Below are 72,089 nucleotides of genomic sequence, written 5' to 3'. Positions count from 1 at the left end.
TGTAGAATTCTCATGAGCTATTGATTATCTTCTAAGAAGAAATGACAAAATCATTTTCACCTTGACAGTGTTCTGAAAGTGTCAGAGTGTTTTTGTGCTAGCCTGAAATTTTCACGAAAAGGAAAAAAAAAATTTTAAAACAGGATGAAGAAAAGGGGAGGTTTGGGGAAGGAGGCAATAAACTCACCTCTATATTTAGACATTTATCTCTAGTGATCAGGATCTGCAATTAGACAAAAGTAATGTGATTGTTGCTTTAAATTAAACACATTGATTGCATATCTTTGAACCTGATGATGACAACCGATAGTGGGTATTTCAGACATCTGTTCTCAATTCTTAAAAAAAAAAAGTGAGATATTAATTAATTATTCCTCAGTCTTTATAGTAGGGTTTCTGGACCTAATGATTATAATATCTGTATCCCATTTTAGAAAAGAAACATGCAAGTTAAAATACAAAATTCCATGCAGACCCTAGAAGTGGTTCATGCAATAAAGGGCCCTGGAGTTTACGCTTCATTGGTTTCTAGAAACCCATTCTTGTATATAAATAATAATTGACAAAGGTTCTGTCCATGTTATTAAATACTCTCCCTTCAAAGAAAACATAGTGCTTTGAAGTACTAATGTGTTGAGACTTACAAAACAAAGTTAAACATAAAAAAACTTCAGAAGAAATATATTGATTCACTACTTAAAAACACTATTATACTCCACTGAATTTTAGTCTTAAAAATGTTTTAAGCATAATTATTTGTGTCACTCAGAAGGTTAGGGGAAATAGGTTAACGTTGACATGATTTCACCATTTTTTTTTGAAGAATTTGCTCTTTTTTTTTTAAGATTTTATTTATTTATGAATTTCAGAGAGAGATCCTGTGTGCGTGTGAGCTGGGGGAGGAGCAGAGGGAGAGGGAGAGAGAGAATCCCAGACTCTGCACTGAGCATGGAGCCCAATGTGGGTCACCATCCTATGACCCTGAGATCATGACCTGAGTTAAATTAAGAGTCAGACGCTCAACTGACTGAGCCACCCAGGCACCCTTCACCTTTTTTTTTAAAATCTCTATTTGCATTTTAATATATTATATATGAGATAAAAATATTCACTTCTAAGTGCAAAGTCTACTTAATGTCTCAGTTAATGATGATCAAGGTATAGTCATGAACACTCAAAGATGCACCCATTTACACACTTCCTTTTGAAAATCACAGATTACCTTATGTAAATCAAGTACATACATTTTATTTTAAAAATATTATCAGATAATATTTAAGCCTATTCAAGGACTTCAGATATTTAGAAGAAACAATGTTTCTCATTGTTCAATAGTTATATAAATGATAATGCATTTTTTAAGTAAGAATAATGCATAAATTTTTATTTTGGCTATTGCTATATGAAATAACTACACTTTATTTTTTTTAAAGATTTTATTTATTTATTTAGAGAGAGTGAGAGAGAGAGAGAGAGAGAGATCATGAGCAGGGGCGGGGGGTAGAGGGAGAAGCAGACTCCCCACTAAGCAGGGAGCCCGATGCAAGACTCAATTCCAGGACCCTGAGATCATGACCCGAGCTGAAAGCAGACGCTTAACTGACTAAACCACCCAGGCACCCGAAATAACTAAACTTTAGAAATAGCAATGATTTTAGGACACCTGGGTGGCTCAGTCATTAAGTGTCTGCCTTTGGCTCAGGACGTGATCCCAGGGTCCTGGGATCGAAACCTGCGTCAGGCTCTCTGCTCCGCTGGGAGCCTGCTTCTTCCTCTCCCATTCCCCCTGCTTGTGTTCCCTCTCTCTTTCTGGCTGTCTTTCTCTCTGTCAAATAAATAAATAAATAAAATCTTAAAAAAAAAAAAAAGAAATACCAATGATTTGAATTGTACTTCTATGATCACCTGTTCATTCCTTAAATACAAAGTAATAGCTATCCAATAAAATATCCAAATTACCTGTATTATTTTTTGCTGTGATTTTAAATAGACTGTAATGAAAACTATAGAATTCTACTGTCAAAGAAGGTAGCCATTAGCCACATGTGGCTAAGTTTAAATGTCAATTAATAAAATCAAATTAAATAAAAAACTCAGTTCCTGAGCTGTCCTGGCCATATGACATAGCCACATGTAGCTGATGGCTACCATATTTGGTAGCATATAGAACATTTCTGTCGTTACAGAACTGACAGTATGCAGTGCTCTTACAGAGGCTCTGCAAAACTGTCTCAGAAATCATCCCTACATCGACGGACAGAGTTCCACTAATGATTTCAGATCTCCCAGACACTACCACCACATCGCTTTGTTTCTTCATCTTTGTCTTTATCTGCTCTATGCTCCTGGTTTTCACTTATTTTAAAAATAGTTTTGCTATTAGAAAAAAGTGGGGTGCTCGATAACCTTGTACGATAACAAAATTAAACATGTTTAAGAGGTGAAGTCTTCCTTTTTGCTAGAATATTTTATTACAACATATTTTAAATATGTGGAAACATTGAAAGAGTAGCACAGTAGAAGCCCATATAAACCCTGCCAATGTCTAAACTCTCCTTCCTCAGCAACTGAGGAAACCATAAACAGGAAATCATTAAAGATGTTAAATATTTGGATAATACTTGATCAAATCCAGTAATTGATATTTATCAAGCACACCTAACAATTCAAGAATACACATTATTAATTTCAATTATTTCAAGTGCACAAAGAACATTCATCAAATTAAAACACAAATTCTGGGCCATAAAACATCCAGGGTAAATTTCAGAAGGTTAAAAATATACTAAATACATTCTCTTATTACAATCACATTAAACTGTCAATGAAGAAAAAGCACACACCTAGAAGATTACCAAATATTTGAAAATTAAACATAATGCTTCTAAATATCCCATAAGTCAAAAAAAGGACTTAAAAGAAAAAGTTATAAGATATTTCAAACTGAATATTAATAAAACCACAACATATCAACATGTGTGGGATGAAGATAATACAGTGCTCAGATGAAAATTTATAGCTTTAAATGCCTATCTTAGAAATAGGAACAGTATAGCATCATTTGTCTAAGCCTTAAAATTATACACTAGGAGAAAAAAAGGCATATTAAAGCCCCAGAAAGTTAAAAGAAGGGAATGATAAAAGAAAAAAGCAATCATATAGGAAAAGGACAACTATTTCTTAAGTTTGTAACAAAGCCAAAAGTTTCTTGTTCAAAAATATTAATAAAATTGATAAACTAACCCAAGTAATACTAATTCAGGAAACACAGGAAAAAGAGAAATTAATACTGGAGTTCCTAACGACATGAACTTTATGTGAAAAGAAATGACAGATTAAATGGAAACAATTACAAAATAATTTGCCTTACCAAAACAGAAAGTGGAAGAAATGAAAATCAAAACAGCGTTCTTTAAAATAAAAAGTATATATTTTGCATTACAAAACTTTTCCAGAAATAAATATTGAGATGCATGATTTCATTGGAAAAAAATCTATCAATCTTTTAAATAATAAATAACACCACCGTAACATGTACACCTACTTTCAGGAAATAGCCGAGGCAGGTGGTCTTAATGACTTATTATAGGAAAGCAGAGTTAACTAAATATAAAAATCTGATACTGACATTACACACACACACACACACACACACACACACACACACTATTCCTTCATGAACATAGACCCACAAAGTTGTAATAAATGTTAATTAAATAAAATCCAGGCATATATAAGAAGGGTGATACACCCGTGATCAATGGCAACTTGTCTGAATAGCCAAGTAAGTAAATTTAATAAGCACATCAACATCTTGCCACCAGGAAAGCCAGGCCCAGATCTTTTGGGAGCATGCATCCATTGTCCATTCCCCAGCCCCCAGGCTGTTGAGTGCAATCCGGTTAGCAGCAGTGCAAGCTTTGTCTTCATTCCAGCTTTCTAAGAGTACGTCACCACTTGGGTCAGGAAAAGGAGAGTAAGGAAATGACTATTCTTGAACACATAATTTCACTAGTGCCTTCAGAGCTCATTGCTTCCCTGCTGGTTCCATTCTGCATTGCTCTTTCATTATTCCTGGAAGCTTAGAGGAACCCGCTCCTCAGCCCTACCAAAGTTTTGGAGCCATTGGATTATCTGTACCAATGTCCTTCTTGGTTTAAACTATATAGAGTGATTTCTGTTTCCTCAACCAAACTCTGTCTGATAGACCCATACTGGTCTTCATATGTGAAAGCCAGATACTTCATACTTACTTAAAGGTCATACAAATAATTTAATATAAACCTTGGCAGTTTTTGTTGGGATTATCGTTTTAATGATTTCATCATTACATTCTGCATATCTGCCATGTTCTAAAGCACATATTCCATAAGAACATGAAACTTGTGGGAATTTCTAGGAATCTAGGAATATTTTTGTAAATATTTAATATTTTTTCATTTCAATATATCTAGATTTAAAATTTACAAGACATTCAGCACTGCTGCCATTATATTCTTTCAGTGATCTTTGCATTCATAGACTCAAGGATCTTCAAGTTTGTTCAAGTTCCCTCATCCCTAATCAAACACATGGATTTACTTGTTGAAAATCTGAAGGGAAAATGAAAATTAAACACCTTGTGAGGTGGGGGCATAGCATAATGAGAGAGGAAGTACAGTGAATATAGGAATTTAAATAAACATAATTTCTACGCTTCTCTCTTGAGTTTGATGATTTCTGTTTCTGTGTCACTGGCATGCCCTACCCACATGACATGAGTGTCATTGTCTTTTTGTTTTTTACATTCTTTCTGCTACCACTTAACTTTTCTGCCCCTTATCCTTTTGCTTCTGGTCTCCGCCTCCTTTTTATTCATGTTACTTTGTATCTGTACAGTCAACCCATGATCTTAAAAAGTCTAAAAGGAAATTTTCTGCCTTAAAACCATTGAAATTTTAATAATGATCCGTATGTGGGCTTCTAATTTGACTTGGTCAATCTTGGTCTACATTTATGATCCCAGCATATTTATTCAAGGTGATTCACTATATTCTCAAGAGTGCTTTGAGTTTGAGTGATAAATTTAGGGTGTCCCTGCTTACAATATTTTGCATGATTTCAAAACTACTCACCTCCTCAAACTCTTCTACATGCAGTTGCTCATATATATTGTTCAATTTATCCATACTGACCTATTTTTATTTTCTCCACAACACCAAGATCATTTCTGCCAATGTACTTTCTTTTCTTTTCTTTCCTTTTCTTTTCTTTTCTTTTCTTTTCTTTTCTTTTCCTTTTCTTTTCTCTTTTCTTCCTATCTTTCTTTTTTTTTAAGAGAGAGAGAGAGAGCACTTCAGCATGAGTCGGGCAAAGGGGCAGTGGGAGAGGGAGAGGGAGAGAATCTCATGAGTGGAGCCTGACATAGGGCTTAATCTCAGGACCCTGAGATCATGGCCTGCGCTGAAATCAAGAGTCCGGTGCTTAACCGACTGGGCCACCTAGGTGCCGCTCTGTCAATGTATTTTGGAAATGTTCTGTAGGTCTTAGCTTATAAATGAGTTCCAGAGAAAGGCCTTCTTGAATAGCCAATCATAATTTGGTCATTGTTTCTTTTTTATGACTGTGTATCTTTCTCAACTAGTAATTGATATTTATTCTTCATTAATTAATTTCCTCTGTTACTTTGTGACCTTGAGATTGTCAAAAGAAATCATAACTATTTCATATACCACTGTTTACATTGTGTCTAGAAGAGTTCCTGGAACATATAGGTATTTGTTATTTAAATAAATAAAAGGTAATCCTGCTGCAAAAATGATCATCCAGATGATCTAGTCCTCCAGATGGTTTCACCCACAAAAATCGTGTGTTTAAAATAAATTCATAAAAATATGATTATATAAGCCAATTATTAAAAATGACTTCATAGGAATAGTGCAAATGGTGATAATTCCCTAAAAAATTGTAGTCTTGGGTTTTATATATTCTTAAGGCTTTGTGTGAGAGGGTAACTGGAGGGAAGACAATGATACAATCATATTTATGCTAACTTCCAAACTTTTGTATTTATGATTATTATTACCTTGATTTTTATGTAGTGGAGTGTCATTACTCTTTATTTGACATCATGCTGCAAGATATCTGTCTATGAAATTGTGAAACTAAAAAAATAAACTGAATCATTCAAAATAGCTTTACATTTTTTCATTAGTGAGGGTAATCATTTTCTACTGACGTGGCAATTTCAACAGTGTTCATGTGAAATCTGAACGAGAGAGGGTTTACAGACGAAATTAATAAGAGAAATTGGTCACGACAAGTATAGATGACGTTATTGATTCTTAAAGTTGTTTTCAGTTCTCCAGGTCATTCCACTCCAGTGTCCATATACTATTGCCCTTGCTTTGGACTTCGGCCACCCTCTGGTCCTATCTCTAAGGACCTGTTTTCTGCTGGATTATATGTTCAACAGTTGAATACTAACAATGCCATAGCTACTAAGGGTTAACTCTTCAAAGTTTGTCAAGAATTCCATATGAAATTTCAAGGAAACACTTGAATATAATACTGTGACACAAAGCTGTGATTCAGATTTTCATTACTTTTTAGGTACCTAACACATGGTGAGCTGATAACTTGGGGAGCTTCCAAATGCTGGTTGTAGTTATTTCTTTTTTTTGTTTTTTTTTTTTAAGATTTTTATTTATTTATTTGACAGAGCTAGAGACAGCCAGTGAGAGAGGGAACACAAGCAGGGGGAGTGGGAGAGGAAGAAGCAGGCTCATAGCGGAGGAGCCTGATGTGGGGCTTGATCCCATAACGCCAGGATCACGCCCTGAGCCGAAGGCAGACGCCCAACTGCTGTGCCACCCAGGCACCCCTGGTTGTAGTTATTTCTTTATTGCATCAACATGCATATGAAGCTTCACGTTCTAGTTGAAACTGCTTGAAAACACACACAGCGATATATACATAGTATGTGCACATACAAATATGTAACGCAGTGTAGTGCAAGCATCACCAAATTTAAGGCAGGGTATCGGGACTTTAGTTCCGGTTTCATCACCCTCTAAATATGTGTCCTTGAATTTGTCCCAGAATAAATTTTTGTATCCAAAATGAAAGTGTCGCAACTACTAGAAATGATTATTGTGGACGTGAAATAAGAGAATACTAGTGAAAACAGTTGGGAGATTATAGCGTAGAAACGCATCATTATATATCTATATTTCCCATTAATAATTTAAGAACAAATATGTTAATGTGGATGTTACATAGATCATTTATCACCTAATGGTGCACTAGTATAAAATTGAAGCAAAACTTTAAGAGTTTTCTCACTGAAAAAATGTGTACTACCATGTGATAGCTTTTACATAGTTTGCAAAACTTATATTTTCCTTTTTAGCATATAATTATTTTAAATGCACATACTCTTCTCCATGTTCAAATGGTGGTTGCTGGGGGCTGGAGGACAGGGGGATGGGAAACAAGTGCTTACTGGGTGTAGGGTTTCTTTTTGGGGTGATAAAAATATTTCGGAAGTAGGTAGAGAGGGTAGATACACACCATTTTGAATGCATTAAATGTCACCGAATTGCTCGTGTTAAAATGGTTAGATTATGAACGTGAGGCTTTACTTCAATTTTAAAAACTGTGAAAAGAAATTAAGAATATAATTTATAAATATTTCTTAAATCTAAAGGAATCCTTCCTTCCACAATTGCGGAGTAAAAAATCACATAGTTGCCTTCCCTAAATTTTATGAAACAGTGGTTTACCCATGTCTTGGTTGGACAATAAATTATTATAATACTACTTCTTCATAATAAGAAAAGTTCAGTATTTTCAGAAGACTTGGAGGACTCCTAACTGATATAAATAAACATTTAGCTTGAGGCTGATATTTTATATCATCATAATTAAAATTCTATGGGTCTAAATACTGCCTCTAGTGTTATGTGCAATCTTCCAATCTCCCTCCTTTTGTTAATCTGATTTTTATATTGAATATTAAAAAGAATTTGTATAATAAAAGTAACTAATAATCCTTCCTTTGTGTACGGCAGCAGTGTGCTTTCCTTATTAATTCATATAGACTTTAATTTTGGCAGTGTCGACAATTGTTTCTTATTTGGTTGAGTAATGACAATGATTGAAAATACTTAACTGAATATAAGTATCTTAGTTTTACCTGAGAGCTCCTTCCTACCCCTTGATATGCCCCACAGACCATTAGTGTATAATCGCTATTTTACAAAGCATTCTGTTTTAAAATTCAGTAGACTCCTTTGTTATAATTTTAGTATTTTAAAGGTCTGTGAGACACCACTAAAGATATGTTGCATAATGGATGTTTATATCTTTCCATAAAATGTTTTACTTTTTAATTAGCCTGCTATTAATAAAGTGGGGGACATACAATTTCAACAACCTGATTCTTTAACAAATTAATAGCTTCAGAAAATAAGAGAGATTATTGGAAAATGAAGGTGATTTAAGATATATATCATCTAATTTTAATATGTAGACCTTTTCTTATATCCCAATTCAAACAGACATGCATTTTTTAATACAGTGGGAGCTGTGATTATGAACTGGACATAGATGATATTAACAAATTATTTTAGTAATTGTGTGAATGATAGTAGCACAGTGTGTACATCAAAAGTTCTTGCTTTTCAGAGACTTAGTCTTAGCCAATTGAATATTATCATGCAGATATTTTCTTTAAAATACCCCAATAAAAAATAGTTATGCTAATCAAATAAAGTAGCTAAATGAAATGGGTAAATGACTGAATGATATGCTATCTAACTAACTAAATATTTATGAGTGAATGTGTGGATGAATAAAAATGAAAAAAAAGTCAAATTGCTGATAATTGCTAAAGTGGTTGAGGTGGAGCTGAGATTTATTATATTTTTCTCTCTGGCAAGACTCCCAATAGAATTGAAAAACATGTCACACATTCCTTTTGTTTCTCCTTACCTTTTTTGTTAAATCCATACTACTTTCCAAACAACGAAAAGCTACAAAACTATAAGAATAATTCCTTTATTTTCTAAAACTTTTGTTTGATGGCATATTCTCAAAACTAGTTGAAATTTGGCTGACCCCTCTTGCTATGACTATACTGTTGTTCCCCAAAGTAGAACACTCCTTAGCAATCATTCTCATATTACATCATTCTGAATAAAAGCCAGTACTTAAAAGTGGTCTTAGCAATTTTTCTCACTTATTCTATTGTTGTTTGACAGTAAAATCTGTGATAAAAAAGCTAAAAAGAAAAAAATTGTCTTTAAATTTAATCAAATGGATTTGATATCTATTTAAATGATGGTGATTTTTTTTGACTTAAGTGATTAATATCTTCCGTTACATTAAGAGGTATAAAGCTATTATGGGGCGCCTGGGTGGCACAGAGGTTAAGCGTCTGCCTTTGGCTTGGGGCGTGATCCCCGCGTTATGGGATTGAGCCCCACATCAGGCTCCTCCGCTATGAGCCTGCTTCTTCCTCTCCCACTCCCCCTGCTTGTGTTCCCTCTCTCGCTGGCTGTCTCTATCTCTGTCGAATAAATAAATAAAATCTTAAAAAAAAAAAAAGAGGTATAAAGCTATTAAACATATTAGCAACTCTGAAATAAACTTTACTTGTTGATGAGTCCAGTATTTCTAAATGTTCACGTTATATTTTATCAATATTTTCTCCATAGTAGACACTTATATATTTTTAAAAATCACATAGTAGGAAAGTTTGTTTCAGCATTTAATGAGCTCAGGTTAAAACCATGTTTGGGAAATTGAGGGTTTGATTAACTCTAAAAATGTCTTTATATCTATTTTATTTTTTATAGATATTTAAAAAGAATAAAAATGGTAAACTCTTACACACATACCATACAGGTCACCCATTATAATGTACATGTCAAAGAATTCAGTTAATTTACACAATATGCAATTATCGGTACAGTCTAGCTTAAGAATATTTTCATCATGACAAAATATTCTCCCATATCAGTTTAACTAAATGACTAAAGTATTAGCTCTTTTCTTTTTGAAATTATATGTCAAAAGATAATATCCTGGATGGTTTCAATGCTTTGAAACTTGTTGAGACTTGTTTATGGTCAATTTGGTCAGATATCATACTGTGAATAATTTTAACATTGTACAATTTGTTGAAACTTGCTTTATGGCCTAGCAAATATAATCACTTTTGGTAAGTGGTCAATGTTCACTTCAAATAAATATTCTTGAAAACTCAGCTGTCCATCATGTCACAGTTCCTTTGACAGTAACGTGTATACATTTTGGGGGGTAGTTTGAAGATAGTGTTAATGTCTGGTTGTCTTACTATGATATATCTTGATATGTTTGTAATTATTTGGTTTCTGATTTATAGACGATCTTCATCCCATGGATTGATGACCACACCACCTATTCAGCCATATTAGCAGCAACAGTAGTACATTCAACTTCACTATACAGTTCATAAAAACAATAGCTTCACCTGACATCACATTTACTGAGCTTTAAGAAAAGATTCAGGAGAGAAAAAAGTAAAGAATGTTCAGTGACAGCATTGCAATGATCTCCTGATTGCCATGCATCTGATGTTCTAGTCATTCCATATTGGCTGTGCACGTTCACAAGACTAGAGTCTGAGTATTCATAGACAATCTCGGCTCCAGAAAGCCATACACCGTGGAATTTCTTTGCCTTAATCTCATAACCCTCTCAGGGAAATGTGACTCACCTCCGTTCCCCAGGCAAGCTGCAACTTATCCTTCTCAGTTACTCAACGCTAAATGAACAATGTCAACAAGGAATTACAGGTGCTTGGTCTGGCCTATAGTCTATTCAGATTCTCCTTCGTCTTGGATAAAGTAGATACAGGGCAGCCCTGAGTGGCTCCATGAGTAAAGGTTATACAAAGTATTCAAACATGGGCTAAAGTTTTTATGCATCCTGAGGCTATAACAAGAATCTTAGAACTTCTTTTAATCTGTTTCTTCCATTTTACTCTCTCCCTAAACCACCCATCAAGGATTACCTTGATATCCTTCCTACAGCTTATCCAGAAATATAAAACAAACAAACCAACAAAAAATGCAACGCATACACACACCAAAAACCTCTTAATGGGAAAAAATTACAGAATTACAATTCTCTTGTTAAACACATTAAACATGACCATAGCCCTAATAACCTTTCTGATAGTCCTTTACAAACTGGACTATTCCTCATATAACTTTACCCAATATTATTTGAAAATTTCTACAGATGTTGATAGAAGCATTTAACTGTATGTGTAGCTTTACCAAAGCTAAATTTATTTCTTCCTTTTTCTGTCATTCGTCTCCGTGTATATTATATCAGTTTGAATTTTAAGTCAGCTATTCAAAATGTGTGTTTTTCTTGGAGATCATTTTCTATAGACTTTCATTCTTATTTAACTATATATTTCAACCAAAGATACTTTTTTTTAACCCTATAAAGGCGTTGAAGTATTAGTATAATGATTAACACACCACACCTTGGTTAATAGCAATGTCAGTGTTTTATTTTTTCTTGGACAACAAACAAACGAAAATGGTCTTTTTCACATACTGTACATCGCCTAACTGAGAGTCCATAGAGCCCACTACTCTGTAAACTCTAAGTTGCATCTTATCTGGGGGTATAATTATAATTAACCTGCAAAACATGTTTTTCTTTGACACACATTTCTAAATATCACTGAGGAAGGTCACTCCTCTGCATTACATGGAGTCAACACAATGTTGATCATCAATCTGACTGTTTTAACCAATTGTACTCGGAAATTAAGTTCCTTTTAAATTGGGGCACAGTGGTAAAGAGGGTGAAGCAGTAAATAGCACAATCGAGTGGTGATTTTGTATTACTATCAGCAGACCATGGGATTCCACCAAACTGACCTCATTATCCTGAGATATCAGCATTACCAGGCATGTCCTTTAAATACATCAGAGCACACCGTAATTCACACATTAACGATATTTTCTTTAGTGAAGGTATACACTCTCCAGGATTTTCAGTGAGATTAATGCAATGCTAGTTTGGAAATAGTTGTATTTAGCTTCGTCAGCTTTTTAGGCTGACTAGCAAATATGTCCAATTTCCTAGAAGCGAATGACAGTAGGGTCTCCATCCAGGACTTATCTTGTCATCGTTTTTGTGCCCAAACCTCCAGATAATAAATTTCCTTTTGGATCCACACAGTCAGTCTAGTTCCCAAGATCCCCAACACCCTGTGAATTGGGACCAGTGTCGATTAAGTTACTACAAATGTTATGTCTATTGAATATTGCGGCATTGAAGCAATTTAAGTATAATGTATTTGCCTATTAGAATTGTGTCCCCCAGGAAATGTGTTGTCCTTCATACCTAGAAAATTGCCTGAACAGAATGTCATTCTGATTCACAGCAACACATGCATCAGATGTCGGATGCCAGTCAGAGTAAATCTAGTCAAGCTCAGAGGGAAGATTTATCTGTGGGCTGAATAGGAACCAATATTATAAAAATAATAAAAAATACAACCCAAATGAAAATTTCCACACTGCTGTATGCAAGTGAAATATCACAGGACACAGATTGATGTCTTTCCTTCAAATCATCAAAGTATACTTGTCAGGTAAATTTCATAGCTTGAATTTATTCAATTCTTCTCAGAGGATAACAAATCAGGGATGTCTTTGGGAATTGGCCATGGATTGGCACCACAACTGAGAGAAACAAGTGTGAATATTCTTTTATTCTGATAGGAGTTCTTTGAAGAGAGTGATGGTATCCTTTCACAGCATCATTTTCCATTTATGGGCTTCATTACTTTGTGACAATTTCCCCTCCTTTTCCATTTATTACGTATTATTATGTAGACTTGACATTCTGAATGGGAGTCTTTGAGCCATCCATACTGGCTATCCACAGTGTAAGTTTCAGGAATAGACCTACCAGAGTTTCCTTTTTGGTTTGGCCTCTAGAAGGATTTGTGTTAGAAAAATAAAATACTAATGGGATTGTCTTTACCACTGGGAATTTGGGTGCACATATCATTAAGTCTAGTTTGGGCTCTAAAGGAAAGTCACTCTTCAACCTACTGTCATGTTATTCTGAGGAATTAAAATACTGTCCAGAGCAGAAACCTCCCTCTGCCAAGATAGTAAGTTCAGTCTGACGCCTGGTGTAATTTTATCTGGCAAGAGAATGACAAATCTTTGTGATGTAGGAGAGACAGAGAATTTTATGATCCCCTGATTTCCCCAACATATGCCCACATTCTCACCAACACATATGAAAACTTTCCAAAGAATTCCCTGCTTACTGTTCTTCATATTTAGATAAAGCACACATTTGGCCAGTCCAGGCAGCCATCCTTCATTCCCTTATCATCCCCTTTTATAGTTATTATGGCAGTGTAGCAAATTATTTCAATGCTTCCCTCAAAACTATGCACAAATCACCTTAGCAAAAAAAAAAAATAAATCTATTTTTGGGGGCACCTGGGTGGCTCAGTTGATTAAGCGTCTACTTTGGGCTCAGGTCATGATCCCAGGGTCCGGGATTGAGCCCCACATCAGGTTCCCTGCTCAGTGGGAAGTCTGCTTCCCCTCTTCTTCTCCCCCGCAACCCTGCCTTGTGCTCTCTCTCTCTCTTGCTCTCTCTATCAAATAAGTAAATAAAATCTTTTTAAAAATCTATTGTGTTCTTGGATATCACTGGAATATTCCAATCATAAAGGCATCTGAAGGCTCACTAATTTACATGTCTGAAGGAAGATGCTGACTGACAGTGAGAGTACTTATTTATTATCTGGGTGAATCCAAGTAGACTCTCCATGTTGACTTCCTCACAGGAAGGTGGCTGGGTTCCAAGGGCAAGTACCTTTAGAGTGAGGAGAGTAGAAGCTAATCTTTTAATGACTTATTTTCAAAAGCCATATAGTATCCTTTTTGCTTAGACTCTAAAGGTCTAAGCAGTCCATAAGCCCAACCTCAGATTCAATGGGAGGGAGTATAGACCTTGTCTCCCAATGAAAACAATGTCAGTAACAGCAAAAGTAGAACATATGAGATAGAGGAAAGGGCAAGAGGAGACTAAAGAATTGTGGAAATCAATGAAAGCCTAAAAATGGGTAGTTGGAATCCAAGAATATGAGGAGAGAGGATACAAAAAGCCAATGTTTGAAATGGTCAAGGACATGAATTTCCAAAATCCGATGGAGGATACAAAAAAGAAAGGGTGGATGCCTAGTTTGGTGGCCTTTCCTCTAACCTCAGGGACACCTGAAAATTTGATTCTTGATTAAATTCACCTTGCAACATTAACTCAAGGAACTATTAGGAATTTGATTATATTGGATCAATGATAACTGAGAATCCAGCCCAGGGCTATGTACTGAACTAAGCATCTGTATCTCATTGTCAACATTGTTTATCAAGTAATGTATAACTGGATACGATGAGATGCAGCTGCACTAGAAAATGGACATTATTATGTATCCCTTGAGAATTTTATAGCTAGCTAGTCACATAGCCTTAAGGGAATAATGTGACCAGCTAGGGTGATCACCGAAGGGAAACCATGGCTTTTTTGAGCTGACCTCTTCCTCAAACAATTATGTTCATCTCTTATAATTACACACATCTTGAGTGCAGAATATCTGGGTCTTCGGAAATAGAGACTACTAGTAATAGACTTTAGCTATGTTGTTTTTGGTTCCCTTACTCTCAGAAAAAGATAATATCCTCTCTTGGCTTTTAGGCAAATAAACTTGATATGGAAATAAGCCTATATTTCTCATGAATCTGATTGTCAGTCCAAACCCATGACCACTGCTGCATAAAAAGCAGAATGGACATTGCAGGGTAGATCACAAAGGGTGGGAGAGAAGCATAAAAAGTAGGAAGAGGCTATGAAATATCATTTTCTGGTTGCTGTCCATCCTTAAGTATAGTACTTCCACTGATAGAGAAGGCAAAGTAAATAAAATCAAACAAAGTGGTTGAAACATATTTGAAACTATGGCAAGAAAAATAATGCACCCCTGGGGCGCCTGGGTGGCTCAGTCGTTAAGCGTCTGCCTTCGGCTCGGGGCGTGATCCCGACGTTCTGGGATCGAGCCCCACGTCAGGCTCTTCCGCTGGGAGCCTGTTTCTTCCTCTCCCACTCCCCCTGCTTGTGTTCCCTCTCTCGCTAGCTGTCTCTCTGTCTGTCAAATAAATAAATAGAATCTTTAAAAAAAAGAAAAAGAAAAATAATGCACCCCTCCAACATGCTATGTCTTAATCCCCGAAATCTGTGTATATGCTAGTTTGTATGACAAAAGAATCCACAGATATGATTAAGTTAAGGACCTTGAGATGTTCCTGAATTATCTGAGTGGGCACAATGTAATCACAGGAATGCTTACAAGAGGAAAGCAGGAGGTTCAGGGTCAGAGAAGCACAGATGGCAGAAGTAGAAGTTGTTTGGAATGAAGTGGTCAGGAGCCAAGAAATGTAGGCAGCCTCCAGAAACTGAAAGGGCAGCAAATGGATTCTTCTCTAGAGCCCCTTGAAGGAATATAATCCTGCTGACATATTAATTTTAGCCCCATAAGACCCATTTTTGTCATTCTGACTTCTAAGAATACAAGATAATAAAATTCAATTGTTTTAAGCTGCCAGCTTTGTGGCAACTTGTCATAACTTTAAAAACAGTTAAAAGTACCAGCGACACATAACATGGAATATACAGTAATCAGTAAAGAGGCAAGTCAAATTATCTGCCCGTGATCTAACCGATGGTAGAAGCTATGATACAGGTTGCCATCACCCCATGCATGAACCTTGATCCAATTCTCCTTTTAAGAGTGAAAGGGACCATACTGGAACCTGGGCTAACCTACCACTATGCAAGTAAGGTCTTTAATGGTATTAACAAAGTTTGAATCATTCAAAAGAAGGAGGATGGTTGACATACAAATAATGATAATAATGGAAATAAGAAAAAAGTAAACTGAGGGGCAATGTAAGAGTAAATTGATAACGGGGTCATTAAAAAAGAGAAGACTGATGTGGTTGCTACAAACAGCTAGTGGCACGTTGTTACCCTCTGAATGGAGGAAAACCAATATGGTTTTCCTCTGATCAGGCACCACAGCAGCTGGAAGAACCTGTCAAATAATGTTCCCTTCATCTTTTTGGATACACTTCATTCCAATAATGCTAAAGGAGATTAACACCACACACACACACACACACACACACACACACACACACACACCAAGATATTAGACCAGGATACTGAATAATCTTAATCTTTCAACGTGCTAGTGGTAGAAGATGAATGATTTGAGGAACAATTACCAATTTCACCGAATCTTCAGCTAGGGTTCCAGGGCTGAATGCTACAGTTGAAGTTAAATAGCCCGGGGTAGAAAACACAAATTTTGGGAGGAATAGATTTTGATGCACAATATACTGGAAAAATACACTAAAATGAAACCTGGAAGGTAAATTCACATTATGGCAGCAGTGTTATGGTCAAACAATAGATTAACCCGTACGATCGAATGGTACAGGATGCATAATTGGAATGAATGAGACTATAAATGAGAGCAACTCTCATTGATGGCTTACAGTTGGATGTTGGGCAAATCTGGACTTTGTTTTATTGTTATGCTAAATAGAAAATTCAGGAACTTTTGAAAACAGAAATTTTGTATTCAATGAAAGGATGGCAGAAGTAGGCATACTAGACCTAAAATATCTCCACTTGCAAGAGTCCCCACTGGCCTCTGAGAAAACTAAATGGTTCCTGAAAAGTAAATGCTCACTCCGATGGCATGAATTACGTACTTTCTCTAATAGCATCTGCTGCCAGGTATGATGACAGGCTAAAGTATAAAATTGACTGTTAGGCTGTCATAGAGTTGGCTAAGGTTTCCTTTTATGTTCTATCTCAATTTTGGAGAAAGCTAAGCACATATTCTTCTTTTCTTTCCTTTCCTTTCCTTTCCTCCCCACCCCCCGCCTTTTTGTTGAGTTCATTCACTGTTCTTTCCTTAGAGTGCCTGAATTTTCCAGTGTCCTGTTACATCCTGATGATATGAGAAGTATAGACTTGATTTATTACATTGATGATATCATAGCATTATCTTTTGCAGAAAAGATAGCCAAGACATTTTGAAAATGGAATAGCATATATGACTGAATGTTATAGCATATATACAATATATATTGGAATATATAAGTAATGGTAAATTAAACCATCTAAAGTATAGGGCCCAAATGATTCTGTCAAATTATTAGAATAGCTTGAGCATGGCCCACAAAAGACGTTCCACAAACAATATGATATGCAGACATACTGCTGCATTCCTCTAATAAGAAAGGACTATGACACTATCTGAAACTTGTTTGATTTACACATTTAGACACATCACGTTTCCTATTAACATCTATACAAAAAGTTACCCGAAATGAATCTGAATTTGCCTAGGGTTCAGAACGAAAAGAGTTGTTTGTAAGAGTTGCAGTACCAGCAGTGCCATTAGGGAGATACAATGCTAATGCAGGAACGTGTCATCGATGATTGTAGGTGGCCTTTATCCTATCTGTGAGCTGTGTGTAGCCCTCCCTGTTGGAACCAACAGAACCCCAAAAGAATTGCACTATCTTGTTTGCTGACGGGACCAAAACTTACAAGTTTGTCTTAAAAAAAAAAAGCAAGCTAGTTTACCAATGGAAACTTCCAATCTCATTTCCACATTTCAGTTGGAAATCTATTACCATTTTGCCTGCAAAAGTTAAAAAGTGAGACTTGAAAATAGGCAGAATTGGGAGAAGCATATATGGTTGTACAGGAACACCTGGAATCTTGTCCCCAAGTGGCGATATTTGGATATTTAGAATCATATGACATGACCAAAGATCTTTTCTTATTGCCAAGCAAGTGGACCCTCATTTATTTATTTATTTATTTATTTATTTATTTATTTATTATGTTATGTTATGTTATGTTGGTCCCCATACAGTACATCATTAGTTTTTGATGTCGTGTTCCATGATTCATGGTTTGTGTATAACACCCACTGCTCCATGGCAAATGGACCCTCCTTAATTGGATAAATTAAAACAGTTCTCCAAGGGGAACACAATCATAGACATCTCTGTGGAGAATATGAGGGGAGAATTACATTTGGCTATGTAACTTCCTCCAACTCCAGAAAAGAAAAGAAAAGAAAAGAAAAGAAAAGAAAAGAAAAGAAAATACAGTTGCCGATTCAGATGAGGTTTAGAATTCAAAAGCAGATTGCCTTTGGATCCTTGCAGGCTGCTATTTGGATACATGAAATGATAAGGTATAGAGGTGCTTGGGCTATATAATATCAATAGAACAGTACATTCCTTAGTCACAAACTAAAGCTGCCAGGCTGTTCAAAAAATAAGAAAGAAATGGGGCGCCTGAGTGTCTCAGGGGGTTAAGCATCCAACTCTTGATCTCAGCTCAGATCTTGAGTTCAGGCCTCCATGCTGGGTGTGGAGCCTACTGAATAATAATAATAATAATAATAATAATAATAATAATAATAATAAAGAAGAGGAAGTGGAGGAGGATGGGGAGGAGGAGGAAGAAGAAAGAAATTATCTAAAGATAACTTTGGAAAAGAGTCTTGGAGGAAAAGTTTCAGGAAAGAGATGGCAGTAGCCCCAAGTGGCTTCATATGGGTCCCCAGAAGACACAGCTCTACGTCAGGTGCTGCTTATCCTCTGACCAAAATAGCATCTGAGAAAGAAGTAAGCATTTGGAACAAAGGATTGTGTCCCAATGTGTTTCATTGGGTTATATGTCTTTATATCAATATAAATATTTCATTGGTGGCCATGTGGAAAAAATGCACAAAAAGCAAAAATTTTTGCAAACCTATTTGATCCCTTACTACCACCAAATATCGTTAAATTGAGAATTGGAATGAGGAAATAAAACACTGTTAACAAAAATGCAGCTTAAGAGTAACATTTATTTTGCAAAAAATGATCTCTGTCTCTCTCTTTTCTATGCCTATGCTTCCATCTGGATACTTTCAAGTGGCCTATCTCCCAGTTCACTTTTTTTTTTTTTTTTTTTTTGGTCTCTATATAATCTGTTAAATTACTTTTGGAGTTCTTAATTCCATACGTCCTAGAACATCCATGTTTTAAAATTCATTTTATCAGATTCCAATTCACTGTTAAATCTTCCATGCATTTTTTTTCTATTTTCTAATCATTTTCTGTATGTTCTGGAAACTATTAACTGTGATTACTCTTTGTTAGGTAGCCTCAATCATGGATCACCTGTAGGTATAATTCTATTTTTTTCTTTGATTTCTAGTCAAGTGGTACATTTAGTGTTTGTGTTTATATGGGTATATATTTGTGAGTTAAGTAAAGTCTGACAATGCTAGACATTTTGAAAATAGAAAAACTTTATAATCTTCAGGCAATGTTATCCTCCTTTAGAAATAATTAATCTTTCCTTCTTTTAGGATAGCTATTCTCATTAATTATGGACTGTCTTGAGTTGAGTCTGTATTGCAATCCCTATAAATCTAGATTTACTTTAGATTTGCCCTTGGGTTTCCAGAGTTTTCTATAATAATCCTCTTCTATTTTGTGGGCCCATTACCATAATGGTTTTTGAACTCCAATATCTGGAGTTGAATAAAGCTTCCAAAAATATCCTGTTTGCTTGTCAGAGACCTTTTGCTGATGATTTTAGTCATAAATCTCTGGCAACTCCAGTATTCAGCAAATGTATTAAGATGGAAACCAGTCATGCCTTTGAAGTGTCCACCAGAAATTCATGTGGCACCCTTGTCCAGTCACAGTGCTACCCCCTGGGCTATCACCTGGATCTTCAAGCTCCTGCTCTAATCAGAATTAGAGAATTCTCTTAGAGTAGAAGTGGCTATAGGATGTGGGTGACCGCTCCTAGATTTCTCCTGCTCTGTGCCCTTGCCCTCTAATTCTGATTGGCACAGTTGGCTCTTTGTTGCCTTCAAACAGATCATATCTATGTTTTGATGGCTTTTCTAGTTATTTTAGGTAGAAATGCTGGTAGGCTGTCAGAATTTTCTATTTTACAAAAACAGAAAATATATCAAAGCTAGTTTATTAGATTTTTTCATTTGAGGGAAATTAGAAGTCATTATTAGACTGCCTTGTTAGAGCTCAATGGGATATTTACGTATAAAATAAATATATAACAACATACCAAACTATAGAGGTTATAGATATACATCTTAAATTTTTTAAAAAATGTAGGAAAGAAAGTGGACATAGAGATCTTATTTTCCCATCCATTCATTCTTGTAAAAAAAAAAAAAAAAGCGTGTTTATTGACCTTACAAACTCCTATGTATTGATAGCACGTGCTTAAAGTTTTGACCAGCCAGCCTTACGTAGTTATTAACGATGCCAGACGTGAGGCATGATGGAAGCATATAACTGCAGTGAGTTTTTGAGTGTGTGTTTTTTTCCTTCTTTTTTATTGTATAATTAACATACTATGCTATATGAATTTCTGGAGTACAACATAATGAGTCAACAATTGTATAAATTACTCAGTACTAAGATAGATGTAGTCACCATGAGTGTGTGTTTTTTGTTTTGTTTTGTTTTTCGTCTTTAGCTTTTTTTTTTGTTTTTTTGTTTTTTTCTGATGAAATATGTCAAAGTGAAGTGTTTATAATAGAACACTGAGTTGTTGCTATTTAGAGAATGGCAAAAGATGTTTTACCTCATTTGGTTGTAAAATAACTATCCTTTAATAGTAATATGTATTTTTTACATTATTTCAATTAAGAAACATTATTCACAATCATATTTTACCTAAAATCTTATTAAATAAAAGTGAGCTTATTTTCTTCTTAGTTCCAGCATTTGGTTCCTAATAAAAAATATTGTCACATCTTATTTTTTTCTTATACCATAGTATTGACTGTCTCTAATGCATTTTGTATTTAGCCTTTTATTGTGTTCATCATAAACACGATATTGAAAAAATATTTTATTTTTTCTAACGTAGCCAATACTGCATTTTTATTACTTTTATTATTGTTAATGTTATTGTTACTAATTTCTGACCACCAAGAAAGGAAACTTAATCAAAAGGTGAGTAATTAAAATGCCTTCCCAGCTTGACCCAGTCTAATCAACCCCAGGACCAAATGTCCACATTTTTTTTGAAGTAAACCATATTGAGTTAGAATTGAGCCACAGTACTGTGTTGTGATATTGTGGTCCTTGATGAAATTCACGGCATCTTCCTTGCAACAGGAAAAGTTTAGTCATATGTTTGGACTGAAAGTGGGGCATATAGAAGTCCCAGTGTGGGCTATTATCTGATCCATTATGATGGCAGGTCTTTTGTTAAAAGTTGATTTGTAGGCTAATTTGGAAATCGTTAGAATGGATTATTTCTGCATGTTATCCAAAAGTGGCCTCGGGCTATTGGAAATTATGGTAGCATAATTATTATCACAGGGAGATATATTTTGTTTGCCTGAAATCTGTTTCTGGCTATCTTTGTGGATATTCAAATTAATGTCATCTCTGCTATTAAATAGCATAGGTGGACATTTTTGTGTCAATAAAAAGACAAAAGTATGATTATTAAATGATCAAGTTATTTGATCAATAGGCATTCAGATTTAGGGACCGGAGAAATCATAATATGATAATACACTTTGATTTTCCTGGTTTAAATAAATGCCCTTAATGACTTTCATAATTTTAACCACTATAGATGTCTATCTGTTCCATTAGTAAACGTAGGTGCAGGAAAGTCCCAGTACACATTACTCCTTAGTCTCCCATTCTAGAATTTTAGTGCCTACTCGTGGGTTTTTTTGTTTGTTTTGGTAATAAGAGATACTGCAATAAATATATGAAAATGGTGTATTTATAATATAGTTAATGGACAGAAATTTTGAATAAAAGAAGCATCTATTTAATGTCTTCCCACTTATTATTCCAAAGAAAAATTTCTAGACCCCAAAGATCATAACTAGTTATGAACAAGAGAACAGTGTTTTATATTAATTACCTCTCAAGTACTATTTCTAAGATGTATAGCATAGCCTCTACATATGAAGTCAATAAACTTAAAAGAATAATCTTCCTTTCTCATTGACTACCTTCATCTGCTTTTTGACTTCTACTTTTTTAAATTGGAGTAATTACTCCCAGATTCTTATGAAGTTGGGCTAATTATATACAAGAGTTCATCATAATTATCATCAATTAATGACCTGCCCTGGCCCCTTCAAAACCACTACTGTTACACATTGTCAGAAATGACAGCTTTCTCTATACAAGATGAGTGTAGAGAGAGGAGGGGTACGGGCTTTTTCATTCTGAAATGTGTGGGTATTTTATATGAAGGTAAAGAGAAAGAATGAAAAACAGATCATTATTATTGTGGAGGGTTTATTGTGTTATTGTGGAAGGTTTTTCTCATGCACTAAACTGAAACAAAGAAAACCAAAATGTGGTGATTTATCTAACACATGGAATGTCCAAAATATAACATAATTTAGCACCCCAACCGAGGTACAAAGAGTATTCATTTCACTAGATTAAACAGTGATATGCTGAACTGTCACAAGGAAACCTCCTTGACTGAATTAAGAGGAAAGGCATAAACACAAAAATTTGAGATACGTTAAATTAAGTCGCTTCTAGTTGCAAGTAACAGAAAAACTGAAAAAGTAATGTGAAAATGGGGATTTATTGCCTGGAACAAAACAATGAGAAAAAAGAGACTTCTCAAAAAAAATTATTACGATAACAACAACCACTCCTTATGAATTCTTTAAGACCTCCTGGCATGGTTAGTTTCACCCTGAAGGACAGTCAGGATAATCAACACTATTTGCACTCCTTGGGAAAGGCTCCAACAGCTCAAGTCCGAAGAATACTGTGATGGGGGAATCGGAGGCCAAGAGAGATTCTGGGATCCAGGAGGCCACGGCCAAGCAGGAGAAAGCTCAGGACCTGCGTGGCATGGAGATAGCCAGGGTGCAGAAGGACTACTAGTGAAGAAGGCCATGTTTGACGCCGAGGGCCCCAAGCCCAGCACAGCCTGAGCCTTCTATCAGGTGACCAAGGCTAAGATCAAGGAGTAGCCGGGACAGGAGTGGGTGGTGGAGCAGGTCCACCAGGTGGCAGTGCAGGAGCAGGAAATAACCCCAGAAAAGAGCTGGAGGAAGCCTCCAGAAGCCTCACACCGCAAGCTGGAGCCCTTGCCAAAGCAAAGGAGTCCCAGCTGATGATGCCTCCAGAGGCCGAAGATGAGTGTAAGAATACGCGCGGAGTCCAAAGCCTTTGCTATAGAAGCAGGAGACCCGGGGGTACCTGGGTGGCTGAGTTGGTTAAGTGTCCTGCTCTTGATTCCGGCTCGGGTCATGATCTCAGTTTTGTAAGATAGAGCCTCGGCCGTGGAGCCTGCTTAAGATTCTCTCTGCCTCCCCTCCCCTCCCCCCCCCAATAAGTAAATAAGTAAGCAGCAGGAGAGCTGGGGGGAGCTGAACAGAGAGCCGAGAAGGCAAAAGTGTTCCAGCGGTAGCAGGAGGCTGCTGAGCGGCACATACCTACGAGAGCTTCCCCGGTGGCACAGGGAGTCTGCAGTCCCCTGACCTTAGCCTGTAAGATCGCACTGGTGTCCAGGGGAGGTGGGGGCTGTAGGGATTCTTCAAAACACCCAGGAAGCAGCAGACATCCTAAGCTGCGTCCTTCAGAACATGCAGAGACGCACAAACGTCAGCATCCCGGGTGAACCACAAGCTTCTGCCAACAGCCTGAGCCCCCGACCTTCCCCGATGCTTAGCTCCATGGTTCAAGAAGTGGCCCGAGTCATCCGCCTATCGCATAGCCTTCAACGGCCTTCCTGAGCACGGATTTGACAGCGGGGATCCATCCATCGTGTCTCCTTGCCAAACAGCCTGTACCTTGCCTTGGAGAGGAAGGGTTATTCTCCTTCCCACCCTTACATGGCAGAGATGGCCAGTGCCCCCTGGGTTCCACACCAGTCTTCTGAGTATCCTAGTCCACCCCCGACTTACTTAACTTCCTCATTAAATTCGACTGTCTGAGCCTGTTGTCTAGAATTCTTTCCTGACCATGACTGAGGGATGGCCTGGAGGTTCTCACCTCACTTGTCAAATACATTGCTATTGGTAAGTTTTTTAAAAATCTGGTTAGTTTTTTTGTAACTAATGTAATCTCCATAAGGAAAACAAAACATTTTGAGCTGTTCAACATGATACAAATATAATATTTTGGAGGGGACCCCTCCCCCGCGGCTTCTGCCTAATTTTGCAAGTCTTGGTGTGAGATGGGGCCTGTTTTTCCACTAAAGAATTGAATGCACATAAAAATCCCTTATTCTCATACTGGTGTTAAGGTCACAGACAAATGAAGCTCCTGACCAAGAGTTTAAGTCTCGAGGAAAACTCAAAAACAAAAGGTCAGTTTGAAATTCAACTCCAGAGCCATCTCCGAAAGCTGCAGAAACAGTGAACAGCGGTGGGAGAAATGGCATACAGCAGTGGCAGCTGCAAACAAGGAGAAAATGAGATTTTTTTTTCGGTAGTGTTGTGGTGGGGAGTCCCTGTGTTTGTGTTGTTTATCTAAATGTGGTTACCAGGTAAAATACAGGATGCATGGTTACATTTGAATTTCAGGTGAGCAATAAACGCTATTTGTAATAAGTATATCCCAAACATTGCACGGAACAGACATTACTTGTTGTTGTTGTTGCTGCTGCTATCATTGAACAGATTTTCCAATTTAACTGGGCACCCTGCATTTTTTTTTTTTTGGCTAAATTTGTGATTTATCCAGTAGCCTTATATTAAATGTATTTTTATCTTGTGTTAGCAGATTCTTTGCTACCAAAAGCTCTGATTTTTATAAGACTCCGTACCATGAAGGGGGAGCTTCAGATAATAGGTACTAGTTTGTTCATTTTAATTAGAGATAGTGAGATTAGAAAGGTATCTAATATATGCTGGGTTCAGAGCACGGCAACACTTGCTAAATAAGCCTTGCAAAACACTTATTAAATTAGAACATTGTTTACTGTTGGAATCAAAGGATTTGGCGTTTAGGAACTGAGCAAGAAATGTTCGATGTCGAAGTGCGTTGGTTACTTTGGATCTTGAGTATAAGGAAGTCTGCACATGTGGCAAGTATGGTACAAAGAGAATATATTTGAATAAAAGAGAAAAGAGAGCAATATGGCATTGCTGGAAAAAGTCCGGTTTCCCTGCAGTTAGATATTAACTTTGAGTTCTAAGCAAATAACCTAGAACCTGGCAGATTTAGAAAGTTGATTTCCCTGTAACAAGGTAATGTTCATAGGAGCAGACAGATGAAGACCAGAGACTGAAAAGAATTATACAGAGCACAAGAGAATCCTGAATATGAGAAGAATCAAATATCTTCTCTCTTCCTTTAAGTGATTCTGACAATAGACGGGGTAAGTCGACCTGTGAGGATACAGCCACACTGGAACCTGAAAGCGAAGTACAGATTAAGCACATGATGTCATTGTGATCTCTTCTGAGGCAGATCTCGAGAGAAGGTGAAGAACGAATTAGGAACACTCAAGCTGCAAAAGCGGAGTATGGAAACAGATGGTTCAGAATTAAATCCTAGCTTCCCAATCTTCTGGTCGTGTGATACAAATTATCTTCACTAATGTCATTAAGGAATCACTTTCCTAAATGCTAAAATGGCAACAATAAAAAATGTTAATAACAGGGCACCTGGGTGGCTCAGTCAGTTAAGCATCTGACTTCGGCTCAGATCATCATCCCGGGGTCCTGGGATCGAGTCCTGTGTCAAGCTCCCCACTCAGCCGGAAGCCCGCTTCTCCCTCTCCCTTTGCCCCTCCCCCTGCTCGTGCTCTCTCTCTGTCAAATAAATAAAAATAAAATCTTTAAAAAAATGTTAATAACAATTTTGTGTGACCCACACTAGTCTAGGACAATTAAATGCATTTTTATATCAAAACTATTTCTATAAATGAAGAAAGTATCAGTTATTTGTATGTGTTTCAAATACATATGCCAAAAGATAATATTCTGCATAACGTCAATGGTTTGAATTTTTTTGAAATCTGCTTTAAGGACAAAACTCTTGTCAATTTTTGTCAGGTAACATGATGCTGGTGAGAATGTACAGCAACGGAAACTCTCATTCATTGCTGATGGGAATGCTGAATGGTACAGCCCCTTTGGAAGACAATTTGTGGTTTCTTACAAAACGAAACATACTTACTCTTTGATGCAGCCATTGTGTCCCTTTGTATTTACCTAAGAGCTGAAAAATCACGTCCACATAGAGGCCTGCACACAAATACTTAGAGCACCTTTACTCATAATTGTCAAAACTTGGAAGCAACCAAGATGCCCCTCGGTAGGCAAATGGATAAGTAAACTGTAGTCCATGCAGACAACGGAATATCATTCGGCTGCGAAAAGAAACGAGCTGTCAAGCTATGAAAAGACACGGCGGAAACTTAAACTGCATATTATTAAGTGAAAGAGGCCAATCTGAAAATCTGTATGATTTGGAATATATAACATTTAGGGAAAGGCAAAACAATAGTGATAGTAAAAGACCAGGGGTTTCAGGGGGAGAGGAGGTGAGATGAATATGTGGAGCACAAAGGATTTTCAGGGCAGGAGACCACTCTGTATGACACCGCGTGTTGGGTACATGCAATTATACTTCTGTCCAAATTCACGGACTGCACGATACCTAGAGTCACCTGGAATGTAAACTGTGATTTTGATGTGTCAGTGGAGATGCATCTGTTTTAGCAAACATACCGCTATGATAAAGGGGGAGGCCAAGGAGATACACAAATCTCTGTACCTTCCTCTCAATTTTGCTGTGAACATAAAACTGCTCTAAGAAAATAAAGTCTTTAAAAAAACATACAAACACACAAAAACTCAGCAAGGACACTACAAGAAATTAAATTTACAGGCCAATAATCCCATATAATCACAAACAAATTGAAATGCAAAGTTGGTTTAAATTTGAAAATCAATCAATGTAAGTCATTAATTAATAAGGAGAAGTCTCTTACAATTTTCTCTATAGATACAGATCAACCATCCTTGAAAACAAGAGCAGCATAATAAAAATAGAAGGGAACTGTCTTCATATGATAAAGAATATATGCCAAAAAAGTGTTCTAGGTAAGAGTGAATTACTGATAGCTTCATCCTGACAGTAAAAACAGACAAGGATACTCACTGTCACTGTTAGTATTCAACATTGGAATGGAAGTTCAAATGGGTACAAATTCTGATGGTTAAAGATTGTAAAGAAAATGTGTAACTGTCATCTTTTCCATATGAACATATAAAATTTAAAATAACTTACACCAAAATAGTGTAATTGACCAATGAAGGTAGCAAAGTTGCTAAATACAAGGTGTATATTAAAACAATCTATTGTATTTCTATGGAACACCTGGGTGGTTCAGTCAGTTAAGTGTCCAACTCATGGTTTTGGCTCAGGGCATGAACTCACAGTGTTAGATCAAGCCTGGTGTCAGGCTCTGTGCTCAGCGCAAAGTCTGCTTCAGATTCTCTCTCCCTCCCCCTACGCTTCTTCCCCTGCTCGTGCTCTCTCTCTCTAACATAAATAAAATCTTCAAAACAATCTATTGTGTTTCTATGTATGACAGACTAATTTATAGAAAATAAAATAAAAAATCATCACTTCAGTAACATGAATAAATTTAATAGAATATGTTTAAGGAATACATTTACTTAAAATACATAACTTATCTTCATAGAAATCAATGAAACATTATTGAGAGAAACTAAAGAATATCTAAATAAAAAGGTTGCTCCATATTATTTTACTGGAAAATTCAATATTATAAATATGTCAACCAATTGCAGAAGTGATCTAGTAATCTATGCATCCTACTAAGATGTCTGTAAGTTTCTTTCCTATCTTTCTGTCTTTTCTTTTGTTTTTGGGGTTTTTTTTTTAATGGATTTATAAATTTGGAAACTATTATTTAAAAGAAAAAGACCAAAAGGTACCAAGACAATCTTAAGAAGATGAGACTTGAAGGACCATAATATATCAAGAGTTATTTTACATTTAAAATGATTAAAAGAGTAGAGGGTGGTTGAAATGAAATAAAATAGAAAAACCAGAATCGGATGTATGCATACTTGATCACTTGTTTTGAACAAAGTTGGTAGGTACTGTGGAGCAGTTAGGTAAGGATAGTTTGTCAATTAGTTAAGCAGCATTGTGTGTCCTAATGGAAGAAAATGAAATATAACTCCTATTTGACATCATTTACAAAGAAATTGTATAAGAAATATAAAACAATAAATATATTAAAATTCAAAATAAAAATAATACATAAATACCTGGACTAGGGAAAATTTCTTTATAGGATATAAGAACACTTAAAGAAAAATGGTCTTTATAATAAGAAAAATTTGTTTTTAAAATAGGTACCATGGAGTAGAAGAATATATCTGCAACATATGTAGTTAAATAAGGAATCTAATCCAGAATATATATTAAGAACTCCTTCAAATCTTAAAAAAACCCAGACATCACAATATAACATCAGGTAAGAGATTACAACAGACATCGTACAAGAAGATATCAAATTGGCCAATGAACATATAAAAATTTTCACACTGCTTAAAAAACAGAAAATAAAAGTCAAATTATAACAAAATCACTTCTTGCCCCCTACTCATCTGGAGAGATGAGATATGAGAGAGAGACCAAGAGACCATCTTGATAAAATGAAGAGAGTATGGGTTCTTCTTCTTCTTTTTTTTTTTTTTTGGAAGATTTTTATTTTTCTAAGTAATCTCTACACCCAGCGTGGAGCTCACACTTGCAATCCCTGAGATCAAGAGTCGCATGCCCCACTGACCTCTGAGAACGTGGGCTCAAGCATTGCTGGTAGGAATGTCTATTACTAACACTCTTGAAGACCATTTGAATTAACTAAATTAAACACAAGCATAACCAGTGCTCCAAAAATTCAAATCTCATGCATATATTCTTCAAAAATGTTTGCACCTGTACAGCGTGAGAAATGTACAGCATTGTTCCTAAGAGCATTTTTAATAATAGTCTCCTTCAAACAATGAAAATATCATCCACAATAGAATGCATAAAACTTTGCTGTATATGCATATAATAGAGCACTACACGTCAGGTATCATGTGAAAACAATCTATAAACAAGCTCCAGTTACACACAAAAACATAGGTGAAGCTGGGGTGTCTGGGTGGCTCAGTCGGTTAAGTGTCTGCCTTCGGCTCAGGTCATGATCCCAGGGTCCTGGGATCAAGTCCTGCATCAGGCTGTCTGCTCCGTGGAGAATCTGCTTCTCCCTCTCCCTTCACATCACCCCCTGCTCACACTCTCTCACTCTCGCGTTCTCTCGCGCTCTCTCTCTCAAATAAATAAAGTCTTTTAAAAAAAAAATAGGTAAAGCTGACAAAGAATGTTGTGCTAAAGAAACAGGCACAGAAAAATATATGCGATGCGATTCCACTTACTCAATATTAAGAGCAGGGAAAAATCAGGGAAAAGTATACAGTAGGTTTCAATCTGTGACTATACCACGAGCAAGATGATTATTTTCATAAATGCCCACTTTTCAGTATATGTTCTATTTATATATATGTTAATGCAACTGCCTGCAACACATGATAGTACAAACACAACTGTGTGTGTGGGTGTGTCTGTGCATCAAATCCCTCCTTCCACATCTCATACAGCCAGTGTGGCACTAATTTCTTCTTTTGTTACCTGTACTAGAGTATAAGTAATCATATTCTGTTCTCAGTGATCACATTGAAAAAAATCACCAAATCTTGTCGTCTTGGATATAGCAGAATTATATTTCCCACAGCTCTCATCTTTCATGCTTCAGGTCCTCAAAGAGTTTTTTTAAACCTAATGTTGTAAAAAGAGCCTCCTAGCTGATCTTAATGCTTCGTTCTTGGATAGTAATTGAATAGCAGTGTCTCTCACAGCAAAATCACAGGATCAGCATGAGAACTTGGTCTTGGTTGGTACACGAGTCTGGATAAACTAGTTAGGCTGAAGTCATAACCTGCTCCGTTACCAAACTTAGTGATACGTCACAACATGTTTTATTTCCCATGCTACATAACCACCCCAGACCTGGAGGGGCCGCTTGTTTTCCTAAGCCAGGGATTCAGACACAGAATGTTTATCCTGACAGGTGTTTGCACAAACTGTATCATGGAAGAGCAGATAGGGGGGAATCACGCCACGGCTCTCAGGCTTCTAAACAGTGCTGTGGGTTACTTCCGCTCACACTCCGATGGCCGGGCAAGTGACGTGGCCACATCGAACTGTAAGGTATGCGGGGAAGTTCAATCTTATATACTTAGAAGTGGGACCCCCAAAATACCTGTAGGAGTCCTAATCATTACAATATGGAGGCTTCTTAAATTTAGATTTGTGAATAATAGTTGTTAGGTCTTGGAATTCCCTAAAATGTATATACTACATTCTTTTTGAGTATGTTTTAAAGAGCAAGCACAAAAATATATTATTAAAGGATGCTGTGCACCTACATATATTTTTTGAAGATGTCTTCTAAGGGCTAATAACCATGAGAAACAATTTCTTTTGTCTGTGTATAGTTATATTTTATCTAGTAGTTTACCACAGATATGGAGTCTTAAAATTTTTATTTTGAATTTGTCTGTTTAGATTATTGTCATATTAAAGGAATAGACATGTTGAGGATGCTGTGTTATAAAATTACTTGATGGAACCACTTGAATCGCTGTAGTAATATATTCAGTAATTAAGATGGTAACCTCCAGAACCGTTTGCAATAGTAAAATACTGCCTTATATGAAAACTTCTTATCCTCTTTTCTCTCCTAGATAATTAAAAAGTCATTATGTTAAACTGCCCAACTTTAAAGTCGTTGTCATGATTTTTTACATTACCCTATTTCATGAATACAGTGTATATAGGTTATGTTCATACGTTGTATGCGTGTGTTGTATTTTGTTAATGCAGAAGAGCTGATTAATATCTTTTTAAAATACTCTATGGTATTTAAATCCCAGATTCCCCACTTGAATTACAAGTCCCCTTTAGTATCCTGTATGGGAAGCAAAGAGGATAGGCACAAAACGAAACACATGTATAGTTCCCTGGGGTCCATTGATTTTTCCAGGGTTGGCTGTGTTGATAAAAAGCTTTTAGCTCTCTTTCCTTAGTCTCCTTATCCCTAGTCCCAGGTGTCAGATGACTTTTATTTTCTTTCTCATCTTATATTTGCCTCAAGTTCTTATCTGTCTGTAGCCTCTTGCTTCTTTGCTTTGGATTCTGCTAGCCTAACATTATAAACCTTTCAGACTGGATGGGGATTGGGTCCTAAAAAAGGTTTTGAGACTGAGGTGTTTTTTGGTTTTTGTTTTTAATTTTTTTACCTGTATGCCACCAGCTCAGTGGTAAAGCGTTATCTGAACCTATTCTCATTATTATATCCTGGTACCTAATTGTGGTATAGCCTCCATCTCATTTTATTTGGGAAGTATATTTCAGCTTGTTTTTCTTTCACACGCATGAACTGTTAATCTGTATTATTATTGTCTTGGAAAGTGGGCTATAGCTTAATCATGATTCAGACCTATGAACATTGTATTACAAGAATTTTTCCTCATTGCACTTGAAGACTTGTAAATGGAAAATAATTCACCTACATTTGAAAGGTAAGAGCTAATAAAATACTCAAAAGAAAGTAAAAATACATGTAATTTTATCACTCATAGAAACATAAAACAACATTGTAAGAAAATATTAAATAACAGTTCATTAAAGTCTTTTAAGTTCTGATTATATATAAAGCCTTTGCAAAATGTGATTATGGTCAAAGATTTTATGATGAAAAATTGCATTGACTATGGGTAGAAAATATATTTTCTCATATATTTAAATAATAAGAATGAAATAAAGAATTAACCCCGTATATATAGTAACTTTATAGAAGAAAAACTGTCAGACTTGCCGTGATGGCAGCAATATAACTTGCCATCTAGCTTTAAGTGAATTTTAAACAAGTGTCCTTCTATCAGAAAGCTCATAATCTGGTGTGATAAAGACATACATAATTAACAAGTAATGTATTTTGAGAAACTTTATGAAAAAAAACACAACAGAATAATGTGTTTCAGTGTAATTCAAGTTACGTGGGTCAGTCAGGTAACAATAGTCATCTAATGCCCTCTGAGGAAATTACATTGAAAATCATTGTCATTTTTGAAAAATAGGAACAAGGGCCAATGTTATCTGCATAATAATAAAGAAGGAGAGGAGGAGAGGAAGCAGATAGGTAAGCAGGGTCTTGTTCTTTTATGACTTTATAGAAAGTAGTAATGAGTAATGAGTTCATTTACTCTTCTAAATGAAATGGAAAATTGCTCTAAAATTTAAGGAAAGGGATTACGTGAACTGAGTTGTAATTTTTAAGACGATCTGGCTGGTGGATTAGGTTTGACTGTGATGTGGCAATAGTGAAAAAAGAAAGGCCACATATGAGGCAATTTTAATAATCCTTGTGAGAGGTAATTAATACCATAACAATGACCACAGCCACCTTATTTCTAATTTAATAAATTTCAAACAATATAGCCTTTCAAATGCCAGTGGTAGACAGTCTGCAATAAGAGCTCACTTGAAGAGAGAACAGCCAGCCAGTATCAAAGCACCACGTTTGTTACCGAGACTGTAGCTGACCCTCTGGACTCACCTGAGACGTCAAGGACTGTACCCAGCAGGGATTCGTGTGATGTTTCAGGCCTGAGAGTACTCCGTTGCAAAGGCTTTACCTGGCTGACCTCACCGAAGAAAGCTGTCCTCTTCACACCAGACCTAGTCCATAGACAGTGCTTGGCAGAGTCTGAAAGAGCTGCTATCAAAAACCCAGCATTACATTTGATTCTTAGGAATGAAAACATTTAAGATCCACTAAGCTATTTGGTTCCAAGGTATGTTTGCATTCACCTAGGATTATCAACTTAATTATTTTCTAGGTCAGAAGAAGTTATTAGTAGAACTATTTTCATAACCAGGACACAGAGGTACCCTGAGGCTAAATAATTGCCCAAACCCAAAAGTTAAAAAAAAAAAAAAAAAGGTTAACATTATTTCCCAAACATGCTTATTTGCTAGGGGAGAAACCATGTAGAATTTGTATTTATTGAAGTATTTTACCCACACAATAAAATTCACGAGTTGTAAGTGTAATTTTTGATGAGTTTTGACATATGCGCCTAACAATGCAATGACCACCAAGATACAGAATGGTTCCATCACCTCCAAAATACCTCCTGAGTTTTTAAACCTATCTTATCCCCTCTCCCAGTTCCTTGAACACCAGAGCTCATTCTCTCTTCTTACATTTATTTATTTATTTATTTATTTATTTATTTATTTATTCATTCACTTATTTTCAGTTTAGTGAATTCAGTATGAATGCAATCATCCAACATGCAGTCTTTCATGTCTGGCTTGAATGCACTTAGCTTCATATGTTTGAAATTCAGTCATGTTGCATGTTTAAGTATGTAGTTCTTTCCTATTTATTTTGCAGGAGTATGCCAAGATACTGATAGACTATAATTTACCCATTCACCAGCTGATGGCTATCTGGGTTGCTTCCACATATAGGCTATTCCGAATGATGTCTTAAACATACCTATACATGGTGTTGTGGAAGGTATGTATGGATGTGTACGTATGCATTTTTGCGCATCTTTTAGGTAAATATCCAGGAGTAGACTTGAAAGGGCCTGTTTATATTTGTAAGATAAGGCCAAATTGTTTTCCAAATGTTTTTACAGTTTCACCTTTTCACAAGCAAAGTATTATAGTTCCAGAGAAATAATTCCCTCACCAGCAATTGTATTGTCAATTGTCTCGGTTTACACATTCTAATACATGTACAGTAGTATCTCATTTTGGTTTTAATTGAATTCCTTTCAAGAATAGTGTTTGTTACTAAAGGAAAGGGGAAAAATGGACGAATTTCCTCAACAGACACAAGGGCCTTTTGAAGGATTTATATTATTGATTAGATTCAAATGTGTTCATATTTTGGAAGCCAGAGAATGGAGGAAGCACTACTATTTTAGCTATGGAGAAGAGAAAATTAAATGTTGATTGCATTTTTCCATCATAGGTAATTTTGATTAAACTCATGCCAGCTACCAGCTAAGGATCAAGAACTCATGTTAAGTGAACTCCCACCTCAATATTTTTTATTACATTTAAGTGTGTTTTAGGGAAATATTCAATATCTTAATTTTTTAATTTCAATTGACTATAATATTTATGCAATCTAGGTAAGCATCTTTAAATAAAACTAGAATGGTGAGAAGCAATAATACTTGAAAAGTATATTTTGCTTTCAAAATCATTTTCAAGTGTGGCTAGTCCAATTATTCCCACCCCATTCTCCATTGTCGTAAACAATACAGAGCATGGAATATAGTTTAGTGGGAAATTACAGGTAACATTGGTATCATAAAAATTTGGTTTTAAATTTCCACTCCTCCTCTTCCTTGTTAGCTGTGTAATCTTGAAAGGCAAAGTACCTTCTCTGATTCTCAGTTTCTGGTGTGTAATATAGTGAATGAGCTTTGACTGGGTGGTCCTGAGACTTAAAAGTTAAAATGGGTAGAAAGTTCCTCTAGACTGTCTGCTGCACAGTGAGGCATTATTAATACATACTCATGTGTGCCCATGTTCACACATTTACACACACACACACACACACACACACACACACACACACACAGAAATTTAGCTTCACTTCTCTTCAGTTGCCCTCTCAACTGGATTATTTCTATCTGCTCCCCAGAAAGGAAAGGAAATAGGATCAATAACAGAAACAACAAAAATAGATACATTCCTTTAGGCTTTTTACTGACCAATATCTTAAGCATTTTGCATATGTTTGCTTATATTTAAGTAAGTTTCCTATGTTCATTAGCAAACTTTATTAAGGAGATAATACATATGTGAGTTAAATTATTCCTTAACTGAAATGTTATATTTAAAAAATATGTATATTTTCAGGTACATTTCAGTATTTTTATTGTGTGCCAAAATTTTATATTTTCTTGTAACGTTATGTAAGACAGCATTTTCTAATGTCAAATTATACTACAGATGAGAGTGCAATGATCTTTTACAAAACCCAGTACAAAGATGATAAAAATGTATATGATTTCTGTTGATGTCTGATTAGCTAATTATCTAAGAAAATTATGATAAAAAGTTCTGCCTCAGCCTTATTTTAGTGTACACGATAGGGTAATTGGAAGAATTTCTTCATACTTTTATAGAGAAAGAGACGCATATAAAATTTGATAACAGTTGCTAAGATCTCTATCTTTAAAACAAAATAGAGACATTCACTTTCAAAATAAATAACTCACAGGGAAACTACCCCCTATAAACTGTTTATAAAAAAATACCTCCACAACGCAGTTCTCAACCCATGTATCCACACTAAATGTTGATACTATTTGACATCTTCCTTAGCTCACTCAGTCCACCCCTTCTCACTTACTGAATTTCCCTCTCTCTCCTTTTCAGGGCTCATCATTTCTATCACACTATTTTTTAAATTTAAAAAAAAAAATTCTTTTAGTTTCTGTGAACTCTGGTATTTTATTATTATGTTAAATCTCAATTCTAGGCTTATCGTAATCTTTCTTAGCATATTAATTTGATTGGCACTTTTTCTTAAGTATTTTTTTTCTTGCTGTTGTTCAGTAAAAGTGAAATGGTGAACAACATTAGCTAAGCAGTGGGAGTTTCTGCAGACAATGCTGATTTCTAGAACAGGAGAGATGCAAGGCAGAGAGTGATTTTCCACACACCTAAATACTTGTTACATTTGTGTTTTGAAATGTTGTAACCCTAGGGAGAGTGCAGAAACCTATTAGTGCAACATCTTTATGTAACCTGAATACAAACTCAATCTGTAAGAGATTTAACAGCCTGCTAGTCAATCAGGGGCGCCCACCTGTACAGAGCATAGTTTTACATATCTTCGTAACGTATCTATTCTTTTTATTTCCCCTTCTTTGTGTAAGAATTGCTGTGAATATATTTCAAATTAAAGACCACTCTCTTTGTGGTGTGGGATATAAAGAGGATTCCCCTACTCATTTTACCGGCACATCTTGAAAATAAATTATTGTTTAGCATTTTATAATATTCAAAGTGATACGATTCATAGTAGTAGCCTCAGAGATATTGAAATACAGTTATATCATAATGAATTTGGACAGATAATGCCTAGTTTTGACACTAACAAATGATAGGGTCTCTAAAAAGTTCAACATAAGAATGGTAGTATCTATTTCACAATATTGCTAATATTGAAAATAAATACTAAAGTAAAAGTGCTCTGTAAATTGAAAACGCAATAAGTAAGTGGAAGATTCCCTACATAGATATAGATATGTCACATTTTAGTGAATATTTCTCTTTATTCCTGAGCAGAGATGAAATTTAAAATACCTTCCATATTTCCATTGTATGTTCCCTTATCAGAGCTTTATGACTTCATTTGAAATTTCTGGGACTTCCTGACACTAATTATTCTCCAAATGAAAACATATTTATATTTTAATGTACTTAATGGGTTTTAAAGAGATAATTCCTACATTTATAGACATAAATATTTGCTTGTTTTGAAAGATACTTTCTATTTCTCATGTTCTTCTAATATCAAATATACTTTTGAAATGATACTCAGAAATTGATTTTTGTTTAAGGTAAGACAGTATAATTTCTTATTCAGGTGTTCTTGGAAGCATAAATATTTGAACCATATACATACAGAAACTATTCATGAGAAATGCTGATATGTTCTCTTTTTAACTTTCACTTTAAAGCAAATCAACTTTTTCATTTTTTTCCAATAAATTGTATTTGGCATTGTCTGAATGCTCCCTGAACAGTTCACATAATAACAAAAGCATTTTGCATATTTTATCTCATTTATTTGCCAAAACAACTCTTTAAGCTAGATATTATTAGAATCATTTTCCAAGAAAGGAAATTGAGGTGTGAAGCATTTTAAGCCATGTTACCAAATAGACAACTCATAAATGATTAGATTGTCATCTGAATTGAAATCTTTGTGACAGAATATAGTGTGTTTTATGGACATATATATTTTTTATTAGTTGTATCAGTTAGAGGTTAATTACAAGCAAAACCATCAGGAGGTCAGGCAGTTGGGAAATAAAGATGGAAGCAATGTGGGAAAAGAAATGGCAGACAAACCTGTGAACATGTGTGGGATTCCATGTGTGGGATCCATGAAGACAGACAGGAATCAGAATTTCTTCACTCTGAAATCTTCAGCTTGGTTTGTGGGATGATCTGCAGGAGAGTTTGGACATTGCACCATGAACTTGATAACCAATGTGGCTGAGGTGTCAAAGAAGCTGAAGGAGAACATTCGTCAGGAGCTGGACTTGCAGCAGATCTGTTCGCTCTCCTAGGTGGGAAAAAAAAGACAAGCAAGGAGAAAAAAAGGCATTCAGCAGCTAATTAGCAAACTATGTCACCTAAAGAGCTATCTTGTGCCTTGTTCCAAGCTGATGGTGTAAAAAGAATATGGCTATTTCATTTTCACAAAAAACATCCCTTGTTTAACTGCATGTATTTGGAAATAGAGAGCAAAGGGTATACTGGAAAAATACAGTTCCAGCTTTGCTATGTTGACACACTACAAACCTACCACAGTCCAAATTTTGTCAACTTGGCCTCCACATATACCACTTTTAACCATGTTTAACTTCTACGTAAAGACATAAAGAAAATCATGATTATATCCAATATAATGTAACTTTTCTTCATATAACCAAAACATGCATGATTTGAAAGATGCTTCAAAAGTTTCCTCCCAGATCTCTATAACTATCTTTGGGTCTTGCATTTTCCCCTAGCTAATTCATATGCCCCTTTGATATTCTTAAACTTAAATCTTGAGATTCAACATTAACCAGTAAAGACAATATTTATGTTACACAATAGGGGAATGGAAGACGGTAAGAATAAACGATCACTATGTATACTAATATAACCATTTGTCATTCAAAAAAAAGGAATGTTCTTAATTATTAGAACAAGGTGCATATTAGGCATTTGCAAAGAACCTCACAAAAATGTGTGGGATTTTAGGTTTATTATATAGGACATTTGGGCTTATCATATTTAACCCTAAGGTGAATAAAAATCTGAGAATGTATTTATTTACACGAATGTTACTTTCACAATTATTTTATTTTTATTTAAGTCTACTTTTATATTTAAATTTTTTTGTTTGCTAACTTAAAGATATAAAATTTATATTATGTCTTACTCTAATTTTCTGGTAATAAAACTAGCTTCACTGTATTTTTTTAAGAAAATAATTCAGCTTTTCACAATTCCACTGTAGTAATCAAGTAAAGGATGGTGATAACATTGATTTGGAAGAAATGATGACTTATAAGTTTCTTTTAGTTTCAGTCAGAATAATTGTGTATATATTGAGCTTGACTTGATAGCTGTGATTGATGGTGAAGTCCTAAAAGCACAGTTCAACCTTTACAAATATGTAAAAACTAATGAAACAATAAAGCCATTAAAATGTAAGCACCATTTATTTAACAAAACCCAGAAAAAAAATCAAATCCAAGAGTCCTATGAAATAAAGAGTATTGGACTAAGACACTGACAGAAGCAGATGTTCAGGATTTTGTAAGTAAACATGAGTGTTTTCTGGGCTTATAAAATAACATTCTCAGACACTAGGATACACTAGGTGATGATTAGATTAAACAGATAATTAGATAGATAGATTCAGGGGCATCTGGGTGGCACAGCGGTTAAGCGTCTGCCTTCGGCTCAGGGCGTGATCCCGGCGTTATGGGATCGAGCCCCACATCAGGCTCTTCCGCTATGAGCCTGCTTCTTCCTCTCCCACTCCCCCTGCTTGTGTTCCCTCTCTCGCTGGCTGTCTCTATCTCTGTCAAATAAATAAATAAAATCTTTTAAAAAAAATAATAGATAGATTCATAGATGCTTAGAGAAATATATAAGAACATAGCTAATTGCTGAAACATCACAGAAAGACTACATCAAAGATATTTGTTTAAAATGCTGGTCGATTCTGCAACAAAAAAGGTAGCTGAGGTATTACTTTCCAAAACACAATTTGCTTCATATTTTCAAAAACTGGCTCTATTATTGAGTAATTCAGAAAAAAAAGGAAGGTGGCAAAGTATTTTTATTTTCAATTTAATTAATTTACTTATTATTAGCATAGTAAATTGTTGTGTATGTGTAATTTGAAGAATTGCTGCCTTCAATTTCAAGACTTACAAATTCAACTAGTGCTCATGTGAACACGGCATGAAGCATTTCATGGTCAAATTTGTGGACTGACATTTAAGTTTTGTGTGGAAATATGTTCTCGTTGTTCCCCAAACATAGGAAGTTTCACTTGACCCATTCCATCAGATGTTCTGATATAAAAAGTCAATAATTGAATGATTTACTTAATAATATAAAAATACTAAATTCACAAAATCTAATGCATTACATTTAAATGTTATTCTCATTACAGAAGCTTGTATAAACAGCTGCTGCATATTCAGATATTATTATAATTGAAGGAAAATGTCTCTTGAGAATGTGAATGAACTCTATTTCTGCAAGATATCAATTTGGTCTCAACTTAAAAAAATGGACAGTCATACAAAAAAATATGAGCTTGGAAAAACCTGAGGTTCTGCAAATCTTATGACATGTTCAATAAGTCACCAGTAATTATCTATGAGTTTGTGATGATCTTTGTACTGCATTTCTGTAATCAGTTATAAGCAAACACATTGCAACTTTAATAAAATATTTTATGTTTTATTTTTCAATAAAAGAAGACAAATGAATAGGATACTCTACATATAGATTTTTGTAACATTATTATTTAAACTTAGCAATAATTATATAGGATGCATTATTGGAACTGGCTACAAATAGACTGATGATACATATTTTCGCATTTTGAGAATATAACAGTACCTCTTGTTTTGAGAGAAAAAGTTTGAAATGACTTTCTTAAGATTGCTAAAACTGATTCAAATATTTAGTTCATGTGCTATCTTTTATATCTCTCTGAAACTATATTTTCTTGTGATTATTATTAAAACAAAAGACAGAAACAATTTAGTTGTATTGTATCCCTTGCAGAGAGTGCTGACGTGAATCCAACATATGCTAGGTAGGGTAATAAACATGAAGCAAGCTCATTTGTCACGTTAAAAACATTTAAATATTTGTACACAAAGCAGTTATGTAAAGGGACATATATAGGATTAATATAAGAAATCATTCTTTCATAATATTTTGTTCGCTTCAGTAACAGAAAACAAACAATGTGAATATAACAGAAATGCAGTGTTCTAAGTATCTATGTACACAATTTCATGATCAGGGACTAATGTACCATTTTTGTAATTTTGCCCATATTATATTTGCTCTAATTACATTTACTGAAATATAATTTCATGTATGTGGAATTAAGTAATTTGTTTTACTTATATTTTGTCATTTTTATGTCACCTTCTAAATCATTCTGTTGTTATTGAATTTTATAAAAAGTATTCGTACAGATTTGAATATAGTGGTGGTGATTGAAGGAGAGAGCTGGTTTTCACACAGATAATTTGACACTAACTTAAGTTTACAGATGAAGATGGTCTTGTGTTTGTGAGCTTTGAAAAAAAAATGAATAAATTAATCTTCCTAAAGTGTAACTGACTGGAGCTTGTGGTTAATAGATTATGGGAACCAAAAAAGTTAGTAAATGTCCACAATGGCTCATGTTCCTGTTTTGGACAATAGCAACCAGGGTGCACTGGTAAATATTTAACAACCATCACTCCAAAGAGGCGGGGGGGGGGCAAGCTGATTCAGGACCTTTGCCGATTTCTATGGTATAAATATACAAACCATGGCTGATTTCAAGCCATTGAACACAATATTACTAAATGTGGAGCTGGGAATAAAGGCACACCATTGGCCACGTGAGCCAGTGCTAGCCGGCTGTAGCAGGTCACCAATTGTTACTGTGTCATTTACAGAAATATGCAAACCTAGAAGATTAATGGAATTGTAGAAAACAATTATAAATTTTTTTGGATTATTATATTCATGCAATATCATTATATTATTCAAGAGTCTAGCACTCAGAAGAGATTTCTGGTATACAGAGATAAATCTATATAAAATTCTCTTTGAATTCACTGCAATACTTAAGATCATCAAGGAAGAGCTTGTAAAATGATGAGATTCAAAAGCAGAAAAAAGCATTTAAATAAAAGGAGATAAAGAGAGGGCCACAATTGACGATGAAAAGAAACATCTAGAAACTTAGTAAACAAATCAGTAGAGTGAATATTCACAAACTTCAAGTGAACACAATATTTCAATCGGGAGGAAATGATGGTCTATGGTGGCAAATGATGAAAAAGGACTGTACTAACAGGTATAAGTCAGTTGGCCATAAGCATTTCTTCCTATGTGCTCTTGGTTATAGAAATCAGATTATAATGTTTATAGGAATAAATAAAATATTACATACTAATGATGGAAAGGAGGAGTGGTTACATACTATTATGTCTAATGTTTGCCTGAAGTGGGAAAGAGTGAGTCGGAGTAAAGAGCTTAAGCAATTCTATTTTGATGGTTACTAATATTTGATAAGGGAAGAATGTTGAGAGGGAAATATTAAGATGGGGTAGTCAATAATCATAGAGAAAAGCTCATGAGGCGTTTTAATCCTGAACTCAAGTGGAAGAATTTTTTTAGACAGGAGCAGAATGCCTGAAATGAGAGAGAAGGAAGATGAGGACAGGTGCAAGTAAACATGATAATGGTGATTAGCTTGACACCCGTCCATAGCTTTGCAGGTAAAGAAAGTAAAGTTTCCATATGCTTCATTCCCTGTGCTTTCAGAGACCAACTGGAAATCAGTCTTATATTGTCTTATATTGTGCATACTTTTGATTTACACATTGAATGTAAATTTTAAAGCACAGACTTCTGTTATTTATTCTGTAATTAATAGCTAGAAGAGAAAAACAGAAGACTACTAAAAGAATAACTAAAGATGATGAACATGGATGGAACTTCATGGAAATTGAGCTTTTTAAAAGTCACCAGGACACACAATGACAAAACATTCTAGCACGTAGACTCAGCACCTGTTCACTGTCTTGAAGCCGGTTAAGTGGTTGTAGTAGGGAGGAGGGGTCAACACAAATCACATGCCTACATGCAACACATACTTGTCCCTCATGGAAACCAATTTAACACATGAGGCATTAGACAAAGATTCAGTGGTAAGAGACGTCTCTACCAGACCCAGAGAAAATAGAACTGACTCTAAGTAATAAAAGTGAATGAAGAAAACAGAGGCAACATGGCCACTGTCAAGAACAAGAGAAGAATGGTGTGACTGCATTGAGAAATGAAGAAATGACTGGCTCAGGTAGAGTAGATTGTCAGCAGGCATTTGCAAGGTCGGGGACTGCTGGATTTTAAGAAGATGTGAAATTGAAGAATTTAAAGTCTGATAATTTGGGGAATCACAGCAACATGAACAGAAGAGGGGGTCTGGGTGGCTCAGTCAGTTAAGCGTCCCACTCTAGCACACACTGCACACACCCACTTAGGACAAGAAAAATGTGTTTGAGACTTGTGCATGTGTTTTTCACAAAAAGAATCCCTGGGATTTGGAAATTTACATGTCTATCCATTTATTTATTTTAAAAAATATTTACATTTAAAATATATTATTTCCCAATATTTAAAGGGCATTATAACTGGTGCTAGTTTCACTTTTCAGAGTTTTAGAAGTACCAGGAAAGGGAAATAAGAGAGCTGGCCATACTTCTTTGCAATCATTACCTGAAGGAATTAGTGAAAAACTGCACAGATGGAGATACTCCTAATGGGATCCAACATAGAATGGAATAGGATGTTATCAATATAGGGATGATTTAATAAACTTGATTGACTGCCTCCCTGCACAAGAATCTAGCTACTCTCTCCTGTAGCTATGAAACTGCATTTTAGTGTTTCAAAGGTGAGTAGCTCTCTCCAGCTCCTTACCCCAAGAGCCGACTGAGAGATGGCAGTCTGCTCTCAGACTTATGGTATGTCCTTCCCGCACCATAAGCAAGACTTCACAGAAGTCACCCAGCAGCCCAAATAACTGCAGAGCCTTCTTAATTAACTATGAAACTGCATTTTAGTGTTTCAAAATTGTTTTGCTTACATTTGTAGATTTAAGCCTACATGCTATTATTGATGGGTAGACACTGGATCTAGATGGATGAAGGCAAGTCCCTTTTGTGTGTGTGTGAATACAACTAACAAAGAAGAAAATTAAACAGATGAATCCAACCAATAAACCACTATGCAGATTCGTAAGACTTTGGAATGTGGGGGTATATTATCAAGTTCTTAGAAGTAGGTGGAGATTAGTAACACATTTTTATTTATTTAACGTTTTTATAATAATTTTTTATTATGTTATGTTAGTCACCACACAGTACATCCCTAGATTTTGATGTAAAGTTCCATGATTCATTACTTGAGTAACACATTTTTAGAATTATTTTATTTTTGGCTAAAATCTGGCTTGAAATCAGTTTGGCTACTGACTGCAATGAAATCAAACCTTAAAGCACATTATTGTTCCTAAAAATGTTCCTAGATGTCCCTAGACAGTATTGAGCACAATTCCAACATGAAGCATAGGAAAGATTTATCATACAGAAGGACAGATTGAAACAAAATATAGGATATCCTAATGAAACTAATAGTATCACAGAGTCCATAAAACTTAAGACCATAATATAACATGTAAAAGAAAATGTAAAAAATTGCAAAAGGAAAAAGAATGAAACAATCTTTAAAAACTCTAAATTAAATACCAGAAATGAAAATTTAAACTATAGACATTAAATGGTAAAATTGCTGCAATGAAAAATTGCAAATTGAAATTATACTCCTAGAAAGCAAAAAAGAAAAAAGAAATAAAAGGAAGCATATGGGTTCATTTGGAGAGTAGAGAAATATGATACAGTCTACCAGTAATTGGAGTTCCTGAAGAGAACACATTATAATTGGAGCATTCATGATAATAAAAATACAAGGAAAAAATGATTTAGGATACTGTGAGTGCTAAAATTTTTCCTGAAATAACTTTATATACAGATATCACATTTTAAAATCAAAATTTCAATGTGATGTTTTTTAAACATGGTAGAAATATTCTAAATATTATCTAGAAAAAGGAATTCACTTAGAATTGTAATGATATGGAATCTCTGCCAATAACAAAACAGTTCCTCACATAAAATAATTTAATTAACCAAATGGATATTAATTGAATGCTAAACTAAATATTTATTTAAAGATAAAAGTTATTTTAAAAATAATGCCAAAGAATAGAAAACATTCAAAGATAGAATGTAACCAAGTTTTGAGGTACCTGGGCAGCTCAGTTGGTTGAGCGGCCGACTCTTGATTTCAGCTCAGGTCATGGTCTCAGGGTCCTGGGATTGAGCCCCTCCTTGGGCTCTGCACTCAGCGTGGAGTCTGCTTTAGGATTCTCTCTCTCTCTCTCTGCCCCTCCACCCTCTCTCCCTCTCTCAAATAAATAAATAAATAAATAAGTCTTTAAAAAAAAGAAAATAACCAGTTTCGTAATAAAACCTGATACCTTAAGCAGTAGCATAGCACAGACGCTAAGCAATAAATTATTTTGTGAAAACAAACAAACGTTTTTAAGAAATATAAATCCATTAAACTTTCATTACACATCAAAACAAACCAAATTCCTTACAAACTGTGTTTGTCTGAGGTTATATTTAAGTTTATTTTTCCTCTCTGTTTCTTTTTTTTTTTTTTTAAGATTTTATTTATTTATTTGACAGAGAGAGACAGCCAGTGAGAGAGGGAACACAAGCAGGGGGAGTGGGAGAGGAAGAAGCAGGCTCATAGCGGAGGAGCCTGATGTGGGGCTCGATCCCAGAATGCTGGGATCACGCCCTGAGCCAAAGGCAGACGCTTAACCACTGTGCCACCCAGGCGCCCCTTCCTCTCTGTTTCTTGCCCGTTGAGTTAATTGTAAGTGAACTCTGCGTGCCTGTGTGTGCGTTAGAAGCAGTTTGTGTTCAAGCATGATAGTGAGGTGGGATTATGTGATCTCATCAGAAGCTTGCCAATCTTATACACCTCTAAAGTTCTTGGAATCCAAGAAGGCTCTGCAGTTATTTGGGCTGCTGGGTGACTTCTGTGAAGTCTTGCTTATGGTGTGGGAAGGACATACCATAAGTCTGAGAGCAGACTGCCATCTCTCAGTCAGCTCTTGGGGTAAGGACCTGGAGAGAGCTACTCACCTGTGTTGAAAGGATTCTCGCTTTTCTACTGCTAACTCTTCATTGGTATGAGGGCATCCACTACTGCTACTGAACCCCTTAATGAGCTCTTTTATTTTTGGCCTTTAATTGTCAGCCAAGCAACACAGCCATGATTACCAATGGTCACAATCTCCTACCAGCTGTGTTAAAATGACCAAAATTTGATCATTTCAAATGTGTAAATTGAAGAAGGGAAACTAAGTTCAGCAAGCTTAATAGTTAATATTGAGGCAAAATCAATGGAAGAATTAGAAAATATCTTTAATATTAATGAGATATTCTGAGACATACTATATTTTAAAAGTCATCAAATGAATATTTGTGGTGAAAATAAAAGATAATGTCCAGTTTGTAAATTTCAATATATAGTCACATGAATATTTACATCAGTTTTATTCACAATTATAAAAAATTGGAGACAAGATATCATTGAATAAATAAATGGGTAATCAAACCAGGAAATTAATATCAAAATTGTAAAAAAGTACATTTTTCCTTAAAAAGAAGAAAACATTAAACAATATTAATGAAAATACAATACAACAGAAATGAAGTTGAACAGAAAGTAAAAATAAATCATAATCTGAATTTTCAATATCACTAAAAAATGAAAGTATTAAGCACATGGGAATAATAGAGATCAATGCAATAAAGTGAAAAAATAAGATAAATTAATAAAAATAAAATCAAGACATTAATGTATTAGAAAAAAATTAAGCATTTTAACTAACCCAAATAAGTCAATATATAAGACAGTTCCTTATAATGTTCAGTACAGTTTATAAAGTTTTATCTGCCCTAATAAGGAAATAAGGAGAAATCACAAATAGATATGATCAATATGATGACTAGCCACAAAGAAATAACCAAAACATAGTTTGCAAAATAACTGAACAGTTTCGTACCTTTTTACACTACTTTTCTTAACTTTATGTATGTAAATAAAATACACATGAAATAAAAATTTAGCAGAAATATTTAATTTATCAAAACTGATCCAGAAAGAGATAATCCAGACAAACTGACAAACTAGGGAGGGAAATGAAGAGAACTGAAAAAAATTATTCTTCTCCAAAGACATGAGTCAGTGAAGGATAGAATTTACATCTCAAAGGGCAGATAACTTCGTACTATTAAAATGTTCCATATATTTAAACCAGAAGGAAAATTTTCAAATTTTTCATGAAGTAGGTTATATTAATACCCACTCCTGAGATATACAGAATTAAAAAAAGAGAATAATAATATCAATCAATATTGATTTAAAAAAACAAAAAAAATTCACAATCCAGCAGTACATTAATAACATATGATAGGTAGAGTTACTCAACTCTAGAACTACAAGAATGTAATTCTGGTTCATTATTATGACATCTATTAATTTAAATGAGCCTTCTGGTAGATTTAAGAGAAAGAATTAAATGAACAAATCATTTGATGCTAGAAAGAATTTCAAAATTTCAGTACACAATTTTGATAAAATGACTCAAAACAAAAATTAGTAATTACTTCTTAACAGAATAAAGTATACAAATCTATATTGATCCAATGTCATTATCTAATGTAATAGGGACATAATGGAAGTAGTTCCAGCATAGTAAGAAAAGGTAACAATCAATATTCTACTGGAGGGAATTATAGCTAAAATAATTAATTAATATCATTATTTAGAGATGTGATGTAATTGTATGCCAAGGAAACAAAAATAATCAAATCAAAATCACTGAAATCAATGAAAGAATTTTTTAAAAAATAGTAAGAAATAAAATTAATGTACAAAACAATAGAATCCATTTAAATAAAAAAATAACTGTTAAAAATGTAAGAGAAGACTTCATTGAAAGTAGCACTAAAACTTATAAGACGTCTTATAATAACCTAAAAAAAAATGTAGACAGATAAATATTTTTTAAAAAGACTCTTGAAAGACAAAACAGGAAAAAAAAAGCCTCGAAGATATAGAACTCAGAAAATGAGTTGAAATGTGATTAACACAAAAAAACTAATACTAATTAACGAAAGAGATGAACTGAGAATTCACAGAAAAACAAAACAAATGGTTCCAAAATATATGAAAATATGTTCAACCCCACCAAGGAAAAGATAAATACTAATTAAAAAGCATATTGGCATCATTCCTAATTTTTCAAACTAGTAAATATTCCAAATACTGACAACACTCTGTAGTGAAATAGGTGCTCACATATATTGGTGATGGGATTGCAAAATGAAAAAAATATTTGGGGGAATAATTTGGAAGTTTAACCTTGGCCCAGCAATACCACTTCTGGAACTACATTCTATTTAAATAGTACACTTTTAAACTAAAGGGTGTAGAAAGTTTGTAATTTGGAGCATAGTTTATGATAGTAAAATATTGGAAACAACATAAAAGTCCATCTACGGGTGGCTCATTAAAAAAAAATTGTATACCCACAAAATGAATATGCAGCTGTAGAAAATACTGAGAAATTTTCATGTAGTAGAGTCTTTCTATCAGTTTGGGATGACTTCATTATTATGTCTGTTAAGTGAAAAATTTAAGATGCATAAACTAAATCAGAAAGGTTGAAAGTGATAATATGTTCATATATGTTACTATGAAGAAACAAACAAAAAATAAAGGTGATGCCAGATGTGTGGCTGCTTTGATGAGGATAATTTGGTAACATACCTTTTTATACAATTTTAATTTTTGAGCATAGTGAATAAATCATATAATCAAGAAAATAATTTTCATTAAAAGGCATTTAAAGCCTAAATAAGTATTAAAAAAATCAACACATAAACTGAAAAATTGAGTGTACAGTGCCTCAAACTCTGTCTTCCTGAAACTGCATCAAATGGAAGTGCTATCTTTCAATACAAAATAATATAACAAATAAATTTTAAAAATGATTTTAGGGGTGCCTGGGTCACTCAGTCAGTTGAGCTTCCAACCTCTGGTTTCAGCTCAGGTCATGATCTCTTGAGTCATGGGATCAAGCCCCACTTGGGGCTCCACATTCTGCGGGGAGTCTGCTTGAAGATTCTCTCCCTCTGTCCTTCCTCTGACTCACATGTACTCTCTTTCTCTCTTTCTAAAATAAATAAATAGATCTTTAAAAAATGATTTTAATGGTGACTTTTTTTGGATATCTAATATATCAATAATAGCATAAATATAATACTACAAGTTATTCAGAAATATTATCCTTGTGTTTGAGTTGAGAGTAGCAAAAGTGATCTTAGTTATTAAAATTAGTTACTTAAATTTTATGTAGTTAAAATTATGGTTTAACTAAATATTTGTGGTAATAATTACAAGTGGATATAAGGATCCAACAGGAGTTAAAAATGTAGAATCATAATTTTTAGTGTTGATAAAGAATATAAATTAGGTATTGGTATTCACTTATCAAAATATATGAACCAATAAATAGATCAATTTCTACTAAAAGAAACCTAATTAAATGTTGCTTAGTCTGATATTGAGAGTTCAATGACTCCTATATTAAAAACCAAAAGCAAACATTAATAATTTTAATGCTACACGTTTACTATTTCTGTTTGGTATATAATACCATAAAATAAAAACTGAAAAATACGCTAGCAATGTAAATGACAAAGAAGTATAAATATCTAATGTATATGTATCAATTCACAAGAAGTTATTGAAATTGGTTTGCCACACAAAACAGTAGTAAAAGAAAAGAAGAGATCCATCAAAGTGTGTTGGAGAATTCCCCTCCACCCCAGTAAGGCCTTCAGGACAATCACTTGCTATGTATGAAAAGAGCAGAGTGATAGTTCATTCACTTATCAAATTCTGATTAAGCCGTGCACTGGCCCAGGTCTACATGAATAAGGGGGAAGAAAATTGGAGAGTTGCGACAGGGGATGGTGGTGATGGGGTTTTTCTTGACAGTAAAGTGTCCTACAATCTTAGCAACTGGCAGGCCAAAGCTATGTCTTCCCCATGCGAAGTGCCTGATCTCCAGCGGTATTGGTAATTCAAGAGTGGGACCCCCCCGGAAGAGGGATACTACCAGAAAGAGATTCTAGGAAAAAACTTCTTGTGGCAGAGTCTGAGGTAGGGGAAAGGTTACTGATGACAGATACCCAACATTACATAATTATGCTATTTGAAAGTCCTACAGGTTCCTTAATAACAAATACATGAACCCCACCTGAGAACCAATACCTATAGTGGTCTGATATCCAGAGTGAACAGATGGCCAAGCTAAGTCAGAATATCAGGAATAACCAACCGAGAATGTCTACAGCCATGGAAAGTTTATGAAATCAATATTTGCCCTGTTTTTTGCTCTTTTTTTTTTTTCTTTTCCAAGATTCTCAGGAGAATAGTAAAAGCTTGAAAAAGAAAAGAGGAGGCATTTCTGAATCAAAATATACCACTTATCTCCACATCAAAGGGCCAGAGTGAGAAAGAGGAAGTGTAAAATTGGAAGTCAGACAACTTTCTCCCTCCAAGCCCCTGGAGATAATATCTTTCCATTGTACGAAGAATGAGAAGAAAACATGTAATGCAACGATAAAAGATGGGCTTTTAATTTAAAACATCTAAACTGAAAGTTATAAAATTTGCTGCAGTTTTGAGGAAGTAAGAAGATTTTATACAACATAAATTTAACATTGATTAGAGAAAAAGAAAATCATCTTATTTGCGCTCTTTGATGAGCCTATACTTAGACTTTGGTCCTGTCTATTGATGAATATAACCGAAGACTGTCCTAAACTCTAAAGCCTCAGATTTACGTCTCCTCCCACCTTATAATAAGGCACCAGATATGGTAGGAGAGTTAGCTGTCCTGAATTTGAATAGGGACTAAAACTTGCTTGCTTCCAAGATACTTATTATTATTTATACGGCTGTTAGCAATCACCCAAAATAAAAACTGAATTATCTTTGGATTAAACACAACTGTATCGATAAATATGGAAAAGAACTGACAGCTTTAAGAATCATGATTTACAGTCATTGTCTCCAAAATTGTAAGCAAGAAGAAATACATTTTTCAGTCTGAATTTTATAAGAGAGTATTTTTTTTTTTTTTTGGTCAGATGAAGCATCTCAAGATTTTTCATGTGAAGACCTGACATTCAGTTTTAATATGTTTATAAACTATGTAACTTCATACAATCCGTTCATATTCTCTAAATCCTCAACTTGCCCAGTTCTGAAACAAGGGTAATAAGTCAGAAGTTTCTAAAGTACTTTTATCTCTCTAACTCATTGCAATTTCTAGTAATATGAAGAATACATCACTTATGGCATTTTGACAAATTTAAATCACTTTTTATAATTTTATTTACTATGCTTATATTTCAGCATTAAGATTTCCGAAATAGGAGAATACTCACAAAAGAGCTTAGTCACAATTTCATCCTATCCGTGACCCAGAACATCACAACAGCTTGTGCAGCATCAAAGGGCAAGAAAGGATAAACATCCTTTGCAATTATATAACAATAAATGAACCATAGCTGATCAAGCGTTATGATGGGATGTGTCTTCAGAGAATTTATTTAGTCAGTTAGTCATTTAGGAGAATTTGCACAGGGTAAATTCATTGGGCATATGGGCAGCATGTGTTCAAGGACTCCCTGCAGCATTGGGATGACACATTATTATAAAATATAGTGTACCATCTCTGTTATTATGGTGATTCTTATGAGAAAAATAAATCTATGTTTTTTATATACACAAATTTCCTGGGAATAAAATAGCATAACAAAAAAGGTGATGCAGAAATATCTAAAGATATTTTTTTAACTGTGAAAAGAAGTGAATTAGAATGAAATTTGATTGAGAATGGCATACACTATATAAAGATTTTTTTCAATTTAATTTACCAGATGTCTCATGGTTTTTTTGTTTTGTTTTTTGTTTTGTTTTTTGTGTGTCATTTATTTTCTTTATTTCAAACCCAAAGTTCTTATTGACAGTTGAAATTAGGTGTTTTCTTTTTTATACTGGAAATTCAGAACAAATATCCTGGACCAAGTGTTAAACACTTAACTCATTCTTTCAAGAATATTAACTGAGTAATATTGTCAAGCCTTATGTGGGGTCCTGGTACACTTATATGGTTTTTTTTTTCTAGGAGATTATGTTTTCCTTTCTTAACAAACAGATAAACTACTATAATAAATCCACAACAATCTGTTAAATAAATAGGTATTTTGTCTTAAAAAAAATGGTTCCAGAAGAATTACTGAAATTCCCAATGAACTTTTTTACTGACCAAGTAACAGTGGAAGTAAGAAAGATCACACATGCTCATATAATCTTAGGGAAATCTTATGTTTGGGAAAAAAAAAAAAGAAGAAGAACAGACAAGCATGCAAATAAAAGAGGATTTGTGAAACCAGATGTATTTTCACTTTATGTCACATAATCACTTGTTGGGGAATAAAGAAAGATCAGGCAGTGATACTAGGTATTGGTATACAAATAACTCTGTAAAGAAGCCAAATCATACCAGCTGTCTTGATCCAGTTGTTAAACACAGCCATGATTAAATCTATTTATATTGATTAAGTTATGTTAAAAAGAAAGATAATAAAAACTTGAAACTCATTACTTGCTAATTCTTCCAATACATTCTACTATTGTCCCTTGTCTTGGGGTTATGTCAGTTCTAGCTGTGTAGTGAAAATACTACGTATCTGCTACTTTGCATTTTTTCTTAACTTCAAGTGGTGTTAAGTTGGTAGCTTGAAAAAGGCTTACATGAGAGTGTCTGCACTACGCACATGGGCAAGAGCTACAAATCAGGGTTCAATTTATTGTTTTCTTGATTTGTTAGATACACGAAAGTGATTGAAAATGTTGTGTATGTCACGTCTGTAGCTATTTTATTATGATTAGGACAAAAATTTGGCGTAATGTTCTACTACTGTAAAACTATCATCTGTTTCAGCAAATAAGGCACACACATCATTGACAAACTTGAATTTCCAATATAAATAATCATTGCTTTGTCCTAATCATTAATTTAAATAAAAATATCAATCAAATTTCATGTCAAAACTACTCTCATCAGTCAGTTACATCCATGGATATGAAGGTTTGGCAACATATTTTAAAAGCCTTCTTGAGAACTGATTGTCTCTAAGAATTTAGAATAAAGAGAATTGTTGTTGTTTGTATATGCGCACGACACTTCATGTATATCAGTAAAATTTGTAATAAACTTATGTATGCATGCATGCACACATTTTTCAGGGAGCTGTTAAAATGCACCATTACCCATTGTATAAACAAAAATTAGGTAAAGAAAGGGAAAATTAGAAAATGAAGAAAAAGAAATAGGAGATAGAGATTTCCCAGACAATCCTTACTCTGTGGTTAATGAGAGTGAAACATTCAGTTTCCAAAAAAGGCAAATGGTTCAAATAGACATTTCTCTAAAGGAGGTTTACGAATAGCCAATGAGCACATGAAAAGATGCTCAACATCACTAGTCATTAGGAAAATGCAAATCAAAACCAGGAAGTAATCACTTTATACATACTAGGATTGCCATAACTAAAAGAAAAAAAAAAAAAAGGAAAATCACAAGTGTTGTCAAGGGTATGAAAAAATTGCAACCCTTATATATTACTTATGGAATGTTAAGCGATACAGGTTTCTCAAAAGGTTAAATGTGCAAATACCGTATATACAGCAAATCCACTCCTATGAATATCCAGAAGAAGCGGAAGTAATAACTCCAACACATGTGTATACACCAATGTTCATTTGTTATAAAATTTAGATGAGTTCTTACAACTTACTGTCTACTTGCATGGCGTCCACATCCCTTCCTCCTCTTCTCTGCCACCGTAGATCAATGCTCACATCCCACCTTTCCTTGAAATTCACCCATATTTTGGGCTGCATCAGGCCTCTGTGTACGTTTTACTGCAGTACAAGTCACCAAGACATACTTCTCCATACCCTGTCTCCAAACATTGCAAGGAGCGCATGGTGGATGGCGGAGAGCCGTGCGAAGAGCCTGTGAAGGAGCGCAAACGGCACTGTGTCTGCAGCTCCAAGGTTTCTATACACACAGTGAGCATGTGCTCAGCTTTGAGCCGTTTGTTTAAAAATGTAGACGAGTTCTGATAACTTATTACATACTCGTATGGTATCCATCCATGTCTCTTTCTCGTCTGCCACTGTTGGTCAAGGCTCACTTCCCACATCCCAGAGGAAATGAACACATATTTTCTTAGATATCAAGCTACTCATTTGTGCAATACCCTCCATTCTCTGATGGATTCAAGGAAACTTACAATTTTGTAATTGATCTAGCTTTTTCTTATAGTTAGAATGGTATTCATGCTCTTTCTAGCTTTACACATCACAGGGAGAATCTTAAATAATATTTAAAAAACCACCTGTAAACCTTTTATTTTTAGATAAATACACTGAGTTCTGTATGTGAAAGGAGTCAGAGAATGGGGACAGTAATGTAGCGTAACTCCCGTAGAAAAAGAAAAGCTCTAGAGGCACCTGAGTGACTCAGTTGGTTAAGCGTCTACCTTCAGCCCCTCCTCAGGCTCCCGGCTGATTCTCCTTCTGCCCTTCCCCTTGCTCATGTGCTCTCTCACTTTCTCAAATAAATAAATAAAGTCTTAAAAAAAAAAAAAAAGAAAAAAGCTCTAGAATCAAGCAAAACATCATTCTAAGACACCAGTTTGGAACCCCTGGAGATAACACATTTTTTTCACATATCCATATAAAAAGTTACTCATCAAATTCCAATAAATGTTCTTGTAAACAATTTTCTACTTTCTATTTTCTATTTATTTGAGAGAGAGAGTGAGCAGAAGAGAGCGTGAGTTGGGGGGCAGGGGAAGGAGGAGAGGAAGAAGCCGCTCTGGCTGAGCAGGGAACCCGGAGGGTGGGTGGGGACTGGATCCCAGGACACTGGGATAATGACCCGAGCCAAAGGCAGACACTTACCCGACTCTGCCAACCAAGCACCCCCAATTTTATTACTTAATCATATATTATGAGAATAGTTCTGTGATGTTATACATTCTTATTTTTTAAAAAAATATTTTAATTATTTATTTGTCAGAGACAGAGAGAGAGAACAAGCAGCGGGAGCAGCAGGCAGAGAGAGGGAGAAGCAGGCTCCCTGCTGAGCAAGGAGCTGAATGCGGGACTCTATCCCAGGACCCTGGGATCATGACCTGAGCCAAAGGCAGACGCTTAAGGGACCAAGTCACCCAGGTATCCTGATGTTATATATTCTTCAAAACTATCATTTTTGAAAACATGGTATAATCTATCATATAACTTTATCATAATTAATCAAATTATACTTTCTTTACCTTACAATTTTTTCTTAATATAAAATACAATTTTAGACATATGATTATATTATTATAGAATACATTCTCAAAAAATTCTATATTATATATATATGTATCTATATCTATATATCTGTATTATATGTATACACATATATACATGTATGTATGCATCACAAATCACATATGTATCATATATAAAGCAAAGAGGTATCATAAACTTTGATATCATGTATATTATAACGTATCATTTCTTAATTATTTTACCACATTTATAGTTTATCGTATTTTTACTGCATACAATTACCTGACTAGCCTGGAAATGTCTCATTTTCTACTACCTAATACAGCGATCTTCTTAAATTATTTCTAGTTTTTAAGGTGAAAACTTGAATATCATTCTTTCCCTTTCATTTTCACTTCACTGCTAAGCAGTGAGTCTGGATTTGTGTTCAGATATGTTGGCTTTCTTGAAATCTTCTTTGGCAAATTTACATTTCACACCCTTTTATAATCATCCAAACATTTTGAAAAAAAATGTGAGCTGAACTAAACATATACTGATAAGATCCTTGAAAATAAAGACTGACTCTCTATACAGAATTAATCAGGTGTAGCCTAGAGATATCAAATCAACAACAAAATGAAATATTTTAAATGTGAAAACTTTAATAACAAACTTTATTTATATATTTTGGTTATTTTTTTTCATTACAGTTTTGATGCCCAATCACTCACTGGTCTAGCTTTTATTTGGTATTTTAGGATGCTGACTGGCCTGACAGTTAAACAGAGGCATTTTAGTAGCAAAGAAGATGAGATGAGATGCATATGGAAGAGTGTGTACACATTCATTAGGGACAGTAGGTGAAGAAGATAATTTGGGTTGATAAATCTGAAGGTTTTGACATGTAGACAACATGATTCAGAAAATGATAGAAGTTTTAGCTATTAAAACTGAAATATTAGTTGAAGAATACACAGAATAAATGGTTCTAGAGAAATTATGATATTTTAAATCCAAATTACATTGCTCTCTCCTTTAGATTCCTGTCTGTTTTCCAAATTTTAGACATTCTGTCATGTCAGAAGATGATGTACAATCTCTGTGCAAACTTTTCTTTTTTAATTAATGAAATTGTTTACTAATCCATGGATTTTTTCTTCGTCCTAGAATTGAGAGTTTAATGCTAAGCTCTGTTTACAGAACACATTTTAAAAATATTGTCTTTCAAAATGCTATTTCTTTTATGGATTTAATTAAAGAAAATAGTATTTAGGAGATCATTTGCTAACTCACATTTACCAAAAAATTTATAATTACTTGATATAGAGAGGAGGTATTAATTCAAAATTCATATATTTAAGGCTGATCTCATTTATTAACTCTGTATGAGCCAGCTTAACTTCAACATACAGCTGGCAGATAAAATACACAATATCAGTTATTTATGGGATTTAAAGTTTTCCAAGAAGTGCAAATATCACATAGCTTCTGCGACTCCAGTTGAGTCACAGGAAAGTTAATCTAAGTTGAAATTACAGAGATTATAGAGGTAGGTGTGCAAAGGGCAGATTTTTTTAAATTTAAATTCAATTTAGTTAACATATACTGTATTACTAGTTTCAGAGATAGAATTTAGTGATTCATCAGTTGCATATAACACCCAGTGTTCATTACTTCAAGCACCCTCCTTAATGCCCATCACCCAATTACTCCATCCCCCACCCACCTCCCCTCCAGCAACCCTCAGTTTATTTCCTATAGTTAAGAGTCTCTTATGGTTTGCCTTCCTCTCTGTTTTGGTCTTATTTTATTTTTCCCTCCCTTCCCCTATGTTCTTCTGTTTTGTTTCTTAAATTCCACATATGTATATATACCCCACATCTTCTGTATCCATTCATTTGTTGATGGACATCTGGGCTCTTTCCATATTTTGGCAATTGTGGACATTGCTGCTATAAACATTGGGTGCATGTGTCCCTTCAAATCACTATGTTTTTATCAAAGGACAAATTATTAAGTCACTAATAATAAGAGTGTTTTTTAAAATAAATTTACTAATAAACCATTGAAAGTTTTAAATAAGACTAATTGTTTCTAGGAATTGCTTGGTAAAGGCTAAGAGTAAAAAAGACAGAAGCCAGCCTGGCAGTATAGAGAAAGGGATAGTTAAAGGTGTATCAGACTAGAGATTCAGAAGTAGATCTACAGGGAATAAAAAAATCAAATGGGATTATGCTTAATTGTAATAATCGATAGAATGGATTTTAAGCAGAAAAGTGAAAGACAATAATTCTCCCCACCCCTGTATTGCCAAGAAAACTTCAATCGTAATGGCTGTCCCTCAGCAATTACAAACTGTCAAGTAAGTAAATTAACAAATGCCAAGTTACTAAAGAGTAAACCAGTAGACAGTTTTAATAGTAATCAAGTTGGAAGAATTGTAATAACCAAACTTAAGTTTCTACTTTTCACAGCTTTTTCACCAGAAGGCCAAGACCTAGCAGTATGGCAAATGATAATTAGAAATCTAGAGAGAATCTGCTCTTGTTCTGTGTTCAAGAACAAAACAAGAGATTCCGGGTTACCCATAGCTGTTAAGGAGTGAGGAGGGAACCCTGGAAAGGAGAGCGCCAGAGAGGGAGATCTCAAATTTTAGATATTACTCTGCAAAAATCAATGATTTATACCTGAATCACTCAAATATGGAACAGACTCACCAGGCTTGAATGGAAGCTCAAGAGACAGATTTTGTTGTTCGCGCCCAAAGAAGTCAATTGTTTCTTTAAAAAACAAAATCAACTTGGGGCGCCTAAGTGGCTCAGTCAGCTAAGTGTCCAAATCTTGATTTTGACTCAGGTTATGATCTCAAGGTTGTGGGAATAACCCCTTGTTTGGCTCCCTGCTCAGTGGGGAATCTGGTGGGGATTCTCTCTCTCCCTCTCCTGCTGCCCCTCTCTTTGCTGTCTCTCAAATAAACAAATAAATCTTTTTAAAAAAGACTTACTAAAAAATAAAATCAACTTTCTTTGAAAGAGCATAAAGGAGTCCAGCATGTCTTATAACATTGTTAATGCCCAAGATACAATGAAAATTACCTGGCACCAAAAGAAACAAGATTTTTTGTTTTCTGAAGAAAAAAAAGTGAGTCAATGAGGCTGACTGTGAGATGATCCTTACATTGAATTAGCACTTAAAAATCTAAATTATTATAACCATGCTGAATGACACAGAAGCAAAAATGTTCCTAATTATTGAAAAAACAGAAGTCTCTTCAGAAAAAAATAGAAAATATGAAAAAGGGCCAGCGGGAAATAATTGAACTGAAAAATAAAAGCATTTGACATACACTGAATTGGCTTAATCACAGAATAAAAGTGATTGAGCAAAAAGTCAGTAAACTGGAGGATACAACAATAGATTAATACTCAGTCTGAAGAAAAAATTTACCTAGATCGTGCAATATACGTTTACAATGAATCCAAATTTTCTTTCAAATAGCACTATACCACAAGCAGTGTGAGTAGTTTATAACAAAGTAATCCTAACTCGTCCCTTCCATCCTTCGTGTTAGCAGCAGGTCCCTCCCTGCCTCTGCACAGACCTCAGTTCTTGAGTTTGGCCTCGAAAGAATTCAGAGCCAAACTCTCAACCAAATAAGAGTTTGTTAAAAAGTTTAAAAATCATAAGTACACTCTTAAGATGGGAGAGGGGGCAGGCCCAGATGGCAGGTGTAATTGGGGTCGGTCCTGTTTTCTTTTATGTTTGAATAGGTTATAGGTCATAGCTAGGGTGGTTCCTGACTCAGGTTGCAGTCAATCGTCTAAGGAACTCCTCTTACCTGTCAGGAGGGAAGGTTTTTGACCCTATGGCCCTTGTTGGAACTGTCATGGCAGCCACATATCACCAAGGCGGTAGGGGGGTGGGGATCCTAACCACAGTGTAAATGTATTATAATGAAGCTCTAGATTACTATGGGGCAGGGGTCATAGGGGAAAGTGCATGTGTGTTCCCAGGCATCTCTCTGGCTGCTTGAAACTTGGTTCCTGACCTTCTTAACTGTCAGAAACACTTGTTCCCTGCTGTATCTGGCTAACTGCCAATTCTATTATTTGTATCGTTGCTGTCATTCATTTTACTTACCCATAAGCATACATAAGTAAATACATTATTGCTATCATTATTCCGTACAAATTGTTATCTGATTGATCAAGTAAGAGTAAGAAAAACAAAAGTTCTTGTTTCATCTTCACTTAATCCTTCTTTGACACTCTTCCTTTCTTTAAGTAGATCTTAGTTTCTCACGTATCATTTTCCTCCTCCTTGATGAACTTCTTTTAAATATACTGCCAACAAATTACCTCAATTTTTGTTTTTTGAGAAAGTGTTTCTCTTTCACTTTTGAAGGACGATGTCTCATGAAGCAACATTCTAGGTTGGTGGGGTTTTTTTTGTTTTGTTTTTTGTTTTGTTTTTTCTTCTGTCAACAGTTTGTTTCACTTCACTCTCTTCTTGCTTACATGCTTGCATGTGTTTTGAGGAGAAGTCGGAAGTAATGCTTATCTTCTTTCCTCTGTAGGTAAAAGTGTTGTTGTTGTTGTTTTCTTTCCTTCTGGCTTCTTCCAGCATTGTTTTTTATTTTTGCTTTTCTGTAGTTTGAAAATGATATGCCTAGGTGCAGGGTTATTGTTTGCTATTATTTTTTGTTTTTGCATTTATCCTGCTTGGTGTTCTCTGAGCTTCCTGGATCTGTGGTTTGGTCTGACATTAATTTGGGGAAATTCTCAGTCATTATTATTTCAAATATTTCTTTCATTTCTCTCTTTATTCTCTTTCTGGTATTCCCATTACATGTATGTTTTCCCTTTCAGCATCGTCCCACAGTTCTTGGATATCCTATTCTGTTTTTTTTCAGTGTTTGTTCTCTTTGCTTTTCAGTTTTGGAGATTTATATCAAGATACCCTAAAAGCTCAGAAGCTCTTTCCTCAGCTGTATCAGTGTACTAATAGGGCCACCAAAGATATTACTCATTTTTGTTACAGTGGGTTTTTATGTTTTTGGTTTCTTTTAATCTCTAGCATTTTTAAAAACTCTTTTAGGACTTCCATCTCTTTGCTTATATTGCCCGTCTGTTGTTGCATGTTGCTTTGCCATTAGAGCCCCTAGCATATTAATCATAGTTGTTTTAAATTCCTGGTTTGATAATTCCAATATCCTGGCCATATCTGGTTCTGATGCTTGCTCTACTTCTTCATTTTGTGTTTTTTCCTTTTGGTATGCATTTTAATTTTTTGATAAGTAGACTTGAGGTATTGAGCATAAGGAAATAGGATTGTAGTAATGTGGTGGTGAGATGTGTGTTTGGGGGGGTGTTTTGTAAACCTATGATTAGGTCTCACTCTTTTCAGTGAGTCTCTGAAAACTTCACAAATGTTTGGGTTACTTAGGCTCTGTTACCTCAGCAAATAAGGCTCTTGTTAGCTGGTTTATCCTGAAGGCAGGCCTTGTTAAGAAGAGCAGAGCACTCTGGTGCATTCAAAGGTAGTTCCTTACCCCTTGCACCCCTTGAAGCCTGAAGGGATCTTTCTTCTATATTTACTGTGAGAATCTGGGGGCCTCTAGATGCAAAACTCATTGAAGTGTGGGGGATTCCCCTGTGACTGTAGCTCCCTGGATTTTTAACTATCAGAGTTGTTCACACTGAGCCCCCAGCAAACTGTCAATCACCTCGATGCGGGTGTTCCTGCCCCAGCACCACTTCCTGTGGAGGTTCTACTCAGGAGTCTCTGCTGAAGTCAACAGACTCCCCGCATCTGCCTGTCTCTTCTTCAGCTTAGGGGCAGGGTTTGCTTTGAGTCCTCCCCTCTCTCACTCAAGAAGAGTTTTTGATTTTTCAGTCTGTTCAGCTTTTTACTTTTTGTTAGGATGGAACTTCCACTCTCCTTGCCTGCAGAACCAGAAATTACCCAGCTGCATTTTCAAAGATTTTATATGCTGTTATACTTAGTTCTCTCGCCCAATGAATAACAGCTAAATGCATATATTCAACCAAACTTGTATGAAATGGTGTCGTACTAATCGTGTATTATATTTGTTATGTTATAGTTATTCATCAGAATGAATCTTTAGACAGTCTAAATTGGTTTTCTATGAAATTTGAGAATATGCTCCTATAGGATATTTACAAAGCAGAAAATTGTCTTTTGGCAGTGGTTCAAATCATATCTAGCTCTGAGGTAATTGTCACAGCCTGAAAATTCTATTTTATGAATCTGTATTTAAAAAAAGAAAAAAAAGAATGGACTACTGTTATTTGAATAGGGGTGCTAAATTCACACAGAACACTCTAGAGTCCAAACAAAGCCTTTGTCCTAAGATTATGATATCTTTCATATAGAAGAGACTAAAATGTATTCAAGCGTAGAGTTCTTGCCCAAAGGCAGTCAGAAAAATGTCTTTCTTACCACTTCTGGAGGAAAATTTCATAGCAGAGGATCCTTAAAACCAAAAGTGCCTCAGTCAGTAACTGAGAGACTGATAAGATTCAAACTGACTGAGATTGATCCTAAAATGGATGCCAAGTGTAAGTCGAACATCAAAGAATCCACTGTGACAAAAGATCACGGCAAGAAATAAAAGACAAGGAATAACTTTTCTTTAAAGGACAAGTTAAAAATAATTAACTCAAGGCCACATGCTTAGTAAGTTACATAATTAAAAATGAATTCCAGACCTTTTTATTGGTTCTCCACTTTAAGCACTAAGCTAGAATCTTTAAAAAAAAAATCTAATTTGTATTTTTGGAGTCTAGATTATCTCTGCTACTTGATAATCCTCAACAGTAAAACTAGATGGCTTACTTTTTTTTTCCCTGTTAATACATTTTGAGTCAATTAGATGTTCTTTTTTCCATTTCTTGTCCTAAATTTGTTGTTCTAAAATTTCCTGAATGATGGAAAATCACTTTTACTAATCTGTTTGAATATTTTCCCTTTATTACTTCCTGACCTTTCTTGAATATCATTTTAAAAAGTATTTACATTCATTTTAAAAGCAATATCTAAATAAAAATCTAAGATTCTTGATGGTATTCCTTCGACATAATCAGTCAAGTTGAAATGATGCAGATTAATTCACTGAAATGACAGGGACTGTGATTTACTAGATTTTGTAGATTAGTAAGCAAGCAAATCCATGCACAATAAAAAATTAAGGGTAGTGCAGCATAAATTGATTTTTTTCATTTTATCTTGACAACTATAGTTTAAATTATTTATGACATGCTTCACAGTATGCTAATGAATAGCCTCTAGTATCCTACAAAATCGAATTTTGAAGTTTAGACAACTAACTAAAATCCTGTGCTAATAAATCTTGTCTGAGAGTATGTTGAGATGCTAGGGCTTTGTTAGAAATTAGTTTTAAAAGAAAGTAAAGGAAAGAAAGAAAAAGAACAGAAAACTGCTATATAGGTTGGCTTCCTTAAATAGAATGTATTTTAAAGTGTGAAGTGTCCCTCTGGCATATCTGATTTCTTTAACATTTCTGTGTCCCAGAAAAGTCTAGTAAGTTCTCTGAACTGCTATTTGATTTTCTTTGCTATATTCCTCTGACAACCTTGCATGATAGAGATATAATGTCATCTTAAAAGTTATCACAGGTCTTGCAAATCAAAATTAAAGAATTGATATTATCTCCTTTAAATTCATTTTGTGAAAAGAGACATTTAAACATGAATTGTTATTCAAAACCATAATCTTATGATTTCCACATTATTTTAAACCATTAGTTAGAATCATACTCATGGTTTGACCCTTCATTTACTGGTTTTGCAAGAAAATCTAAGATGTCAAGATGTATTCTCATTTTTTAGTTGTAAACACATATGTACTTCAAAACAGACAGGGTGCAAGGCTTTGATGTCTCACTAAAGATAAAATTTAATGAAATAATAATCCGACCGATTTTTGAATTAGAGGTGGAAGACATACAAACTATTAATTTTTTATTTCATTTTTTCTTTGTTTATGCCTATTAGAAGATTGATTTTTGTCATTTATTCCATGTTGCACACTGAGAATGATAGGGTTTATTAATATTTAAGACATCGTATTTTAGGTGCAAATACACACATTTATTATTTGGCATTAAAATGCTCCTTACCCAAAGTTATTTTTCTCCTTCCTCAATACCCAGACATGTACAAACATACTCACTCTAAAACACACACACACAAATAGAAAAAAACACACAAATATTTTAAGAACACAGAATATTTTTTTCAATAACTATATCTGAAATTCCATTTAAATATAAATTCAAACATTTTTTTGTTTGTTTGTTTCTGTGGCCCATATAAAAATTACAATTAAAACGTCTACCGTGTTGAGGACTGAAGTAAATTGGGTACGTGTGTTAGTTTTCTAGGGCCGCCATAACAAAGTATCACAGACTAGGTGGCTTAGACAACAGGAATTCATTTCTCAAAATTCTGTAGGTTAGATGTCCAAGGTCAAGATGTTGGCAGGGTTAGTTTCTTCTGAGGCCTCTCTTTTCATGTTGCAGCTAGCCACCTTCTCACTGTGTCCTCCCATGGCTTGTCCTCTGTGCACACACGTTCCTGGCACTTACCATTTTTCCTCTTCATATAAGGACATCAGTCGGATGTCTTTTAATAAAAAACATTATTAAAACATTGCCAAATGCTAATAAGGAAGTACAGGTACTAGTTAAGTGCCAAAGTGGAAGTTCTCACCGCGTTGAGGTCCCAGGGCAATTATACTTGGAGAAGCGTCACTAAAGTTGTGATCTGAAGGATAAATATAAAGAAATGCCATTTCCAAAGTTTCTGAAATAGAACATTTGGAGAACTGAATAAAGAATAGCTGGAGTTCAGAGTGGTAGATATGGGTCGATAAATCCATGGTTGAATAAACAGCTTAAAATATAACGAGGAAGCATAACTTCAGCATTCTTTACCTTGTGAAATAAGGTGTTTTACCATTGCTGCAATCAAAGGGATTTTGTAGCATTGCATTTCCATGTCCATGATTTTACTGGACATGCAACTGAAAATTTTATGAAAATAGCTGGAAGAAAAGGTTTCCAAGCATAAAGTGCTATACATACAGAATAGAAATGTGAAGCTAATATTTAAATAAACACAATAAGAAAATGACACAAGTGATTAAATTTAGTCATTTTTCAGATACTTATAGAATTATATATACATATTCTCTAACTTCTCAGCATATTAAAACTTATAATATTGAAATATATTCTTTTTAGTACCTATTTAGAAATAAGAGTAGATGTTATTGAGTATCATTTTAAGGCCCAAGGAAATGCTATACGTGCAATCTCAACAATTTTAGAACTTTGTTGCCAAATTATCTGAAGACTATACCTGCTGCTTGTCAACATTTATTCAGGAATCTCTTTCTAGCTATTGAGGAGGATTTGTCCAGCATTAAAACTGAGTAAAGATAAATAAGCATCGTTTTATAAGTTGCTTCCAACCTAAATTAAAAATGGAATACAATGGGTAAGTCAAGCAGAGAAAGACAATTATAATATGGTTTCACTTATTTGTGGAACATAAGGAATAGCAGGGAGATCGGTAGAAGGAAAGAATGAATGAAGGGGGGATAAACAGAGGGGGAAATGAACCATGAGAAACTATGGACTCCAGGAAACAGCCTGAGGGTTTTAGAGGGAAGGAGAGTGGGGTACCCTGGTGAAGGGTATTAAGGGGGGCACGTATTGCATGGAGCACTGGGTGTTATACGCAAACAATGAATCATGGAACACGACATCAAAAACTAATGATGTACTGTATGGTACTAACATAACCTAATTAAATAAATAAATAAATAAATAAATAAATAGAAAAAACATAATGGGGTGTGCATTATTAAATGGCTGTTTTTAGTATAAAAACTTAGAAGGAAGGGCATAAAGTAGCTGGTTTATGATCCATTTATCTGCAATTACATGATCAGGCACTCACAGGGGAAAGAAAATACAAATGGTCCAATCTAATATCATCACAAGCAAGATAACCAGACTTCAAGGTAAACAGTATTATGCTAGGGAAGAGTCTTTATCTTTGAAATGCTCTTAATAGTGTGTTACTAGTTTATGATTGTTTTGTGTAAATATACCTGCAATCTACGGATTTATGATGCCTAATTCCACAGCAAATGTCAAGTAAGTAGTCAACTCTCTGTGTTAAAGAGATGGAGATGTTTCATGACATGAATGCTCCCTGCTGTGTGAGGTGATGTAGGACCTCATTTAGGACCTCATTCACTTATTGTTCTTTACCAGGGAACGTGTGTCCAGTGTAGAAAGGAAGGGGCTATCTATGATGTGCCAGACATCTCTGCTTTGCCTGCATCTACTTACTGTTTGAAACTGAAATTATTACTAAAATTTAACTTGGGTAAGATTGCTGATTCCTGTAGGTATGATCTGGCAAACCAGTCTTTTCCCTAGTTTTAGCTCAATACACACACACAACCACACAGGTAAAATTACAAATTTCATACCCTTTTGGTCTACATGGATATGAAACTTTCAATTTGCCTTTGAATTTGCTTTATATTTAATAAAAAATTGAAGTTTGTTTTACATATATAAAATGATGAGATTTTAAATGCACAGTTTGAAAAATTTTGACAAATGTGTACAAATTTAAAGCAAAATATAGAAAGTTCTGTTACCACAGAATGTCCCCTACTTCCTTTTTTGAGTCAAAGATTATCCTTTCCTCAACCAATGGCAATTACTGCCTCTTCTTACACAAAGAAACGCTGAGTTTTCTTCTCATAGATAAATTACTAGAGGATTATCTTGATCTTGTGGAGGCCTGGCTTTTGGTTTTGTAAAGGAAGTTTGTAGGTATCTGTCTTCTGCCCCACAGAAAAACCTGTAGTCCAGAGCTTACTTTAAGATATGCCATTTTGCATTTAACTGAAATGCCAGATTTTTTTTAAACAAACCACTCTCTTTTGATGAAGTATTAGCTTCAAGGTTTTTGCTTGTTTGTTTTGTTTTTTCTTTTCCCTAGAAGAGGTTGTAGCTAAAAAAATTACTTCTGAGCTGCCATTTTTTTCCGGATTTTTTCTTGGATTTTTTGTAATTTGCATGGACAGTTAAAGAGTACAACATAGATTTGAAGAAAACTTTTATGTAGATTTTGGCAATCCACTCTATGGCTCCCTTATTTCTGGAATTTTCCCTTTAATTCCTAGTACCTCTGATAGCTTCAAACTTCAACCATTATTCTTTTTTTTTTTTTTTTTTTTAGATTTTATGTATTTATTTGACAGAGAGAGAGGCAGCCAGCGAGAGAAGGAACACAAGCAGTGGGAGTGGGAGAGGAAGAAGCAGGCTCCCAGCGGAGGAGCCTGATGTGGGACTCGATCCCCCGACCCCGGGATCACGCCCTGGGCCGAAAGCAGACGCTTAACGACTGAGCCACCCAGGCGCCCCTAAACTTCGACCATTATTCTTGCATCTCAGTAAGATAGTTTCTATTTTCCTTTTTACTCCTTTATTTGGCCCTGTGACCTGGGAAGTATTCTTAAGGAAAAATAGCTAAATGTAACACATATCTAGTTTATCTTCTTTCAAGGATGGTGTTACTGTAGTTTCTACCTATGTTGAGTTATTCTGAAATAATTGTTTTTTTATATTTTATCTACAGTTTATAATTGTTAGCTCAAGTTATAACCAATACAATTTACTCTGCTATAACCAGAACCAGAACTCCAATTTCTTAGAAGTCAAATAAAATGTTCATTCAAAATAGAAAACAATATACATTGTTAGAATGTATCTGCCACAGAGACCTTTCAGATTTATAAAACTTTAGAATAACTTTATTTGGCTACTCATTTTCTTCTATGACTTTCCAGAAAATGTTAGATGTGTATCCTGTGCCCAAAAACTTTATTTACGGTTTGCTTATGATGTAAGATATATACACACACCACTGAGGGAGAACTCAATAACAACATCAGCAATAATAATATCAACAATAATAATAGTAGTCATAGTAATGATAATAATAATAAATTTGTGACTACATGAAACATGAGAACTATTCCATAAATTTTAGATGTGACGTTCTTACTTAAAGTGTCAAGATATAAAACGTTATGGGGTGCCTGGGTGGCGCAACGGTTAAGCGTCTGCCTTCGGCTCAGGGCGTGATCCCGGCGTTATGGGATTGAGCCCCACATCAGGCTCTTCTGCTATGAGCCTGCTTCTTCCTCTCCCACTCCCCCTGCTTGTGTTCCCTCTCTCGCGGGCTGTCTCTCTCTCTGTTGAATAAATAAATAAAATCTTAAAAAAAAAAAGATATAAAACGTTATGTGAGAATCATGTTTTAAGAAATGTAACTCTACTTTTCCAATAAATATGAATTTCTGCTTAACTCAGTGTGTTTATAGTATTTTTCAGCTTCTCATATTTGTCATTTTATTTTTGCCTTTATTTTCTCAGTTGGTTATGGTATTGCAAGAACTAAGAATAGCTATAGACAAGCATTTCATTTTCGTCACAGTAACATGTGCAATTTTAATTTCCTTTACCTATTCCAGAAGTACATGTATATTTACAGGCTCACTGAAATATCTAGTACTCGACAAGGTAAAATTGACAATGTATGGCATACTACCCAAAATTACGAGGCTTGCAGAAGGAAGGAAAAAATAAAATGAAATGAAGCAGGAAAAAAAAAAATCAATGAAAGGAAATTGAACCAGAAATGAAACAGATAATAGAATAAGTGGACAAGAACATTAAAAGAGTTATTATGTTAATTTTCTTTTTTTTTTTTTTAAGATTTTTTTATTTATTTGAGAGAGAGAGAGCACGTGCAAGTGAGGGGAGGGGCAGAGGGAGAGGGAGAAGCAGACTCCCTGCTGAGCAGGGAGCCTGATTCTGGCCCATCCCAGGACCCTGACATCATGGCCTGAGCTGAAGGCAGACGCTTAACCGACTGAGCCCCTCAGGTCCCCCATGTCAATGTTCTTTATAGGCAAGAAGCTTGAGTAAAGATTGAACAAGTTAAGCAGAGTCATGAAAAACATAAAGAACATCTGAATATGTATTCTCCAAAAATAAAATACAAGGCCAGAGAGAAAAATACATTGTTGGAAATTAATAAAAGTTTAGATATTATAAAATTAGGGATTAGTAACTGAAAATACAGCAATAAAACATATACATGATGTTTATGATATATGTTATATATAATATGATATATAAATACCATATATACATAGTATTTATGATATAGGGTATATATATATATGGCATATATATTTTTGATATATATGAATATATATAATTACATGTATATATGATATTTCCTCTTATATATAAGACTCTTATATGTTAGTGTCTTAGGAACCATTCATGATTTTGAATATTTGCAAAATTTTGCAGATATAATCATGGCTTTCTTCCAAGAATGTTGTTATACAAGGTTTTTGCAAGTTCTGTGCCTAGCCAAAGGTTCCGAATTGTGATATCTTACAAGTACGTGCATCTTATAAGGCACAATGTTAAATTTTATAAATTAACATTAGTTTACTAAAAGCTATAGCTCAGGCATTGTCTTCCAGAAAACAATGTCAGACTAATGCAATAAAAAGGTTCCCAGAGTTGGAGGCATCTTTCTGATAAGAAATAACCCTAACAGAGATATATTACTTCAGTTTTAATTTTAAGTGGGATGTTTTGGATATTCATAGAGAATTACATTTAGTTCTCACTAAGATTAAATAGTGAAGATATTTTACTATTGACCATTCTCCTATAGACATATAGGTTTGTCAGCAAGTACCAATTGAACTATTTTTTTGGTTCACACTGGCAATTAATATTTTTACTGCTTTCAATATTTAAAAGAGATACCAGAATAAAATAAGTTCCCAATTATAAATTTAAAGAACATAAAGAATACAGATCCCTGGAGTATATTCTGGATCCATTAGCCTTTCTGGAAATTTCATATGATTGTTTACATCTATAGAGCAGGTGAGTTTAAAATAATAGGTCCAATTATAACCAGATATACAATAATCAGAGAAAAATGAAATATTATTTGTTTTAATTTCATATTAGGGTAATATTTACAGTATTGCATTTCAGAAATGTTGTAAGTAAATGTATCATAGAATGGGAATTTTGATTAGTTAGATGGCAATAGTTTATAATCAACGTCAGTAAATGTGTATCACACATTTGTATTATACGAATACTTTATTCCTGGTTTGATATCTGCAATCATAAAATGTTGGATTTCTTAAGGAATTCAAGAAGATTTAGTGAAATGTTAAATAATGATTGTGTGTACATTATGAAATGTCCCTGCTGAATGTTTTCATAAGAACAGTGGCAATCAGAAAGATGTCAGTGGCATGCAACATGGACATTTCATATGTGCACACACACACACACACACGCACGTATACATGTGTACACAGATATTCATACACACATGCACACTTAGTTATTGTCAGTCTTGCTAGATGTTTTTCAATTTTTTGTTGATTTTGTTTTTGAGATAACAGCTATGTTTCATTAATTCTTGTCTGTATTTTCTTATTTTCAGTTTAAGGTTTTTTTTTTTTCTCTCTCTTGTCATTATTTGCTTCTTTCTGCTGGCTTTGGATTTATTTTGCTGTTGTTTTTCTAATTTCTTGAGAAGAGAGCTTAAATTATTGATCTAAAAATTTTCCTCTTTTTGTTGTCTATTTTTGTCTCAGCACTGCTCTAGCATGACCCTACAAATTTTAATATGTTGTATTTTCATTTCATTTAATTCTATGTTTCTTTGTCTTTATTTTATTTTTTTAAAGATTTTATTTATTTATTTGACAGAGACAGCCAGTGAGAGAGGGAACACAAGCAGGGCGAGTGGGAGAGGAAGAAGCAGGCTCCCAGCAGAAGAGCCTGATGTGGGGCTCGATCCCAGAACGCTGGGATCACGCCCTGAGCTGAAGGCAGATGCTTAACGACTGCACCACCCAGGTGCCCCTCTATGTGTCTTTGTCTTTAAAACATAACTTTTATCCACATTATTGAAATATTAAATACATAGATTAAATATCATATCCTTCCCTAAGTTTTTATTTCCATTCTAAACCTTACTTTTTTTGAAGATTTAATTTCTCTCCTGTGCTCAAAAAATACCTTGTACGACTCTCAATACAGTACTTATCCCATTTAAATGTATTAAAATTACAAGTCTCCTTTACCTAAATCTTAGATCCAGAAAGCAAACAGCAAGCATGCCCTTAATCTTTGTACTACCATAACTCTGCAAAATTCCTCTTGACAAGTCTAATTCAACCAGGTTATTAGAATACGAGTCACTTCTGTTTGTATGATTTTGGAAAAGTTATTTAATTCTTCTGAATTGAGTTTCCTCATTTATATATCAATTTTGTTAAAATTATATTTTTCAAATTCTTTTAAGTTTTTATTTAAATTCCAGTTAGTTAACATACAGAGTTAACATACAGTGTAATATTAGCTTCAGGTGTACAATATAGTGATTCAACACTTCCATATATCACCCGGTGCTCATCACAAGTGCACTCCTTAACCTCCATCACCTATCTAACCCCCCACCCCCCCACCCTACCACCCCTCTGGTAACCATCATCTTGTTCCCTACAGTTAAGAGTGTATTTCTTTTTGGGGCACCTGGGTGGCTCAGTCCTTAAGCATCTGCCTTCGGCTCAGGGCCTGATACCAGGACCCTGGGATCGAGCCCGCATGGGGCTCCTTCCTCTGCTGGGAGCCTGCTTCTTCCTCTCCCGCTCCCCCTGCTTGTGTTCCCTCTCTCGCTGGCTGTCTCTTTTTCTGTCAAATAAATAAATAAACTTAAAAAAAAAAGAGTTTATTTTTTTTAACTCTCGAATGCTCTGCCTTTGCCAAGCTAATGTCGGAAACACGGTTATATCGTGAAAAACATAACAGCAGAGCTTATTTAAGAAGCTTACCAGAGAATAGTTTATATATAAACTTCACACAATGTGAATACTCATTTTCGTATGTGCCGCATGGTGTTGTATTGTGTGTAACTATTTTTAGGCTATTTCCGTTAAAATACAGATCTTCCTCGACTAACATTGAAGTCACATCCCAATAAACCCCTTTGTGAATTGAAAATATTAAGTCAAATGCATTTAATACACCTGACTACTGAACATCATAGCTTAGCCTAGCCCCTTAAATATGCTGAGAAGACTTCCTCTAGCCCAAAGTTAGCTGGGCAAAATCATCTAACACAAACCCTATTTTATAATAAAATGTTGACTATCTCATGTAATTTATTGAATACTACACTGAAAGTGAAAAATAGAACTGTTGTATGGGTGCAGAACAGTTTTAAGTGTATCGGTTGTCTACCCTTGTGAGCGGGTGGCTGGCTGGGAGCGGTGGCTGGGCGGCTCCCCAGCATCACCCAAGAGTATCCTCTTGCATAGAGCTAAGATAGGAAAAGACCACAATTCCAAAATTCGGAGTTCTGTTTCTACTGAATGTGCATTGCTTTTGCACCGTCATAAAGTCAAAAAATCTTAAGTCGAACCATTGTAAGTCAGGGACTGTCTGTATAAGCAGAATTCTGTGACAAAAACCATTTTGTGAACAATCAAGAGCCATAGTGATTGCCAGTAAGATATGGAAGAAAGAATTTCTCTCACTGCGGGAATCAAATATACTGAAGGACTGCAGGAATGAAAAAAAATGCAGTAAATGATTTAATGAACGTTTTATTTATCTTCTGTGTTTTGCTACCTATAAGTAAGGTAGTAAATATTAGTGAACATGAAGTATCATATGATTGTATAGGGACATAATTTTCACTTTTATTTATTAACATAGGGCCCAGAAATTATGGTCATTTTGGAACACAGTAATTAGAAAATGAATGAGAAATTTCAAAGTAAAAGATAGAGGATATTCATGTTAAATTTTATGATGGACAAACTGTAGACTGGGTCAGGTATAAGAAAAAATTATATGATAAAAACCTGATTTGATTAAAGTTTTAACGATTAATATGGAAATTTTGAAAAATAGGGAAATGCTGATTTAATATCATGTAAAACTAATTTCAGTTTTAAGTAATGGTTTTCATGAGG

The sequence above is a fragment of the Ursus maritimus genome, unplaced genomic scaffold, assembly GCF_017311325.1.
Source record: "Ursus maritimus isolate PB19 unplaced genomic scaffold, ASM1731132v1 scaffold_10, whole genome shotgun sequence".
In the NCBI taxonomy this organism is placed as follows: domain Eukaryota; kingdom Metazoa; phylum Chordata; class Mammalia; order Carnivora; family Ursidae; genus Ursus; species Ursus maritimus.
Note: the sequence above shows the minus strand (reverse complement) of the source record.